General features: G+C 32.9%; 3 protein-coding genes across 7 annotated transcripts in view; 1 reads left to right on the top strand and 2 right to left on the bottom strand.

Annotated features, from left to right (window-relative positions):
• Positions 1-936: 936 nt before the first annotated feature.
• On the bottom strand, positions 937-8831 carry LOC148613224 (uncharacterized). Its single transcript, XM_088586483.1, has 3 exons — positions 8740-8831; positions 7975-8176; positions 937-2200 (listed from the first exon to the last, which is right to left on the bottom strand). Exons 1-3 carry the CDS (start codon positions 8742-8744, stop codon positions 1658-1660), a joined length of 750 nt encoding a protein of 249 aa, XP_088442609.1. The 5' UTR covers positions 8745-8831; the 3' UTR covers positions 937-1657.
• Positions 8832-15072: 6241 nt separating this feature from the next.
• Positions 15073-42928, bottom strand: LOC148613223 (uncharacterized). Its single transcript, XM_088586465.1, has 11 exons — positions 42799-42928; positions 41401-41544; positions 36818-36978; positions 35294-35406; positions 33383-33507; positions 31370-31438; positions 28390-28446; positions 19165-19464; positions 18453-18725; positions 17483-17635; positions 15073-16631 (listed from the first exon to the last, which is right to left on the bottom strand). Exons 1-11 carry the CDS (start codon positions 42860-42862, stop codon positions 16309-16311), a joined length of 1782 nt encoding a protein of 593 aa, XP_088442591.1. The 5' UTR covers positions 42863-42928; the 3' UTR covers positions 15073-16308.
• Positions 42929-52109: 9181 nt separating this feature from the next.
• Positions 52110-60948, top strand: part of LOC148613222 (ras-related and estrogen-regulated growth inhibitor-like) — a 21416-nt gene continuing 12577 nt past the window's right edge. The window contains exons 1-2 of one of the 5 annotated variants that reach the window (XM_088586488.1): positions 52110-52201; positions 59680-60140. In XM_088586488.1, coding sequence (XP_088442614.1) covers positions 59993-60140 — 148 coding nt within the window. In that variant the 5' untranslated portion in view covers positions 52110-52201; positions 59680-59992. The other 4 variants (XM_088586485.1, XM_088586486.1, XM_088586487.1 and 1 more) reach the window with 4 other exon arrangements.

Here is a 60948-nt window from a genome sequence, read left to right as displayed (position 1 = left end):
CATAGTTTTTATTTCGTCTTTTGTTTGCTCGGACGTGACATTTTATGAGCAATTCGACTGGTGTTTCTAGAAAAGCAGATGTTTATTCTACCGGTGCACCTGGTCCGTGCTCCCGGTTTTTACACGACCCCGGATTGCTCATTTACTTTTGTTTCTATGAACGTGTTATTTTGACCATTCATGTTCTTTGTGCAAAGCGACTGTTCTCTTCCCTTAATTGTGTTCTCACTTTTTTGTATATCTCTCTAATTTTCGTTCCATTGCAAGACACTACTAATATAGGATATGGTGAATATGCAAAAGAGACTATTAGCAATCCTACCGGGATGAAAAATGCCAGCTCAAGCATAGAAAAGAGCATATAAACTTTTCCAAAAACTGAAATCCACAACCGTCTTTGTATATCAAGGTAAGTATTCAAATTCGTCTTTGTTATATAGATGCACAATATGATACTATACATGTAAATTCATGTAACGTATTACATGTATTTGTGGATAATTAATACTTTTTAGGTAAATGGTAAGTAATTCACCTCATAGTTTAAATAATGTTTTTTTTTATTGATTTACCCTTAATATTTTTGTATTTTTATTGTTATCGTTTTTTTTTGGGGGGGGGGGGGGGCAGGGTTGGTACTGTTTCAATTAGTTTTTGTTTGTTTGTTTTTATTTCTTTGTAATTTGTTTTGCAGAGTCAGTCATTTATTCTCTCGGAATTGCATGATTTAGCGTATGTTATAGATAAGAAAAATGGGATAACTGAATTGCATTCGAAGATCTGGAAGCACCAATCGCGGAATTGACGGAGTTTACTGGCGTCACAAGGGGCTTGCTCCCACTATCAAATATGCAGCCTGACTATTGTATAAACACCAAAAGGATGATTCCAGCTTTGAGGGTGCCTCGATTCAACTCGCGTTAAAAAACAATAAAATCGAATATATTACTATTTACTGCCCGGAAATTCACATGACAAATTAAGAATCTAATACATGTACAAGGTCTAATTATTTATACTAGATATAGAACATGTGAAAGTTTCATAAAATCCCATTATTATTGTAGGAGAAGTATAGGATAAGTACCCCATGTCCTCATTTTCATAAACGAGGAAGTACATACATTGCTATGCGAAACTTCAAAATTAATTAGAATCAAAATCTGAAATAAAAAGGTCCTAATATTCTATATTAAGCAAAGAGTCTGCGAAAGTTAAATTAAATTTCATTCGGTGATGTAAGAACAGTAACTGATAGGAGATGAGGAACCAACTGTGTAACGGGAGAAAGTACAGGGAAGGAAAGAAAGAAGCTAAGACAGACAACCCTATCGGTATATACATAAGTATATATAAGTTTCAGAGTTCGTATAATTTTACACACCAATTTAAAAAAAAAATAAACGCGTTTTTGTAGCGTCTTTTAACCATAAACACCACTAAATATCTTAAAAACTACCATCAGACATTTTAAAAATTTCCATTGTAGACACAACTATGAAAAGACACTTTTACTCTAATTACTTTAATATCGGAATTCATACGGCGTTGAAATATAAATTAATGTATTGGGTACAAAAAGAAACAAAAAAACTTAATAAAACACATTCAAAACTGAAATGACGAAAAGAAAGATAACAAAGCAACTTAAAAAAAATTAAAACCGTTTGCGTGTCTTTTTTTTCTTTACATGTTGCTTTTTATTTGCATCCTCAGAATGTTTATTATTTGCATCATCTTCATGGTCCTTCTCCATATCTGATTCTTGGCTATCTTCTTTGTGTCGTCTTTGTTTTTCTGCCTCTTGTTTTCGTGTATCTAGAACGTTATCGAAGTTAATTCGTACATTTTTGTCATAAATGAAACCTGTTTTCGTATTTTGCTTCCGCTCTTCATATGTTTGCCATTGTAACTTTTCACAATACATGTAAAGCCTTTCTGCCGTCCAGAGTATATATTCTTGATCGTGCGCATAAACTTCAAAACCTAACCATTTTAGAGCGTTGAAAATGACCGTGTAGCAGTTCCGAGTAACTAAACCGTATGATAGATGATTCTGCTGTATCCACCACACTTTAATCTCTTCTGGATTTTGGTACGTGCCATGAAGAGTGATTTGGCGATCAGCGCTTCGGTTAAGGATTTTACAGTCTTGTTCGTATGTTGAAGTGTGTGTTTTATTATCAGCAAACGGCAGTAGCTGTTAAAAAAAGTGTATTTAAAGGTGCATTACATGTAGCTGCCAAGTTTGCTCAGTTCTTATTCTACTGAATTTTGCTGATTCAAAGAAATAAGTTTGTAGTAATGCAATTGAAGCAATAAATGTAGATACTACTTTTTTATTTATATTTATATTTATTTAGACAAGCCAAGCACATGTAATACATTATAAAATACAGTATACATATACACATAGACATAAACGTACACAAAGTCATTACATGAATAAAAATTAGCATTTATATGTAAACTTGAAACTTGTCAAGGATAGCCCATAAAGCCGTACTTATAAAAAAGGCTTATTTCCAATGGGGCCCTTAAAAAGAAAAGAATACATGAAAAATACTTGAATCTACTCATGAAACATTTCACGTCGGCTAAAATATCAGAAGTTTATGTAAATACAAATTTATTACATTAAAAAGTGACATTTTGTAGTAAAAATAAATAAATTCATTTTCTTTTCTCCTTTTGGCTTCCTCCTTCATAAAGAGTCTGACTTCAGTTATGAAAGAATTTTTGTTTGTTATATTTTTAACAGTAAGTGGTAATTTGTTCCAAGTTTGTAAAGCATGATATGTGAAACTATCTTTACTACATAATTTACCATTAGGTATACTATAATTTTAATTTGAAGCACTCCTTGTATTTCCTTGATTCATTTTGAAATTTTCACACAAATGTTCAGTTGCAGTACCATGGTAATAATAAAAACATGGTAAATTCTAAGTTGGTTCACTCTGTCTGGCACCGAAAGCATATTGACACTGTGAATTTTTTTCAAAATTTATGCTTGTTCTGGGTCCCAGGCTGAGAATAAACCTAACAGCTTTGTTTTGAAAGATTTGCATTTTTTTTGGCTAATCCCGCCCCTAAACTACTGTACCAAGAGGCACATGAATAATCAAAATACCATTGTATCAAAGATGTTGACAGTGTTATTCTTGAATCAAGACATTTAACATTTCTATATAAAAAGTTTAGTCTTCCATTGACTTTAGAAACAATATTTGACACTAATTTTTCAAAGTTCAAATTACTATCAATATAAACTCAGAGATATTTGACAACATCTGTAGCTTTAATTACATGATCATAACATTTAATAGATAAATTTGAGATTGTTTGATTTTTTTATTTGGACCAAATACCACACATTCGGTTTTACCTAAATGTAATGATAATTTATTATTAATCAGCCAGTATGAACACTGCTCTACCACACTTCCTAATGTGTTTGATATTACATTTGGATCTTTATGTGGAAATAAAATTGCACTCTCGTCTGCATATAAAATTAGTTTACATTTGTTATCTATGCTAATTGACATATCGTTCACGTAAGTTAAAAAATAGCAGAGGTCCCAGAATGCTACCCTGAGGTACACCACAAGTTCATTGGTTCAGACATAATATTATTTCCAGACACAAATTTTACTCTTTGCAACAAATATGAATCAAAGCAATCAATTGCTTGTATAACCATAACTTTAAGTTTACTACAAAATATGTTATGGTCGACAGTGCTAAAAGCCTTTTGCAGGTCCAACATTATCATACCAGTGTACTAACCGTTGGCATTGTTTGTTCTCAGATAGTCAAACAAATATATAAGACAAGTATCCGTCGAGTATTTTTGCCTTGAACCAGATTGTAAATTATATAACAAATTATTATCTTGTAAACATTGTATGAGTTGTTTGTAAACACTCTTTTTTAAATTTTTTGATACAATACTTAAAATGCTGACTGTTTTATAATTTCCAACTTCTAGTGGACTATTTTTCATATAGAGAGGTTTTACCCTTGCATATTTCACACTCAGGGAACTACCCCAGACGATATAGATTTGTTTATTATTGATGTAATTGGATACTTTAAAACTCTAGCACCATCCCGTATAAATCTTGCAGGGATTCCGTCTAATCCGGTGCTTTTTGAAGCGTTTAAAGATGAAAGTTCTTTAAAACCGAAATCCTCAGACACTGGTTGTAAAAATAGTTTTTGTTATCTGGATTTCTCCTCTTATAAAAATCTAAAATCTTAACAAGTTCTGATGCAACAGTAGTGAAAAAAAATATTAATGTAGTCAACAATAGTTTTCGAGTAGTGACAAAAGATCGTTTTCCGTTTTAAGAACAAAACTAGACTCTTGACTTTTCCCTTTATATCCTAAGTCTTTTAATTGTTTCCATAACTTTTTTTGGGTCTTGTTTATTTTCTTCAATTTTGGTTGAAAATTATCAGATCTTGCTCTGTTGACCTCTCTTTGAACTTTATTCCTTTTTTGACAATACATCCAAAATATTGTGAAAACAACGTTTTTTTTTCAGAGAAGATCGATAGCTCTGATCTACTTAATTTTCGCCATTACTTCCGAAGATTGGCGACAGGACATTCACCTGGGTTAAAAATACTTTAACCTTGGTAAAAAATATTAAAAACGGATACAGGTGAGCACGTGTCTTGTTTTCATTTCATTTCATCTATTACTTGATTAGTTTTCAAATAAATAATGATCATATTTGAGCAACATAATATCACAATACGTAAATTACAAAAGGATCCTTTTGTTTTTTTTCTTTTATGGCTTGTGTCCGTGTGTCTACCTAGCCGTTGAATTACCACTTTCGCTTTGCAATCAGATTTGTTATTAAAGAAGTGACCCATACAGCACATGCGCGGATTAAGGTCAAAGACACCTATTTTATGTATTAAATGCATTTATATATATATACATATATATATATATATATATATATATAGAAGGGTCTGAAAAATTCCTATCGATGTTAGAACTGTCAAATTTGCGAAGCAAATTTTTGGTCGTTCCCTCCGCGGGACTCGAACTCGTACCGCTGTGACATCAATCGCAACACCGCCTGCACTAAGTCCAGCGCCCTAGACCACTCGGCCAGCTAGGCTATATAAAAATATAGCTTTCGCTGGCCGGGTCATTCCTCCTCGTAGGGAATTTACAGACTCTTATATAACGTCTCAGAATATGACGACTCTATTCTCTACACTGCTCCATCGGATCAAATTGATACAGGGAAGATAACGTAAACTTATAAAAGGGTCTGAAAAATTCCCAACGATGTTAGAACTGTCAAATTTGCGAAGCAAATTTTTGTCGTTCCCTCCGCGGGACTCGAACTCGTACCGCTGTGACATCTATGCACTAAATCCAGCGCCCTAGACCACTCGGCCAGCTAGGCTATTGATCTATGGCAACACCGCCTGCACAAGGTCCGGCGCCCTAGACCACTATTTTATATACCCTAGCCGGCCGAGTGGCCTAGGGCGCTGGACATTGTGCAGGCGGCGTTGCCATAGATGTCACAGCGGTACGAGTTCGAGTCCCGCGGAGGGAACAATCTAAAATTTGCATCGCAAATTTGACAGTTCTAACATCGTTGGGAATTTTTCAGACCTTTCTATACGTTTACATATCTTCCCTGTATCAATTTGATCCGATGGAGCAGTGTAGCGAATAGAGTCGTCACATTCTGAGACGTCATATATATATATATATATATATATATATATATATATATATATATATATATTAAAGGGAGACAAAAACTTGAGTTTTGATAACTCTAAAGCATGTGCAATGTTCGTGTTCCCGCTTAAGGGATTTGTTGATCAGAATATAATTTCAATTCCTATTTATAAATAAAGTATTAACACCTTTTGAATCTGGGTCATTGGCATATGCCACTTTGTAAAACTATGTTAGAATTGTTAAACATCTTCTGTTTTAATACATGAAATGGAATGAGAAAATAGTCCTTATTAAAAAAGCTTTGTTACTTATTTTACATGAATATTTGTACAGAGAACACTGTACATCGAAGTAAAAATAATGCTCTAGCAGTGTACAGTGTACTGGAGCTTCTAAGCAGAGCTTTTTTTGTGGTGCACGTGGTCCACATTTCTACTTAACAGTGCTGTTGTGGTTTCTCATTCATTCATTAGATTCTGTATGTGATTTCATTTTTATATTTTACGAGTTTTATCTGTTTTCTAAATTTATTTTTCCGGGAATGGCTTTTTACGAGTTGAGACGACCTGTGTAAGAACGAAATCACGCGCACTCGTTCTCTTCACCAATGAAATGTTTTAAAAGTGGCAGCGCCATAGACGTATTCAAAGCAATGGGAGAAGACGTCATTATATACTGTGCTTTCTTAGAGAAGAAAGCAAAATATGTTTGTTTACTTAGAAAAAAATAGTTTCTTGTACTCATTGCTGATCATATATCTGCTAATCTTTCACTCGTTAAAGCAATTCTTGGTCTTATTACTTGTTCCGCTAGGCGCCACTCGTGAAAAAAAAATTGCATTTCCCAGATTCGTGAAAGATAACTCAACTAAAATCTTCAATCACGCAAGTACCTATTAGTCTTCTATTCGGGTCATGATTATCATATTCCTTGCTATGATCGTGGTCTCTTTGCTTTAATGTTGAACGAAAGTCTTCATATTAAACGGAAAGGAACAAATTATGAGAGGTGGGTAAAATCAATCAATAAATGCAGGGATGTCATTAGAAGCCAGCAGCCGGCAAAAATCGCCGCCTACTCTTTCAAACGTCGCCGGCTACTTTCGTACCCCACAAAAATAAAATTCATGAAATATTCTTCAAGACCCTCTTTATATAATATACTGACAATATTCATCCACAAATATCAAAGATTGCACTTGAATGACGCATCGGTGTGACTTTAATGTATTGTTCGGTTGCTAAAATAAATAGTCCGCGTTTTTTCCCTGTTTCTAAATATAGACTTTCTTATTTTTACCGAACTAAAAATACTTCGTTTCCGGTCAGCAAAAAGCAACATGTCGGGCCGTAAAAGGTCAAACCCTGTGACACAGGGACAATCATCTATCTGTAGTTTTTTGTCACCAGGGCCAGCTAAGGCCAAAAAGACAGACAGTGACAATGGTAGATATAAATTAACAATCATATTATTGATGATATTTAATATCTTATTTTAATTCGATAAAATACTAGCAAGGTCATTGGGTATGACAAGTGCCATTTTTGTCAAAACAAAATTTTCAACAAGATTGGATCGATTGATGGTTCAAGCGTGTAATGAGAGAAAAGATTGATATGGGAGTGGTTAATTTTGCTAGTTAGCAAAACAATTTAGAAAAAAAAATAATTAAAAGCTCAAATTATTTATAAATACTTTGTTGTCACTTGTCTTAAGTGGAAAAAAGAAGGGTCTATGCAATGGGGAACTTTTCAATAATAAACAATTTGTTCAAAATTTTTAAAAAATATCACATTTTTTAGGCTTAACTAACAGAAACTTGTATAAAAATTGTAATCTTATTATCCTGTACAATGGCCCAGGAGAGCCCTAGAATGCAGGATATTGCACCATTTACCCGGACCCCCTGCCATAATGGGCGGGTTCGCCACCTACTTTATCTAATTAGCCAGCTACTTAAAAACTTAGTGACATCACTGAAATGATGTTAATTGATACAATTGAAAAAAGTTTTATATCAGCGTGTGCGTGATAACATTGTACGGATCTGTAAATTCAGAAATTATTACATTGTTTCAATTATGGCGTATATGCAGCTGAATAAAATCGCAATTATCAAAATTATAGTTATAAAATAAGTTACATAACTAATGTTGCATTTATGTTAAATCTGAAAAATTAAATCGATATATAATTAATGCACGCAATTATTTCCTAATTGACTATATTCACATTAGTATGCTTACAAATGATATCAGATAATTGATCCACACTAAAAAGATGCTTGTTCTGACATGACTTATTCCAAAGGAGATTAATATCTTCCGACATGGGGATAACGGCCAGAAACTTATATAGCTGTTCCCATTAATATCCAGGGATGCATGTCCGCAATGGAAACGGCTTCGATTCCAAATGTATACTATGATACCTTGCTTTTCTGTTTCTCTGAGAACAAAAGTCAGTGTGTAACATTATTGCGTCAGATTTTAAGTAGCAGTCTTTGTAAGAATCATGTTAATTCTGTAAAATGCGATACACACCTAAAAATGATACACATTCTTATTTTTGCTAGAAAGTTGTTTTGCAGGTCTCTCGGATGAAATGTATTATCATTCATTCTAATCTGTCTGCTCATAGGAGATAATCCACATTAAAATTCCAATAATTTTTTATTGTATTTAGGTGTAACTTACAGAGTTATCTCCCTTAATTTTGAATTCTACAGTACATTTTATATGATATATAACTCCTGAAAGCACGGGGTATACGAAAAGCCACATATTAATTCTGCTTTTGTCCCTGGATTACATTCTTTTGATTACCGCTATAACCTTGGTTCCCTTGATTACCTTTTAACACTTCCGTTTATCTTAGATATCTTGTACTGTACAGTGGCGAATTCATGAAAATATCAGCGACTTTATCAATTCTATTTTGTTAATTTCAGTGTTTAAAGAACGTATGAACAAACGAAATTGGTATTGAAAATCAAAAATATTATATTTTACCCCATGGCCGTTCACCAGGATGTTGTTTAAATCTGGACAAAATGTAACGCAATGTCTATTTAAAATTACTTAAAGTGCACTATAGTACCTTAAGGTGTTAATGTCAATATTTTTAAACGGGTAAATGACACATTTTGGCACCTACTCAAGTAGATAAAATTCATTAAAGTTCCAAAGATCATCAAGGTCAAAGATTAGTTTCGATAACCTTAATTGTTTTCGCAGACAAAGTTAAAAAAAATGACATTTTAAATCACACGTATGGCTCAATGATATTGTCTTTATCTTGATTATGTTTGTATTGTTTTGTTTGGTGTTGTTACATTGTTTGTATTGTTTTGTTTGGTGTTGTCACATTGTTTGTATTGTTTTGTTTGGTGTTGTTACATTGTTTGTATTGTTTTGTTTGGTGTTGTTACATTGTTTGTATTGTTTTGTTTGGTGTTGTTACATTGTTTGTATGTGGTAAACTTACCATAGTGTATTATATGTGGGTGATAAATTAATCTGTTTTAGGAGGATATTGAGAAGGAGAATCGGGAAAGGTTTTTAACAGTATATACTTACTTCAATGTTACGGTTAAATCAAAATAAAAAGGTTAGTTCAAATGTTAAAGTGTTTATGAATCAATGTAAAATCAAAGTTAATACTCTACGGTATATATATATAACGTCTCAGAATGTGACGACTCTATTCGCTACACTGCTCCTTCGGATCAAATTGATACAGGAAAGATAACATTAACTTATATAAGGATCTGAAAAATTCCCAACTATGTTAGAACTGTCATATTTGCGATGTCAATTTTTTTTTGGTCGTTCCCTCCGCGGGACTCGAACTCCTGTGACATCTATGGCAACACCGCCTGCACCAAGTCCAGCGCCCTAGACCACTCGACCGGCATAAATCGGAAGTAATAATTTGAAGATTTATTACACGCGCAAAAAAAAAATTGTACAAGGAAACGATGTATCTCCGTGATGATCGAGACATTACACATAACAATAAACAGTGCATTATGATATCTCGTAAGTAAAGTCTATTCTGATATTTTGTGGTTATGTAGTATTTCAAATGATTACGTGTGTATGTACATTTTTTTACAAATCCATTATCTGACGACACAATCAATGCATACGTTCGATATACCCATTAATATCTCCGTATTAAGTTTGTTTTATTTCCTGCGTATTTGTTGTTTTATTTTATATTATTATTAATCTTCCATGTTACCTGCTAATCCAGGACACCGAATAATATAGGGGTTAGTCTACGGAGTTAACCCTTATAGCAAAACCTACCAGTGAGACTGTGCACGTTATCCTATCACTAGATCTCTCGATCGATTGATGATTGAGCAAACAATAACAAAAACAACAAATATCATCACTCGCTTTTTTTGCTTTTTGTTTTATTTTATTTTTATTTTGTTTTTTTCTTCTGTAAACCGATCAATCAGATTATAATTGTTGTCTCTCACTATGTGGCCCAATGGCTCTAATGAACTCAGTTCCGTCCAATACTTGGATGTCGTCAAAGAATATCAGTTACATTAGTTAGTGAAGTGTATAAGAGATTTGAAATCTTTGGAATGTCAAACAAAAAGGTGGATACAAAAATATGTATACTCAAAAGAAAAAAGGTTCTATGCAAATCAAGTTGTCAGCATCAAGGATTGTTTTGGTTTTCCGAAGAACATTTATGTATTACCTATTAACGAAAATAATGCATCAAACTTCGTCAACAAATATTTCAAGTGGAGTATTCTAGGTGTATTCCGGTCGATTTGAGTAGCCACTTATATCCGAACGAATATTAATGAAATGCTCCAACCTATATCCAAAAATGTCGAATATTACTAAATATAATTAAAACTGCCGGTACGATATAAAATAAAAAAGTGTGCAAATACGGGATCTAGCCGTCAAATTCAAATTAGCCGTCCCCATACAATACGTCATACTGGACTGGTTAAAGTCCATATTGGCCTAGTGTATTGGACTAGTTAGTCAATAAATTTACATTAGCGTAAAGATTTTTCGTATTGGCTGATTTATTGGTCCTTCGGCTAGAAATATAAGATTTGGTCTACGCTTCAGTTCAATATGGCTAGCCTCGGGCAATAACTAAGCCAATATGGAAAACCTTACGCAGTAATATTATACTATAAATCTGGTATGAAATAAGAAAAGTTTGAGTGCAAATTATGTGAATTGTCATTCCATGCAATTATTCTCTCCCAGCGTATTACCAAATACAGAAAAGTAACTAAATATTCTCAGAGATCACCAAAAAAATATATAAATCCTTGATATTGTTAGCAGCCCTATATCCGCTATTTCATATTTTATCGGGCGAATCCAAGAAAGGCCGTGCCGGGCTTACGCCGCATAAATGGTCTGAAAAATTCCCAACGATGTTAGAACTGTCAAATTTGCGAAGCAAATTTTTGGTCGTTCCCTCCGCGGGACTCGAACTCGTACCGCTGTGACATCTATGGCAATACCGCCTGCACTAAGTCCAGCGCCCTAGACCACTCGACCAGCTAGGCTATATAAAAATATAGCTTTCGCTGGCCGGGTCATTCCTCCTCGTAGGATTAATCTAGAGCTGTAACTTAGTACACGATGTATGGTAGTACGGGACAGTTCATCTAGGTGTTATTATGTAGGATAGAGGATCAAATTAATGATGCATGTCACAACAAATCAACATTATACAACGTCTCAGAATGGACGTAGCGCAGGCGGTGTTGCCATAGATGTCACAGCGGTACGAGTTCGAGTCCCGCGGAGGGAACGACCAAAAATTTGCATCGCAAATTTGACAGTTCTAACATCGTTGGGAATTTTTCAGACCCTTCTATAAGTTTACGTTATCTTCCCTGTATCAATTTGATCCGATGGAGCAGTGAAGCGAATAGAGTCGTCACATTCTGAGACGTTATATATATATATATATATATATATATATATATATATATATATATATATATATATATATATATATATATATACATAAGCTTTCCAACCTGATTCACATTTTGCATGATTCTTACATGGACTTCTACTTAACTTCGTTTCTTTTTTTATAATTTCTGTAATTTTCAACAAAAGAAAAGATACTGTGAAATTTAGATTCAACACTATCTTAAACCTTTGAAAACGATACTATCATAAAAATCATTGTAGTTAGTTAAATAGTTAATTAATTAGTTAAGTTAATTAGTAGTATTTATTTCATTAAAGAATTCACAAGTGAATGTAAAACTAACACTAGTGTTTCATGTCTCTTTATTCATTTTTTGCACCTGGTCCATTCTCCCAGTTTTTAGTGGCGTCCGAGTTGCTCATTTGCTTTTGTTACTTTGTATATATGATTTTTGTTATTCAATAGAAAATAGGGGGAAAATGTAATAAATGGTTCAATTATCAGTTTGCTGTACACATATTTCATGGAGTTGATTCGCCTTAACAATAAGACGTTAAAAAGTTAAAAAAAAGTATATATCATATCTATTGAAAAACAAAAACAAACATAAACCAAACAAAAACAACCAAACCAAAACAAACAAACAAACAAACAAACAAAACAAAACAAAACAAAACAAAACAGAATACAAAAAAGAAAGAAAAGCAGGAAGACAAATCCAACGCTAATATGTTTCACCACATGTAATAAAATATGATTGAGTACTATTTAGTACTATTTAGCCATACAAGATGACTCATTTTAATGACAATGTTGTTCTCCTTGTATCAAAAACATTTTGCTTCCTTACTTTCCTCGGCAAATATATAAAGATCTATTCCATTGTAGCATTAATTTTCAGCGGTGGTAAAAGTTTCACAGGGTCACGTTTAATATAAAATAACGCAGGATCAAACCATGTCGTGAAGCTAGTGATAAGTCAATGATAACACAAAATATTTCAAAGCTTTTGTTGCCGAATTATTTCTTGTTCAGTAAGACTTAGATTTTAGTGGAGTCCGAGTTGCTTATTTGCTTTTGTTATTGTATGTATGATTTTAGTTACTTTATGTTCTTTGTTGTGTATGTCTGTTTTCCATGTCTGGTCTTTGTCCCTGGATTACATTCTTTTGAATACCGCTTTAACCTTGATTTCCTTAATAACTCCTTAATATAACGGGAATGGAAATGGTGAATTTGTCAAGGAGACAACAAACCCTTCAAGACGAAAAATGTCAGCTCAAGGCCACAGATAAGTCTTCAATGAACAACGAGGACACCTTCAGGCTGCAACAAAACATTATACACAGATACAGCGAAGTGGTTGCCTCTACATACTCCAGTAATATAAGAGTAAACTAAGAGTGAAAACGAAACAATACATACAGAGGCCAGAATTTCCAGACTTGGGACAGGTGCAAACAAATTGCTCAATTTTGCTCAAATCCTTTCCTATGTTTTGTTCCAAATTCATATTCAACATCCACTTATACATAAAAAATATTAATTGATTTTCGAGTGTATTGGTTAATGTAACATCGTAGAAGGACATAACGTGATTCTACATATTTACACATAGATATTTATGATAAATTTAAATGCATAATTATGTTCTTCACTATTCATAGCAAATTAATTAATTTTGCCGAAAGTTTAAACTCTGTTAACATAAGTGTGCCAGATAGCAAACTTTTTGAAAAGTATACATATCAATATGTCATTTGTCGCAATCATGGTAATTTTAATGTAGAAATTGTCTATAAAATGCAGTTATGATGACATGCCGATTTAAGATCAAAACTGTTGAAGAAAAGTTCCCTTTGTTAATTGCTGTAACACCATACCTAACTTTGAACAGGAAAATGTGTAGATTGATACACCTACAGTCTAGAATTCATCTAGGTATTTTTTGTTTTGTTTTATTCGACTGTCAAGATATTAATAAATCTCGGATTTTGTGTTACTTCTGAGATGCATTTTTTGCGAATTTTGCTTTCCCTTTGCTTGACAAAAAACAACGGAATGATCCAGAGATAAACTAATTTTGCATAGGACTACTGATTCATACTCGCACTTTCTCTCGCTGAAAGTCACAAAACGTCACAACATGAACATCAATCAGCAGTTCACAAAACTTAAAGTTTATGATGAAAATAGCAACGAATAATCGACAAATCTATATATTACATAGGATAATCAATTGGTTATCGTGAATAACTAAAGTATGATACGCATTAAGACTAAACTCGTGTGAGGAATAATTTCCGCACACTCTTTAAATCTAGTCCTTTTTTGGCAATCGTAATCATATTTTGGTTCTTCACAATTTTCAATAATTATCCCTCTACCATCCTTTTTGTCAGAATAACATTTTTTACCAAACCTTGATGTTTCTAACTTGGATAAATCGACACCTCGAATAACTCGAGGTTATCGATCAGTCCCCTTGATAGGTCTTTAATGTTAAAGAAAACTGATTGCTTTATTACAAATCATAACCAAAGTTTGTATTAACAACATTTAGCGCGGCTTATGTTATTATTTGTTGACACATTTATTACTTTATTTGTGTATTAGATATAGTGAATATATACCAAAGTGGTTCGTCGCTGTTTCATTTGTCAGATCATAACTTATGGTAGCGATTCAGGCTTTTTCGAGTTGGTAAAGTCAATTATAGGTTAGAAGCATGTTTTTATTAGGTCTTGTATTATGGAGCCTAATTTGTTTTTCGAAAAACACCCACCTAATTGCTCATAAAAGGTGAAGTCCGTGGTAGACGAAAAAGAAAGACAGACACGTTGCGCAAATCGGTTCCATGGTGCAGATGGGTATACCGTATCAATCCATGAGTTTATGATGACGACCATAAAATCTCGATAACTGTAATCTTGGAGCAACATAACCCTGTTCCGGAATCCTAATTGTAGAAAATCTAGCGCGATACAAAAAGTCTGCATAGTTATGGCAAGCTGTGGCATAACGTATGAGTTGTGAAATGAAACTCCAAACGCAGGTGCTGAAGGGATGTTGACACATATGAAAAGAAATTTATCAATAGGGAATGAAAAGTCATTGCGTTTGTTGTATAGTTTGGTCAATAGTTTTTCCTTACTGTCAATCTCAAAGTCAAGGTCAAGAGACGAGGCTGAACTCACAGAGTCTGTCGTATATTATTTTCAAGTTCTTTTGGGTTAGATGTGATGTAAAAAAAATCCCCGAAACTAGGATTTTTGAACGATGAAACTTCTTCGATATGACGGAAATTTAAATCAAAGGATATTGAGGAAAAACGTTTTAACACAGAAAAAAAAATTATTGACAATAATAATAAGCTAATACAAATATAGTAAATTGTTTATTGTGTCTCTAGAGCCAAACTTTTTATTTAAATGACAAAACGAAACAAAAACATAATTTCGATGTCTTGATGTTTCAACAACTGGAAGTCGTTTAATATATTAACGGTTAATTCTAAAATGGTGGCCTTCAAACGATTTTTTCTCTCTCGATATATCCATCCCTGGGCGATTAGGTTGCAACATAAGTTGTGTCATATGAAGATAGAAATGATTCATGTTAAATATGTTGTTGTACTCATTTACGCATGGGTATATATTTGTATTTTAAACTTAACGAACGATAACAAAGATTCAGTCCATGTGTAAATAGGTATAAAACTATACCCTTCAGGAATTATTTCTAAAGTAACAAACACCCCTTATACAACGAGTCATTTAAAACTACCGAGTTTTCCTTCGAAAAAAAGTTATTGTCAATATTGAAAAAAATCGAATTCAATGGCAGAAAAGAACAAAAATATGCAGTTTATCTTCATTCGTTTTCCCTCAAATGTCTATGAACCGTTATATATATAAAAGTCCCAGAATGTGAGGACTCTATTCGCTACACTGCTCCATCGGATCAAATTGATACAGGGAAGATAACGTAAACTTATAGAAGGGTCTGAAAAATTCCCAACGATGTTAGAACTGTCAAATTTGCGATACAAATTTAGGTCTAATTGACCAAACTACAATTCATTAATGAAAATATTTTTTTGGTCTTGGTAATGAAACTTTACATAGTAATCAAGGGAACCAAGGTTATAGCGGTAATCAACAGAATGTAATCCAGAAAGCTTTTTTATCGTCCAAATCTAAACAAATAACTATACACCTGGTTTTCCAATTAAGTGTCAGTCCCTGTAAGAACCAGGCATAAGTGAAACATTGTATAAAAAACTCATCGTTTTGATAGTGTAATTTGACTATTTGCACCATCAACATCAAGGATATCAGACACATTTTCCATATTATGCTGGACCATTGAGTTACAATTTCATTGAAATACACTGATAATGCACATTTCAAGGGCAGATAACTCAGTCAAAAACCTCATTTTTCAAAGATTCTATTGAAAAATTTATGACCAAATCCAATGTTGGAGAGATCAAATAATGCTTTTCTTTAAATAGAGAAAGCATCCATGTGTGAAGATATATTGTCAGATCTGTGGGTTTTTTGGTTTTTGACAAGCCTGTTTTTGATTTTTCCACTTTTGCCTGATTCTTGCAAATACTTATACTTAAAACATTTTTATAAATCATTTTTTACCCTGTTTCTTCTTGAACAAAATTTAATACAAGACATAATGTCAAATATTATGATAACTGCGACGGCTGCCACAATTAGCACTATACCCAAAATTCCGATTTGTTCTGCAGACTTTCGGTCGTCAGGGGCACTCGTTAGTTTTCGAAGAACAACGGATATCTTTGATTTGTCCATTTTTATGTTATTCAAGACCTCATTCAGCAAGGGCTGCATCTCCTGGAGAAGCTTCTCCTTTGAGATATTTCTTTGCCTCCAGTAATCCAATTTTGCCTTGAATGCACAGCTGCAGCGACACAATGGAACAGCTACAACAAATAATTCATTATAACTTTTTTCGTGATTAATAAAAAAGGTAAGTTATCAATTTTTAATAGATAACAAATTTCAAAATAAGAAAAGTTTAAGCTTATTTTTATCTTCTAAATGTGGCTTTTTAAACTGATTTATTATTCCTATCTGTACCAAGAGACCTATTTTTCACATTGTGTTATACTTTTCCTTTTCTTATTCGTCTACCACGGACTCTACTTTTTATGAGCAGCTCGGTGGGTGGTTCTAGAAAAGCAGATGAAGCTTATCCTATCAGTGCAAACGGTCTATGCTCTCGGTTTTGAGTTGCTGATTTACTTTTGTTGCTTTGTACGAACTATTTTGGTTTTGTGATTTGTGTGTCTGTTTTCCATGTCTAGGTTTGTCCTATGATTACATTTTTTTGAATTCCATAGAATCATGGTTCCCTTGGTTACTTGTTCAGTACTGTTCGGACTACTGACTGTACCAATTGTTTGATTACTATTGTAATACACCAGAAATAATGAACCGTGATTGATTCAGGGGCTTCAGCTGTTGAAAATGGATAAATCTACCATAACTATAGGAAATGCCTATTACAAGTCGGGACCATTCAAGTTGCTTTGAATTGTGTTTTGTTTTGTCTTGATATTACTACATATAGTAACTTCCCTGTTTCACAATTTGTTCTGACTATTACCTAGATTTTATTGGTTCAGTAACTTTGATATTACCCTTCAATCTGAACATGTGTTATAGCCGTAAATTATAAAAATTCATACTGTCGACTCATTTTTTTTTAAAAATTTTTCAATTTGTCCTTATACAATGATTGAATAATTAGTAATCTCACAGCTATACTTACTTGGTTCACAGCACAAACATGTTTTACAACCAAGAAAGTTTGCATTGGCTCCACTTGTAAACACTCTTCCGTTCCTTTCACAAACTTTTTTCTGATCAGTGTTTGTGCCTTCTTCAATATCAGCTTGTGACAAGTTATAACATTTCCAAGGTCCTGAAAGAGTAATCAAGGGAACCAAGGTTATAGCGGTAATCAAAAGAATGTAATCCAGGGACAAACACCCGACATGAAAATCAGACATACACAACAAAGAACATAAAATAACTAAAATCATACATACAAAGTAACAAAAGCAATTGAGCAACTCGAACTCCACTAAAAACTGGGAGCATGGACCAGGTGCACCGGTAGGGTAAGCGTCCTCTGCTTTTCTAGAAACACCCGCCGAGTTACTCATAAAAAGTGAAGTCCAGGGTAGACAAACGAGGAAAGGAAAACTATGGCTCGTTGAATAAATCAGTTTTTATGGTGCAGATGGATACACCATAACGATGCACGAGTTCATGATGACGACCATAAAACTTCTGTAGTGATGACTTCAATCTTGTAGCAACATAACTCTGTTCCAGAAGCCTATTTGGTAGAGTTCTATCGCGATACAAAAAGTCTGCGTAGTTTCGGCAAGCTCTGGCATAACGTATGAGTTGTGATATGAACATTCCATACACAGGTGCTGAAGGGATGTTGCCACAGATGAAAGAAAAGTTGACAATTTTGAATGAAAAGTCATCACGTTTGTCGTAAAGTTTGGTTAATAGTTTTCCTTTACCATCGATTTCTAAGTGTAGGTTAAGATATGAGGCTGACCTCACAGTGTCTGTAGTATCCTTTATCTCAAGTTCTTTGGGGTAGATGCGATGTATCAAATCCCCGCATGTTTAGAAATTTTCTGTATTATGATATGACGATAGAATGACAAATAAATTGAACTTATACAAGCGAACAAAGCACTGATGGAAATAACTCTTACCTTTTAACTTAATATGTTCACTACAGTTGGTCCCTTTAGTGTTGTTTGCACAACATCTGTACTCTCCGAGGTCGCCAGGTGTTACTTTGTGGATATTCAAGCCATTTTTTTTATTGATACTGTACTTATTCATATCAGGTAATGTGATATTGTCTTTCTCCCACCACATTGTTACTATTGAAGGATATGCTTCCGGTACGGTACAAGATAGAATTTCGTCGTTGCCTATGTTTACAACTTTCAAGTCCTCTGAGACGCTTGGGTTTGGAACTCCTGGTAAATAAATAAAAACAGTATGGCATAGTGATTTAATTGCATCTTAAGAAATAAAATCAAAACAAAAAAGGAAGTGAGTGGTTTACAAGGAGTCAGCCGGATAATCTAGCAGCCAGAAAGGTTACTTAATTTTTGTATACAAGTATATCATTACTGAGTCAATTATTTAAAACTGCCTTCGATATGAATGGTAGTAGTTGTAGAACCATAATAATAATTAATAGATTTTAACAAAATATTTTTACTACACATTTAGAAAATATTTCAGTAATTCATAGAGTTGATATGATCTGAAAGGAAAAACGTATTGTACAATATGTTTTGAATACAAAAGAGGACGTTTCTTGAAATGCTAGTGATATTTTCAAACTACATGAACGCAGGTATCTTTCAATAATGATTACCATAAATGTCTGATTTTTGAATCACCACTAACCTTCCTTTAAATTCAATAAAATACTAGAAGCTTTACGCCCATAATTGTTGGAAGCATTACAATAATACGGTCCTATACGATCCGGTGTTACCATAGTGATTTTAAGTGTTGACACCTTCTCCTCCATATTTGTGGAGATTTCATATCCTACCATTTCGTCGAATATCATAGTTGTGTTGTATAGCCAATCTAGATGTGTAACATTCATCATTGACAAAATACGACAATGTAACGTGGCGCTGTCATGGAGATTAATATCTGTAGGACTATGATTAACCTGTACCAATGGCCGTTTTAGGTCTATAAAAATATGAAATAATACTTGTTTTATGTATGACTAAAATATGATTTATCAAACATACCATGTAATCATTTGTTTAAATACATATAATATATGTAATGAGGTAGCTCAGTTAAAGGTAAATAAGAATAATGAATTAGTGAACGATAGCCACGTTTGAAAGGTGACAAGGAATTACACACGAATAAAACACAAATACTTATAATACTTTAATAAATGTATAGAATATGAGACCCTTATATCCGCCTTTATAGCAAAAAGCATTGAAATGAAGACTGACAACTGCCGACCTACAATACCGAAACACAATGCTCTCCATTTTTACCTTTTAAACGTGGCTATTGTTCACTTATTCATTATTCTCATTTCTTTAAATTACCGTTCAAACTGTGGTTTCTTTCATTTAATTTCAAAAGTAAAAAAGACTTAGTAATTGAACAGTTTTCTTCTCAGTCGATATCCTCAGAATAGTGATGATATGTGATATCCGTTAAGCTTCACACAACAGAAAACATTTCCCCCTTCTTACATACTTCAGCACACAAGCGTCCGCAATTGGTGGACATTTTTCAAATCAAAAGTCATTTGACAGTCGGTTGACGTTAGATTTTTCTTGTTTTTTTTATTTGTTTTTGTTTTAAATGATTTGACATTGCACGAATGTTGCAACTTCTCAAAGGGACTTAACTCATTTCTAGAATCTTGAGATTTCTACATGAGCTGACATTGCAAGAAAACTGCAATTGCCGAAAGAGCAGACATTGATGGAATGTTAGTGTTTCTGAAAAGACTGTTTTGTGTTTTGTTTACATAAACTAGATTGGTCATCGAATGCCAGCCGTTATGAACAGCTACAATCCGAAACACCATACACAAGCGTGTATTTTGCGTGTCTCTACTTGGCACATTACTTAATCACTGGAAAGCTTATAACCTTTGTAACCAAATACCATGCAAAGTCGTCTCACAAAATTATGTCATTCCTGCTTTAGTTGAAAACAATACATGTATATAACCCTTACAGATAATATAAGACCTATATCGTTTTCTCTTTGAAATACATTTGTAGCAAAGTTTATATCAATTACTATTATCTAATTTGCAAATCATACATTTTGCTAGAAATGTTCAGGCAACTAAAAAAGTTTTTTATTGATCCAATGGTTCGCATAAAAACTGTTTGATCAGGTTATATTTCCTAAAATACAAGTACTTGCATGGGGTAAATTTCTCATTACATGATATTTTTCTGTACCTTTCGATACTGTTTTACTACTAAAAAATCAAATAATGAACATTTGATAAAAATTCTACTTCCATACTGAAAAATTAATCAAGAGAACCAAGGTTATAGCGGTAATCAAAAGAATGTAATCCAGGGACAAAGGCCAGACATGGACAACAGACATACACAACAAAGAACATAAAATAACTAAAATCATACGTACAAAGTAACAAAAGCAAATGAGCAATGTAGGTCAAGATATGAGGCTGAATTCACATTGTTTGTAGTATCCTTTATCTCAAGTTCTTTTGGGTAGATGCGATGTATCAAATCCCCGAAATAAGGATTGTTTACAGATAATACGTCATCTATATAGCGGAAACTGAGATTAAAGGATTTAGCCAAACGATATTCTTTTCTTGGTCAGATCAGCTATAAAGTCATCCTCATAAAAGTGAAGGAATAGGTCAGCAAGTAGAGGAGCACAATTTGTTTCCATTGGAATACTGACCGTTTGTTGAAAAACACATCCACCACACTGGACAAATATGTTGTCGATTAAAGATTCCAGAATTTTGTAAACATCTTCCTCTGTATTTCTTTAAGATAATTTGGTATTATTTCTCACAAAGTATGAGGAATCTCTACCAAGAACCAAGAAAGTCGGGATTTTACCTGAGTATGGGGAAAAGAAGTATATAGCGTTGAAAATGATAGATTTTAATGCTATTATATTCAGATTATAGTCTTGAACTGATTGTCTCCAAAAGATTTTTCGAATTTTTCAGAATCCACATTGAATTAATACCACTAATCCGGGAGTAACAAGTGTTGTGGTAGAACTGCAGACCCTCTTTGACAGTTGTGAGTATAGAAGTTAAAAGTTTTGAAAGAGGTTTAGTGGTACATTTTGCAGATCCAGCTATGAAACGTTGTTAGTATGGCTTCTTGTGGAGTTTAGGAATCCAGTACATAGACGGTAAATCAGAATCATCGTCCTTGGTAGAAAGACCAAAAGAGGATAGCACAGATTTATGGTTTCCACAATCACTTTTTTGGATAGTGATGTAGCATTATAAGTCTTATCACTGCTATTATTTCTTCGTCTTCCTTTAATAATAAGCATTGGATGTAAAACGTTTTGCAGACAAAACAAAATGCTGTTTTGGGCTTTGTCTGCTGGTACGACAATATATTTGTCATGTACAGTAGACAAAGTTTTTTTCTACATCGGGGTCGTTGAAAACTCGTGTAGCCTTGGCACTCACTGACCTACTTAAAACTTTCATTCGTTTCAAAATTAAAGACCTCATGGCCTTTAACCACACTGCCAGAGAATCAATGTCGTTTTATCCATTTTCTTGCATAGTCCTCCACGGCATCCATAGGTACTTTAATGTTATAATTCCAATTTATGGGGCGTGGTTTGTTCACCGTATTTGGGACTTTTAGAAAGGATATCACATAGGGATTCGTTTTCAATAATGGTTAAATCTCCAGTAACGACGTGACCAGATATGGAGTGTTTTTGCAAGAACAGTCTGGTGGTTTAGCCTTGAAGTCCTCAATCTCGATGTTCTGCAATAGCCTTTTATAATTGAAAATTTTGGATGCAATGGGTAAAGTATAGGAATATGAAATAATTGGTATAGATTTGTCTTTGACATATTGGGGAATTTTGTTGGTAACGTTTTTGTGATGGAGTATGTTAGCCAAATTAATTGCATCTATACCTTTGTTGACAAACGGTAGTGGAAGAAATGATAGTTTTTCTTCATCTTAACTTTTCACACAAACTGGTTTAAATAGTCTGTGGAAACCAATATCTAAAAAGATGGCAACAAGTCTGTTTAATGATGAAGTGGGGTCAGAAACAGGAGGTCAAGACTTGTTTTGTAAAGGGAGTGTAGTAGAGTAAGAGGTATAGAATAAAGTTCGGTTCTAATGTGATGAAGTCTAAGAGGTTTTTGTATAAAAGAAAGGGGACCATCTATGGAGACATCATGTAACTTAGGTGACATATAGTGGCGATGGCCATGACTCCTTTCCCGTCTTGGATTCTTGTCAAATAAATGCATCACGTTTATGCTATGTTATATTGGCTTGAAAGGTTTCCTATACTTTTGATGTCATTGTAAGGTATTGCAGTACGTAGTGTGCGTATCCAGTACCCCTCTCCTTCCCTACGATCGTTTTTACTTAAAACGAGACTGTTCGTAGGATGTTTTTTTTTTTTCTAAAATACGAACTTTCATAGAGAGGATTAAATGTTGATACAACTGTAGGGAATTTGGTGGTGTTAATTCCCGAACGATGACCGTACATTCTTTTGTTTAATCGCTCTTGTTTTTCTCCGACATATACTAAACCACATGACTTGCATACAAATCCATATATTAAGTTTGTTGATTTACAACTTAAATCATCGTGACTTCTTGTATGGAACATTTTGTTTGAAAGGGACCTGGAGAAGCAAGAGTCGGTTATAAGAAGGTTTCATGTTTTGAAATTTCAATACCACATTTTGATATGGTACAATGTGGTTCGTTGTAGTCAAATATATCATTTAAATTGATGGAACATCGTTAGGAAAATTTTGAAATAGTCAGAATTTTTGCACTGGAATATATGATCTGCAGACTGAACGTGTGATTGGGTACTGTTTGTTGAGTTGGTCGGGGCACTTTCCATACCAGATGTGAGCGTGCTAAGATTCCCATCTGAGAATCGAATATTTACATCGTTGTGCAGAATGTTTTAAAATCAAGATTTTGGTGCATTATATGAACTAATCAAAGATTCCATAGATGAACAACGAAAACCACAAATATGCAGATGATTTTCAACTTGTCTGAAGTGCATACATGTGCATGTACTTCTAGGTACATCATAAATGAAATGAAAAATTGTAATATGATAAAGACTAACTCTAAAAAGTGATGTAATGGTCATAGTTCATATGTTATTTCTGCTAGCGTGATGAGGTAAGATAAAAGTAACAGATTATAGAGGTATTATGGGGTAAGATAAAGGTAATAGATTATAGAGGTGGGATGGAGTAAGATAAAGGTAACATATTATAAAAGGTGGGGAGGGGGAATCAGTGTTTAGCGTTCAGTTGAAAAAAAGAAATCTGTCTCAAACATAACTGAATACCCGGATGAAAAATCATAAGCAAAATAAAGCAGGAACTCGAACGGTATTATTTTCCTCATAGTAAAAATTAATCATAAATTATTGTCTCTTCTATTATATTGGTTTATTTTTTAAGCTTATAAACCTCATTATATGCGTTGGAAATAATGAGTTCATTATCGTAATAAACAGAAGTTAAAAGAACATAAAAATGTACTTTATACAGCTTATTCTACAATTCTACAACGGCCCTATACTTTAACCGGCTAGAAAATTCCGACGTTATGTAAAAAGCAAAAAAAGCATCCACATTACTTTCAAATCTTTCTAAAAAATGATTTTTTGTTCATACCTGTGTAAATGTAAAAGTGATTTGTCAAACATTCACTAGGTAAAACATTTCGATAATACTCTATGATTTCAGTCTTGATATTTGATCGCAACAAGAATATTAATCCACCGATCACAAGACTTAAATCTAATGTCGAGATGATAATCAATTATTAAATTAATAGGGTAATGACTCAGCTATCGTAAAAGTGAATTAAAGTTACAGGCGCCAAAAACAGTTGACAACTCAACTTGTGCGTTGAATGAGTTCTGCAATTCATCAAAGAAGGCAGTGGAGTAAATCCTCGTTCAATTATTTTTATACATAAGGGGAAAAACATAGAAATTTTATATTTAAACGGAATAAAAAATGTATTTAATCCAAGAGATTGTTATTTCCCGAGGTAAATAAGATAAATTGTTATAACAGCGACACGATCCGATACAACTTCTAAAACCAACAAATAATTAATGATGATAAATTTGAGTAATTATGGAAACCGAGAGATTTTAGCAGAAATCAAAAGAACGAAATTCGGGAAAGCAGAACAAATAGAGAAAACACACACGCACAAAACAAAACAAAAACTAGTATGTCAATTGTTTGTTAAACAATTGAAAGGTCTTTCCCTTGAAATCTTTGAAATATTCCCGTGAAGACATTTGGTTTGATACATGACATGCTACCTTCTACAACAGCTTGTTGTTGTTTTTTTTTGCAGTTGGTAACCTAATCTGTAACCTAATTAAATGCAATTGTCGATATTTCAATATCATTTTTGTAATATAAACTTGACGACCTTTCAATAGATATACAACAACTCTACTTTCGTTGATCTTTAGAATTTTGCACTACTATATAAAAGACTTTAGTTTTGCACTCATTGACCTTATCCGACTCATTTTGTCGGGACAAATCATCGAAATTTCGGATGTACGCTTTAAGACCTTTCATATGATATGCAACAATATTACCTTATTAGAACTTTATTCTTTTGCACTTAATGACCCTACTCTTCGAACATGTATTACTTATCATGGTTAAAACTCTGATTTTTGAAATATACTCATTTAGACCTTCAAAATGATATATCACATGATCGCCTTCGACGAAATTGAAAAAAAAAAATGATGCAATATCAAATCTATAAATAGGTATTGATGAAATATATAAAACCATTGGAAAATATGAAAATTTTAAGTTGTGGTAACGTTGCTTTTTTATATTGGTTATTGGTATTGTGTTTCTATTGTGGATTTTAAAATATATACCCTCGCTCTGAAAAACTAAAATGGGACAAGATATCTAAAATCTGAAAACTGTATGATAATTTACAGATATATGCAACAAATTTACAAAACAATTTGGGCAATTGCAGAGCTCATTTTGAGCACACTGAATAATTGAATATGATGCAATAACAAATTCCAGAACAGGAAGTCGTAGAGATATGAAATTACCACCATACATCTTAGAATCACCTGACCTTGATAAATATAACAAGGTCAAGGTCATACAAATATGTCAATGTCACAAACCGGATTCTGCAAAACATTAAAATTGTCATACCTTTTGAACAGACGGTCTGACAGTGGTAAATTTTGTCTCAAAATGAAGGGCTAATCGAGAGAGTCAATTCATACGTTTGTATGCACTTATCTCTTATCGTTTTCTTAATATCAAGACCTGTAGTTTGCAGTGAGAAGGCTTTCTAGCACTCCATGACCTGTGACCTTGGATGCAAATGAAAAGTCACATGGACCAAAGATTATTGATGAAGGTCCCATGTTTCTACACATTCCGGTTCTCGAAATATAAATTTTAAAAACTTAAGTATGATATTTCAAGGAAAATAACTCTCGTATGGTTTGATAACAAAATAAGAATTTATGTTTATAAATTTGGTTATCTACTTATGTACATAAAACCGTTTCCAGATTTATAATATCTATTATCGTTTTTAAGATATGGGGAAATGAAAGAAATTGTTGTAAAGGGACATAATTCTTAAAGATGCTAATGATATCGTTAGGAGGGCCATTTCCTAATAGAACATGATGACATATATATATGTTCACCAAATATTTTCATGATATCCTGAAAAATGAGTTCGGGGGACCATGTTGAAAAAAAAACGCCAATAAAAGGGTAATAACTTCTACAATGGATGGTGGAATTCTTCATAGGGTCACCTTATAAAAGTCCCTAATGAGCTCTATCGATGGTCCAAATTTGGTAATGATATCTAGAAAAATGAATAGGTGTATTTGTTTGTTGGGGTTTAACGTCCGAGCAGCAATATTTCAGCTATATTCAGACGATGGACATGAAATTGATGATAAAATGAACATGAAATGATGATGAAATGAAATAGGGATGGGACGCAAGGACAATGGGGGTCGACAAATTTTGATTGCCACTGGCAATAGGGAGAGGTGGGTAGGGTCGGGCAATTTAGCCTCCTGTGGCGGAGCCCCATGGTTCGTACTCCGCGAGAATACCACAGTAGGGTTCTTTAACGTGCGAAGAACGTGGCATATTTCCCAACACGGTGCACCACTATGGTTTGCGGTCAGGTTGTCCGTATTATAGCCTGACAACCCCAGCATGTAACACGCCAGGGGTATCCCATTCCACCACCTGGGGCACACATCCCAGTTGCTCTGTGGGCAGAGCGCCCTAGCTCCCGGCTAGGGTTCTGAGCACTATTTAGACGCCTTTTACGACAAGCTTAGCGCTGCTGCAGGCCTATTCTTTTAACATTCAGACCTGCACGGGGTAAGAATAGGGAGACCATGTCAAAGAAAATTTTGCAAATGACGGGAGAATAAAAAAAAACATTAGGAAAACAATAAGGTCTCTCCCTGGTAGGGGAAGTCCTTAAAAACATGAAAATATGAAAATTAACATTAATATATCAGAGGAAGTCACCGTATGTTCCCATTTGTAATACACGAAATGTATTGCTTGACATCCAAGTACATCTGTTAGAATGCAAACACTACTCGGCCTGTGATAATGATTTTTTCAACACTGTATACTTCTATTCCTCAAACTCAGTTAAAATCCCGACTTAAAAACATTATACATCGTTGTTTCTCCAAAAAAGATGGTACACATAGGTATAACTATAAAGTTCATGGTAGAGATTCATCATACTTTGTAAAACAAAATTCTAAATAATTTTTCAAATATACACAAGATGTTTTCAAAATGTTGGAATTTTTAATCGAAAACATATTTGTCCAGTGTGGTGGACGCATTTTTTAACGTTGGGAACAAATTGTGCTCCTCTACTTGCTGTCCTATTCTTATACTCTTATGAGGCTGACCTTATAGCTGATCTGATCCGAAAGAAAGAACATCATTTAGCTAGATGCTTTAATCTCAGTTTCTGCTATATAGATGACATACTATCTTTAAACAATCCTAATTTCGGGGACTTGTTACATCGCATCTACCCCATAGAACTTGAGATAAAGGATACTACAGACACTGTAAAGTCAGTCATATCTTGACCTACACTTAGACATCGATAGTAAAGGAAAACTAATGACCAAACTTTACGACAAACGTGATGACTTTTCATTTGTAATTGTCAACTTTCGTTTCATCTGTGGCAACATCCCGTCAGCACCTGCGTATGGAGTTTTAATATTACTAATTATATTTGTAATTATATTACTATTACGTTATACCAGAGCTTGCCTAAACAACGCAGACTTTTTGTATCGCGCTAGATTCTTACAGTTCGGCTTCTGAAACAAGACTATGTTGCTACAAGACTGAAGTAATCACTACAGAAATTTTATGATCGCTATCAAGAACTCGTGAATCGTTACGATGTATCCATCTGCACTATGATTTATTCATTGTGTCATAGTTTTCCTTTCCTCTTTCATCTACCCCGGACTTGATCTTTATGAGCGGATGTTTCTAGAAAAGCAGAGGACTTTGACCGATGCACCTGGTCTATGCTCCCAGTTTTTAGTGGAGTTCGAGTTGCGCATTTGCTTTTGTTACTTTGTATGTATTATTTTAGTTACTTAATATACTTTGTTGTGTATGTCTGTTTTCCATGTCTGGCATTTGTCCCTTGATTGCTTTTTATTTCCCCTAGAAACTTGGTGTCCTTGATAACTCTCTTTTAAGTAGCTACAATAAATGTGTCTACTGTCGTCTTCTGTTTGTAGATACGTTATACTTTTTGTACTTCCATATTAAAAAAGGTACCTGATGGACAATTTTTCATTGTCACCTTTGGGGAAGCTGGCATACAATCGGGGTGTTCTGAAATAAAAAAAAATTAACATAATTGCATATATTACATTAAAATTATTCTATGCCTGTAGGTAGGGAAGTGGACGTTTAAAACGAGCTTCTAGTTCTCGAGTTTAGAAAATGGTATGACACATGACTGATATTAATGTCCGTCGGAAGTAAAACATCTAACAAAATATATTTTTAAGTCGACAAATGTACAATAGTTATATTTTTGGAATGTACCCTCAATTGAATTTCACGACAGCGATTTTGTATACGAGTTTTACAAAACAAAGGATGATACAAATGAACTAAAGAATTAATTTTTGAAACCCCATGCTCCTAATATACTGAAAACACTTAATTGCAAAATGATTTCATTACTAGTATTTTATTACTTTTAACAGAGGAAACAAATACTCAAATGTAACCAGAGTTTTAATAATAACATTGAATTGTATTCAACTTATCGATAATTATAAAAATAATAACAAATCAATAAACAATGATTAACTTTATATGTCCTTCTCAAATGAAAATAGATAGTTTGATATTTCAAAAGATTATCAGATTGGGACCATGTAATGATTAAATTTGACATCATACTAACACATTCCTTTGTTAGACTTGGAGTTCAAACTGCTTGAACATTACAATAAAATCAGTAACCGGCTGCACGGAAAAAAGTACGAGACTCTTCATATTTGAGTGTTTATATTAAAGGAATGTAACTAATATCTGAATATATTATCTTGTATAGAGAACTTTGCTTCGGGTTACGCAGAAAAAAAAAACAATTAAAGTGTTAATGAATGTGCCTTTTCAAGATATTGATAGGCTAAATTTAATTGAAAGCGCTATGAAAAATGGCGGGCAAATTTTTTAGCACTTTTGTCTATACAAGCAGTCTTATAATATATGTTTTAGATGCTTCAAGATAAATTAAAATAGCTTTTCAGTTGAATTCTATAGGTATTGAATGCAGTTGTGTAATAAAAGACAAAATTGATAAAAAAAAATATGTACCATCAATTGTGTGATTCTGACTCAGAATGGTACATAACTGTTATCCCCTACGCCACAATATACTAGAAAAGAGCAATCACTCGACATAATTCTTTGACAAGGTATTGAAAATGAAGAATGCCATTATTTCTAGAAAAGCTTAACAGCACTTAAAAATATATATTTCTTATATATACCCACATTGAGGCTACCCAATCAACTACTCTATTGGATAGCGGCGGACCGAGACATTCAGAAAAGGTGGCACTGACGGACCTACATCCGTCTGTTCTAGTGACTAATTGTGATTTTGTAACAATATTTTAAGATGTTGTGTTTGTCTGTTTTCTTTGTCTTGTCAGTTTCCCTGGATTACATTCTTTTAATTTCCGCACGAATCTTGGTTGCCTCTTACTCTTTTGAAAGAATAGATGGTGCCTCATTCCTGTATCCGCCGATGGGACAAAATTATTATTAAAAAAATAGTATGCCAGAAATAATTTGGTACATGTATATTAAAACAGAATTGGTATACAAAAGTTCCCTTGGATATTACTGAAAAAAAAATCAACCCATCCAAGATTTGACTGCAACGAATCTGAAGGAAATCTGTTAAAATAATTAAAAGTGCAAATAAGATATTTTGCTATGACATTATAATAAACAGGTCAAAATATATCCCTGGGACATAAAGTGAAATGAGATTTATCTGATATACTGCTTTAAAAGGCTTTAAACAAATGGTTTCCTAAGTAGGTTTTTTATATATCTGAAACCGTGCTAGTTTGCTCACATTCATAGCCAAATTCTAATAACATTCAATAGAACTAAATGGATTTCTCAAATCTAACATAAAGCAAATTCAGGATGATACATACTATGCCGTGGTCATTCATGGTCAACATACATGTTTTTTTCCTCAAATCTAATTTTAGATACATATAGTACAAGTAACTTTTTAATACTTCATAAAAGTGCTTAAATGGTTTCAACTACTAGATGATGTCCGGGTCTAGTATCCTAAAGAATCTCAAAAGTAATTTTTCCTCAAATCCTACCACAACTAAATATTCGACCATTCAAGTAACTTCTATTTGAAGATTTGGGGGAAATTGCGATTTGCGTTTTGTTCATGAAAACTAGGCCATGTCCTTGTTCTTTCAAATTCAATGACTGCTGAATAGACATTTTTAGTAACAATCAAGCATAACATCGAATTTTCTGGTAAAAAGGATATTTGTGGTGTTGTATTTTTCAGCGGTTAATAGTGGTAAAATATAATGGAAACTAAAAGGAAGATAAATGAATTGAATCTGTTACGATCGTAAGTTTCATACGCACTAATGAGGTCAATTATGATTTTTATGTTATTTCCAATTGGTGACCATGGAAGAAAACTGCACGATCGCTATCATTTTTTTCCGTTTGATATATTTGCAAATGGTCAATCAACTCAGCCCGATGCGATATGATTTTTCACCGATCTCTAATGTTATATAGTGTTTATGATGTATAAAACCTCAAATTTCAACCTCGGAATTCAGATTTGAAAAACAACTTTTTTTTTCAGCCTCATATCTTGACCTACACTTAGAAATCGATGGTAAAGGAAAACTACTGACCAAACGTTACGACAAACGTGATGACTTTTCATTCAAAATTGTCAACTTTCCTTTCATCTGTGGCAACATCTCTTCAGCACATGCGTATGGAGTGTTCATATCACAACTCATACGTTATACCATCATACGATTTATGATTTTAGTTACTATATGTTCTTTGTTGTGTATGTCTGATTTTCATGTCGGGTGTTTGTCCCTGGATTACATTCTTTTGATTACCGTTATAACCTTGGTTCCCTTGATTACTCTTTCAATTATATTACATTACTGATACATCGACATTTAGTTATGATGTGTTGACTAATCTTCATTTAATAACTTACTGTGTTTGAACAGCTTTATTGTCATTGATTCAACACTCTGTACATCATTGCTATTCGCTAATTCAGATGCTGTAGCAATAAATAAAAATGTTTAAAAGGTAAACACCACAAGTCTGGCAATTATTAAGTAAGGTTCTTTTCAGTTTTAAATAAAAGGCATTATTAATGTATAGAGAAATATAGAAAAATGGCATTATTTTTATGGATAAAAAGGATCATTTCTTTGAAAAATGAGAGTCGACATCGAGTGTATTTCAATGCATTTAAAGCATACTGACACGATATAGCGTTTCTGTTGTGTGTTTTTTTTGTTTGTTTGGTTTTGTTTTATGTTTTTTATCTTGCTTTTTTTATTTCTTTTGTTTTGTTACTGTTTTTAATGTTATTTTTTGTAATAACATTGATATAAATGAAAGATGAATGTCAGTCCAAGTTGTGCTCTTTTGATTTTACTTTCAGTTATCTTTTCATTCCCTAGAGTTTTGGGATGAACAATTAGGATGTGCCAATGGAAAAACACAGATCGCACAATTAATCTTAATGTGTTAATTGAATATAAACAGATTCATGCATTAAGTTTTCAGACTGGTGTGTTAAAATGTGAATCCAGTTTTTGTGTATTCAACACCATTTGATTGATATAAAAAATTAAATCAGAAAAAGTTGCAACAACTATATTTCAATTTCATTCTTATTATGAAAAATTAGATCCACTAATTTTTGCGTACATGTATCTGTTTTCAATAATAAACAGCAAAAATTAGATATATATATAGTGCAGGCGGTGTTGCCTTGGATGTCACAGCGGTATGAGTTCGAGTCCCGCGGAGGGAACGACAAAAATTTGCTTCGCAATTAATTTAACAGTCCTAACATCGTTGGGAATTTTTCAGACCCTTCTATAAGTTTACGTTATCTTCCTTGTATCAATTTGATCCGATGGGGCATTGTAGAGAATAGAGTCGTCACATTCTGAGACGTTGTGTATATATATATATATATATATATATATATATATATATATATATATATATATATATATATATATATATATATATATATATATATCATTCAATCAGCGGACATATTAAAAAAATTATATCGATATATATAACAGAACTGTAATATACATATAGGTTTATTGTTATGAATAGTGAACAAGTGACCAATAGCCATGTTAAACATGTAATAAATGAACTGGATATATAAAAAAAAACAAAATAAAATAAAATAAAATTTAAAAAAATTAAAAAACGTAAATAAGAATAAAGAATACTATTTAGCTTATTATTAAGCACAAATCTTTATTACAACATAGACATAGGTACATTTATGGATGTAAAAAACCCACTGAATTAAGTTTAAATAATTTATTATTTTTTAGAAACAGTAACAGACCTCAAAATCAGTCTTAGACTTTCATTAGTTGTTTTTTTACTTTTGAGATGAGACTAAGACTTTCATTTGCCTTAGTAATTTTCAGATGAAAACTTTACAGACTCTACATGATTTGCTTAGATTTGGTTAATCATAACGTGTAATTAATCTTTGGTTTTCTCAAAAATACATACCTGAATATAAGAGAGATATCATTACGTAAAGATATAGCATCTAAAGGCTAACAAACTTGGTTTGTTCAGTTTCAGTGGGTTTTTCTACACCATGAATCACCTCTATCATATACAGTGCTTGAACTTCATATTTATTGGTACTTAAAATTTGATTCATTTTACAAATTTAATGTAATTCTGTAGGAATTTGAAAGAGGATACTGTCAGGAATGGTTCTATGGAATAAACACTTGAATGTGATCACTTTACTTTCACACGGCAGCCATATTGAAAAACAAATGCAGAAATTAAAATATAATTAGAGTTGTTCTTCTTGGAACCAGATAATATTTCAAGTCATTCACATTAACAGACACAAATATATGTAAAGTGATATAACACATTTAATGGTTTGGCTTGTTTTATCAAACATAATTATACATTTGTAAATAGCGGAACATACCATTTTTAAAAGTTAGCATTTTAGATGTCTTTGTTTCCAATATCTTTAAGCCACCACTAGTTTCAGTGTATACTCCGATTATAAAATGACTTCCAGTTGAAAAGGCTAACTGAAATCCGTTTTTCCTAAAATGGATTCTTTTTAGAATTTACGTCATTAACTTCAAGGATAAAATTTATAATAAATATGTTAAAACAAAAATAGTCTAAATATATTATTTTTCTTGTATTTGCACACAAATCAATAAAATTGTAATTACTTACCATTCTTGAATCGAGAAAATTCACTTTACTTTGTTTTATGAGGGAATACCAAGTGAATAGGGAGTATGGAATGAGCAAATCTGTTATCAAATATAACAAGAATGAGTATGGTGAATATGTCAGGGAGACAGCAAACCCACCGGAAAATGTCAGTCACCTGTTTTCAACATTACCCTGCCTTATGAACCACCTGTTTTCAACATTACCCTGCCTTATGAACCACCTGTATGAACATTAACTGCCTTATGAACCACCTGTATAAACATTAACTGCCTTAGCTACCACCTGTTATCAACATTAACCTGCCTTAAAAAAACTATGATCAAAGTATCCCTATGCATAATGAGAATGGGTATGGTATTTGTCAAAAAGACAAAAATCCTAGCGGGATGAAAATGTCAGTTCAAGGCCACCCATTGATCTTCAATGAACGACTAAGGAATCCTAACACCACAGGACAAGCTGCAACTGCCCCCAAAACATTATTATACATGATTAAGAATATAAGAATTGCCGATATATACTCTAGTCATTGAAAATGAAAATGAAACAAGATCTATAGAGGCCAGAAATTCCTGACTTGGAACAGCCGCAATGATGCTGTGGGGTTAAAGTACTTTGGTGTGATCACAACCGTCCCCCTTTAAAAACTAGCTACTGTGGAAAACAATTACACAAGTAAACATACCTAAATATCAGTTCAGAAAGGTTTGAGTCCCTTGTTAGAACGGAAATTAAAAAAAAAACAGATTATAAGTAAAACAACCGTACAAACTAAGGATTATTAGCTATTTACTTACAGCACCAGACGATTTTAAACTACAAAAAATTTGTCCCCATCGTATGTAAATAAATCCTAATTATTCCTATCCAGAGTTAAGAACCACGGTATATCATAATTTATATAATAAGGTCACAACCCTTGTCGTGCCAAAAACTACTTTTATATACAGAGATTGATTTCTATGTACAGATCCTATGAGCGAATCAATGTTAATACCAAAGGATATAATATTTATTATTTCTAACGATTTGATAATCATATCATAACTATATCCCTAGCGAATGAGCCTATTCAATGGTTTTATTTTTATGGTGAGTATCGAGCTTTCTGCGCTTTATGTATAATATTACCGTGAAAAAAGGTATGTATTTATGTTCAATTCGATAAGAAATACGTTTGAATTTTGAAGAGTTTAAAAATGTGAAATTCAATGAGAAAATGTAAATATTTGCTAAGGAAAATAATTCGGGGTTTTATTGGGTTATGGGGTGGGGTTTTTCTCTTAGGAAGAAGTATGGGACAATAGGAAATAGAGAATGGAGTAACTGGATACAGTGTAAATGGTAAGTTTATACCATTCAACAGCTGTAAAGAACAAATATAATAAGTAATTTACCATGTGTCCATTGTCATATTGAAGGCTGAATTGACAATTATTTGTTCTCGAACATTGATAATGTAATTTCGACTATTGAAGAACTTATGACTATACAGTATGCTGATTTTATTGTTGATCCTTTAGTACTTGTAAGTCAATGATAATATTCCTGATATTTGTTTTACTTTGTTTTGGTACCAGATTTTGAAAAAAGTGACTATTTATCTTACTTTCTAAAATAGTTCATACCCAAGTATATACTGCACCTTATAAAACAGTTTCCATCAATATTTGAAGAAAAATAAGTTGCTTCACATTGTTCAATATTGTCCATTATTGTTCTATTCAATTTAACTGTAATTGTGTTGTGAAAATTAACCTGAAAAGATAACAGACAAAGGTTGACATTCTAGTACATGATAATTCGGTATATCTAACGAAAATTGTATTAGCTTTTGACCAAAGTACATGATAATATTTAAAAAGTATTATGCACATATGACAAATTATTTATACTACTAACGCTAAATAAAGTGTACAACAAAAGTACAGAAATGATGGATAAAGGGAATAGCTAAGAATGAAAGTCCATACAGCAATGACAAAATTAAAAAAATAAAAGTTAAAAACAACCGCAATGATCTTGGCTTTGAACAAGAATTTTTGATTTAATAGTGAGTAAACCATTTTTTGTTAAACTATATTATAAGCACGCTAAATTTTCCAATATTGTATATGATTTAAGATTTTCTCGAATTAAAAGCACGGGTAAAGAAAATGCATATTTCACGACAAAAGTATATACACATGTACATCCTTTGATATCACGTTTCGATTCTCCAAATGGTGGACCGGTAAAAATAAGTATAGAATTTTGAAATTTCTTTTTGGGCCGAGGATGTGTATTTCTTGCATAAAAACTCATTTAGTTCTCTTTTAATATATTCCCTCTTAAAACCAAGATTGAGAGGACCTGGGCAAGATATCAAAGTTTAGTGTTTTAAGTTTCCGTAGAAAAAAATCAGTCGGTGGGTGAAAAATGGCACAAAAACTCACCAATTTGACGGTTGAAATAATTTCATTGAAATACATTGTAAATCAACTTTTTAAAGACAGATAATTCAGTCAAAACTTCATTTTTCTTATATTATATTGAACAATTTCTGTGCATATCCAGAGTAATGCAGGTTACAGATTATGGCCCTTTTCAAATAGAGGAAGCACCTTGAATGGAATTATATTGTCGGATCGGGGTTTTTTGATATGCATGCTTGTGATTTCCCATTTTTCTGATTTTTACAAAAACTTCCACGTAACATATTAATTGGAATTAAATGCCCATCTTCTTTTTCTGCATGTTTTTAAAGTGAATAATGACTGAAAATATATGTGCAGGAAAACTCACAATTTTGATAGGTTATAATATACATTATGAAATACGCTAAGTATGAAAAATTTCCAGAATGTTTCAGTTGATAATGTATTGAATAAAGTAAACACATTAACATTCATATGCGTGTATATATGCGTCCTAGATATTAACTTGGAAAGAAGCTGAAAGGAATTATTTTTTTAATATCGACAAAAACAGATAAAACCGAAGAAAAACTAATTAAGAAGGCAAAAGCTTTAGACAAATTAAAAAAAAAAATACCGGAATGTTATATGCAGGCATATTGGGAAGAACACGAACTACACAAAGAAACAAAGTTAAATTCCTTATTATATTTCTTATTTCTTCTCGTTAAGATTATTTTTTCTTCTAAATATCTGGTCTTGAATATACTAACATGTACATATTTAAAACATGCAGCTGGTAATTCGTCGTAATTTGCCTTACGAAAATATCCTGTCGATTCATTTCCACAATGTAAACCTTTCATTTGAAGAAAATCTATGACATCGACATGTTCTCCTTGTTTGATTTCCATCAATGTCACCATATCGTTTTCTGTAAGATATAAATGTTTTTCATACTATTATACATGAATACCATTTATTGGCAAAATAAATTTGCACAAACAATATGTTGGTCGTGCTAATAGTTTGGTTAACAAAAATACAAAATAACATTATCAAACAATTTTGTTGACTTGCAATAGCTTTTAATGATGAGATATAGTTGGATAGTATTTTGAAAGAGTAATCAAGGGAACCAAGGTTATAGCGGTAATCAAAAAATACCCTAAAGACTGCCTAAAGCATATGACCAACTGTTTGTCACAGGTCAAACATGATGGGGAAATTTTTTCAACGAGGTAAATTCGCGTACGTTTGTTTAAATTTAGTCACGTGTGTCAATTTAGACCATAGGTAAATTTGAACTTGGTTAGGACCATTGTACATGTACCAATGTATTTTGGTAATTATTTCTCTATTTTGATTCACACGTGAACTGATACCAAAATTTACATACTCCCATTTTTGTGAAATTTCAATGCGGATAAAAACATTTGGCACTATCTTAAATTTGCAATTTGAAGGGAAAAGTCTGGTCCTTGTACCTCTATTGAATTATCTTGATTTCCACCAGAACCTTGGTTGTCGTACTTGTAAGTTATGCATAAGGTTACCACAACTGTGAAAATACTATTGTTATTGGGGTATGCTGATGCTGTCCCATGCTTTGATTACGTAATGCAAAATTATGTACTGAAAGCGACGCATGGGTTATATTACCATGCTTTTTTGATCTTTTAACTTGTCCTTCTCCTGCATTTTGATAACTATAGTAATGCTATATATTTTTTTGCTTAAACCGTAAAATAAGAAGTGCAGTGAAACCGACAACTTTTTATAGGCATTTGCAGTTGTATATGGTCAAATACGTCCTTTTTAAATTAATAAAAACAAGCTTTACTGATTACACTTCTACGGTTTTCATACTACAGGTCTTGTTGACGAATATGCCAAGGATTTTGACACAAGGATCGTCAATATGTATAGTTCTATCAAAAAGCATAGCAACAAAATCCGACAAGCTGTTAAGTCAATGTTTCGAAGCAAACAAAAAACGTTCTGTCTATTTTGATTGAGCTTAAGTAAGTTGAAACTCCTCCACGCACTGTTATCGGATAAGCAATTTCCATATCGATTTGATAAAAACCAGTCGTCAAGTGGTTTTTATCACTTCATATACCTGTGTGTCATCAGCGTAGCAATGAAATGATTTGTCATGACGTCTGAAGATTTCACCCACTGATTGTGAGAACATAGAGAAGAGTTTAGGTCCTGAAACTGAGTCAGATCAGATGACATGTCATAACGGACACGTTAAAGAGCAGTCTCCGTTGAGTGCCAGACTTTATAGGCTGATCGAACTATGTCATGGAGAGATCAACTTTTTACGTGACATTGAATACGCCATGCCAAAATGTTTCGTCATTTTTGACGATCAATTTGATACAGATCATTACCTCTCTATATAAACCAAGGTTTTAGTCCATTGGACTCAAAATATGCATTTTAATCGCTGACTGTTCAATGGCTTCGCCTAACGATTGGTTAAGGATGTAAATTATAGTAGTAATAATCAAATTATCATTATTTGTTCATGTTTTACCGTACCGGCGCACTTGGTCCTAATTGCTCATTTACTTTCATTAATTTGTATGTATGTATTATTTTTGTTATTTTGTTAGCTTATTGTTGTGTGTGTCTGTTTTCCATGTCTGGTCTTTGTCCCTGGATATCATTCTTTTGATTTCTGCTGGAGTCTTGGTTCACTTGATTGATCTTTCATGGAACTGCAGTTATTAATACAGTTAAAACTTATTGTTAAATTAACGCGACAAACATATTACATGAAATATGAAGTGGACAAGAATCCATATGATTTTTAATATTAAGATAATTTGTTTACTTTCTTAGATATGTACGCGGGTCCATATAACATTATATGGACTGGTGGGAAATTATATGGATCGCATTGCTTTCAAACTAAGAATGTGACATCATAAAAGTGTATATGTTTTCTTTCTCTTTACCACACAGTTGATAAATAGAAATCTACATTAGTTCGTGATACTTCAGAATATCAGAAAGAAAGAATATCGTTTAGCTAGATCCTTCAATCTCAGTTTCCGCTATATAGATGACGTATTATCTTTAAATAATCCTAATTTCGGGGATTTGATACATCGCATCTACCCAAAAGAACTTGTGATAAAGGATACTACAGACACTGTGAAGTCAGCCTCATATCTCATTCAGAATTGTTTATCTTTATCTTTCATCTGTGGCAACATCCCTTCGGCTCCTGCGTATGGAGTGTTCATATCACAACTCATACGTTATGCCAGAGCTTGCCGAAACTACGCAGACTTTTTGTATCGCGCCAGAACTCTAACAAATAAACTTCTGGAACAGGGTTATGTTGCTACAAGATTGAAGTCATCACTACAGAAGTTTTATGGTCGTCATCATGAACTCGTGGATCGCTATGGTGTATTCATGCTACCCCGGACTGGACTTTTTATGAGCAACTCGACGGGTGTTTGTAGAATATCAGAGGACGCTTACCCTACCGGTGCACCTGGTCCATGCTCCCAGTTTTTAGTGGAGTCCGAGTTGCTCATTTACTTTTGTTACTTTGTATGTATGATTTTAGTTACTTTATGTTCTTTGTTGTGTATGTCTGTTTTCCATGTCTGGTCTTTGTCCCTGGATTACATTCTTTTGATTACCGCTATAACCATGGTGTCCTTGATTACTCTTTTAGGTTAAATGACAACATATATGGAAGTTCTGGTTCCCAAAAAATTCAATGAACCTTAGTAAAGCTTCGGTGTATATAACTTTGGGGGTAACATACCAGTCGATATATTGCTGGATTCTCAGCATCATGAAATTTTAATAAGCTAAATGAAAGTGCAACCCCATTTTCGAACGCAGGATTCGGCCAATTGTTAAGCGTTTGCAGAACTTCCGCATGCGAATACTGGATGTAAAAAATCTTAAATTGGACTCGGGTGCAGAAATGTGAATCCGTAGGCTGGATTCAAAAGGGGGGTGTCACTGCCTTAAATAGTAGAAACAGATTTTTTGATGCTAACAAGGATTTTTGGAAGTTGTCCAATAACCATGCGTACACTTTTTTACAACTGGCTTGCCCTATATATGTATGAATGCATTATATCTGAAATAATGAACATTTGCATAATAGTGAGTCAATGGAATTTAAGGGAATTTAGTAGTTGGCTGGACAACGAACTACCTTCCTACAGGTAAATGTGATGGTTTAATTTTATTCAATGAACGCTTGATCATGTCATGATCGATATTTGTGTTAACAAAATATGTACATCCTTGCTAACGAACACGTAGAGGAAACATAAAACTGATTGCAGTTCCAATCTTACCCAAATACCGTAACACGTGATTCGATTGGTCGAAGTGTTATCAATTAATTAATTCCGGTATCAAAAAGTCAGAGTGAACTGATAATTTGTAAATTTATAAATAATTATATAACGGTGTTTTAAATGAATTGACAAGAAATAATTATCAATAGCAAGCCGTATTGATAATTAATTATCCTTTATCTATGGGTTAGCGGGTTGCTACCCCATAGATATCGGATTTTGATTTTCGATCAGAGGTGATATTGTGAGTTACGATCTGTTTACCAATAGATAACGGAGATTTGGTTAATTTCGCTTGCTGTACATATATACACACATGGGAATAGTAGTTTATTCTATATTTCCTTCAATTTAAACGTTTTAAAATATTGAATATTTCATATGCATTTTCTTACTCTCAAAAATATGTAAATTGTGTTATTTTGTTCCTGCAAATACATTTTGGCATACTTTAAGAATTAACAAAAAAAAAGCAAACAAACAAACAAACAAACAAACAAAAAACATACAGGCAAAGGAAACAAATTTCATTCAAATTGCATAAGACTTTATATTTCATAAGAATACACCTAAGGTTAAATGAACGAGTTTGTGTTCATCAGGTGCATATACTCGACCCAGCAATACATAGAACATTTTATATAATTTTCTATTTATGGTATTTTAAATTAATCCATCATCGGAGATCTCAACATGATTCCAATGGAGAAGAGAAATGAAATATGCATATGCCTTTTTCTGTGTATGTTCGTGAAAGTCATAAAATCTGATGTATAAATGTATACCCAAAACTTTTTGTCATACATTTTAGGTGAAGGAAAAAATATATTTAGAAGACTGTACTATTTACATTATTGTACATTTAAGAAGGAATTCTTTGAATAGTTCTGAAAATAATAAAAACATTGACAACTTCCATTTGTATATTTAGGCATCCTTGACTTTGGAAGAACCTTAATTCTATTTGAATACCAATTATTCATTTGTTTAAATATTTTATTACAACTTACTGATAACACAATTAGTAACAGATACTTCAGGTTGCAGATGGTATGGAAATTTACAATGACAATATCCTTTTGTGCATTCTTCCTGGCCTTGTTGACAGGTATTAGTTGTATTGCAGACTCTACTTGTGTTGATAACTAAATTCTCTGGAATAGACAAATAAAAGCCAGGCTGTATTGAACAGGCGTGCTATCCATGATTTTTTTGTTTTGTTTTGTTTTGTTTCGTTTATATATATATATAATTACATTGATGTATGCTTTCGATACTTGAACTATTGGTTTCACAAATGATGTTTCATGAGTTGTTACAACACATCATATAGGCCTCAATTACAGTGTCAAAAATGTTCACATTTTTTTAAATTAAACGCTAGCACAGTAAGGTAATCTATAAAAATGTTGCACAAAAATAATTTGAATTATAAAAGCGTTGAACTATGTATAATTTACACCGGACGTAACATATCATGAGTAACTCAGTGGGTGTTTTTAGAAAAGAAGACGACACTTTCCCTTTCGGTGCACCTAGTTCATGTTTCCAGTTTTTAGTGTTGCTTATTTAAGGTTGTTTCTTCGTACATGTTATTTTGATTATTTCATATTCTTTGTTGAATGTCTCTATTTTCCTTGTCCAGTGGTTATCCTTTAAAATATGCTAATGATTTCCGTTCAATGTGGTTCTTTGATTCTTCTTAGAAGTAAAGCAGACATTGGGTAATGATATTAGTAGTATTTGTCATATTCTTTTTCACATATTTATGATATGAATTTCCGACGTAAGATAACGACTTTACCATATTAAAGTACAAACATTACAAATTTAGTTAAAAAGAGAAATCAAGGAGACCAAGATTCTAGCGGAAATCAAAAGAATGTAATCCAGGGACAGGGACCAGACATTGCAAACAGATAAACACAACAAAGAACATAAAACAACCAAATTAATACATACAAAGTAACAAAAGTAAATGAACAACAAGATCTCCACTGACAACTGGGAGCATGGATCAGGAAAAAGCGGAAAGAATTACAAAGAAAACAAAATTGCAAAAAGTGATCTATTATGATACACAGTCTTTTGTGTGCTTTTTATGACGAGCTTCTTCTTATAGTTTCGGAAATAGTTTGGAATAAATCAATGAAATATCGGAAATAGTTTGGAATAAATCAATGAAATATATAATAAGCAATGTATTCATGAATGAATTTATCATTCGTTTTATCTAATTATATACATTTTTGTGTAAATGGCTTAATCTCAAAAGCAAACAATACTAAACACAAATCACACATAAAAGAAATTACAAAATCCATGTTGGGAAGTTAAATAGGACTTTAGTTATATTTTCGATGATTTGACCAAATTCAATATTTTATTGTCTTGATACGTTTTCTTACCTTGAATACTTTTCCCAATAAGAAATACTATAATAAAATACGACATATTAAACGATCTATCCATCTTAATGTGTTATGGCATGTCCTATTCTTTCTGTTCTTTTTCTATGGCGATGTTCATGGGTATTTTATGAAAATGACATTTATAAAATATGTATGTACAAAAATATCAGGTATAAAATTTATACGTGATTCCGTTTGCATCTAATCATGGTATTGATTACATACATGCAAGTAGTTTAAACAACATTAAAAGCATTTAGATATTTTTCAGATATTCAGTATTCGGATATGAAAGGATAATTATACTACTAAGCGCTATGTGTAACAAGTTCTATTAATGCATGAATTCGGTAATTGAAGTTGTATCAAGTGTAGAAAAAAATAAATTAGGCATATTCAGTATTTCCTTTTTAATAAAAAAAACCTGCCATTTCTGCATTTCCTTTAAAGCTTACTTTATGCCAGTGCAAATCGTACTGACAATCCCAAATGTATATTTTAGACAGTATTATTAAGGGAAGTATACGTGGAACAGCTCTCGTTATTTTTAGGCTACTGAACCAGATTTTTATGGAGAGATAATTATATGACGTTGCAATGTTCATTGAACAAATTAAAAAGGTTTTAAGTGCATGAAAAGTCTCGTTGTATGACTTTGTGGTTATATAACCTTCACTCAAAGCTGCAAATGATTGCATGAATGAATGCATTTTCACGACATGTTTAAATTTTGAGTTAAAGAGCAATGTTATTAGTTATTGTATGTAATAATTACAATTTAGTGGTCAAAACGTCGTAAACACAATGGAAATTCGTTAGGATCTGGTTATTTCCTCTATTCTTACGAGGTATTTTCGACTGGAAAAGCATAACAAAAAAAAAAAAACAAAAACAAAAACAAAAAAAAACAAGAAAAAGGAAAGAAAAGAAAAACAATCCAACTTTAAATTTCGTTTAATCTTTTTAATATTTTATGACGATTTTTTCTTATCTTCGGCCATGTACGGGTCATTTAGTATGGTACTTTTTAAAATTTCTGTTGGAGAACATTTGAATTCAAAATAATCTATGAATTTAATATGTAAGTATAAATGTGCCGTTTTTTACCTAAAGATACCAGTAAAAAGTTTGAGTATATAGGTAAATGTGATATCGCTTGAAATGTCTGGTATATTAGTAAGGAAAAACTTATTTAAGCAGTCTACAACAGTATTTCATCATATAAATGCAATTCGATATATATGTTAATAGTATTATAATTAAGTATAACACAGATACAAGTCACTTTAAAGTTTGTGGCCATAACATGTCAAAATTTTTCATGGTTTTAGAAAATTTACAAGTAATTTACAATCCAAATTAAATTAAACAACTGAAGAATCACAAACTTGAAAACGTAGAGGATAAATTGGTAAGGAGTAATCAAGGGAACCAAGGTTATAGCGGTAATCAAAAGAATGTAATCCAGGGACAAAGACCAGACATGGAAAACAGACATACACAACAAAGAACATAAAGTAACTAAAATCGTACATACAAAGTAACAAAAGTAAATGAGCAACTCGGACTCCACTAAAAACTGGAAGCATGGACCAGGTGCACCGGTAGGGTAAGCGTCCTCTGCTTTTCTAGAAACACCCGCCGAGTTGCACATAAAAAGTCAAGTCCGGGGAAACTGAGTAAGGCCTTACATTTGAAAAGTTTACAAGATAATAAACAACATAATTTAAGAACAATACTGTCAAAGATGTAGTACGACCAATGACCTGTCTTAAAGGACTTTGATTGCAATATCATTTTGTAGTGCATTCTATGAAAAAACCACACCTGTATATTTACATCACCTTTTTATGTGACCCTATGACTCCTGGAAGAAAAGTCACGAAAGACTGGTTTCACTGTTATTTAAGGTCAAATAAATTGAAAAAAAAGATTGCTATTTTAAAAAAGTGTATTGATAGTTTAGTTTGACTATTTGCAACATCAAACCCAAGGAAAAAAGAAAAAAATGTTCCTTATTACTGGTTAATTGAATTTTAATTTCATTACAATGCAATAAAAATGAAAACTTTTAGGGAAGATACCTCTGTAAAAGCACTCACTTTCCTATTTTGAAAAATTTCTTGACAAATCCAGTGATACAGAGATCACATAAAGTTCTTTTTAAATAGGTAAATCATCCGTAAGTGAAAATGTATTCTCAGAAAGGTGGGGTTTTGACATGCACGTTTCTGATTTTAATATTTTGCCTCATTCTTACAAAAGCTTAAATCTAACATACAATTAAATCTATATCTAAAAAAAAATATGACGTATTTTAAATAAGTTTTAATTCTCAAATGCTTTTAAAATACTGATGGTATCGATTACACAAAAACATAAATCATTGACAATCCTGAAAACGTCGATCAGAACGTAAAATAGTCTATGAATAAAATCTTTAGTTACCTTATATTTCCTGTTGAATAATTTAGATATGTACTTAATACAAATATTATTATACATGCTACAAGCTAGGTTTTCAGCACATGGAACATCTGGTTGTATATCATGTATTATGTCATCGGAAATAAGCATATCTTAAAATAGTAAAAATTCATAGCAATGGATACTGCAACGTGACATAACTCAATGGTTTTTTTTTATTATTTTATTATTATAAATCTGTTCCTTTTGTTGTGGTTTTGTTTGAAGTTGCTGCCTTTGTTTTTGTTTTCGTTTTTGTTTAGTTTTTGTTTTGCTTTTTTGTTTTGCCTTTCTTTGTTTTTAATTTATTTGTTTGTTTTTTTTTAGTCCTAAAGGTATCTAAATTAATCCTGAAGTATCTTTGATGTAGATATTTTTGACTGCTTATTTAGGGGAAATGTGCGGGGAAAACTACCCCACTATTTCAAATAGCGCATTAAAATTAGATTTCAGCTATCAATTAATCACAGAAACTTTCATATTTTTGTTGAGGTTACGGGATATAAATACTTAAATAAAGTAATAAGATCTCTGCATTTTTTTCTCCACGAGTTACAAAAAACATGTTCTTGATTCTTAAGAAATCTTATTCTTTATGTTTGTTTAATTTACACAGAACAGCGAAAGGTTGATCTTATAACTCATATATATTTCAGAAAAGTTAACGACACATTTTACAGAAAAAATAAGTTATTTCTCCGTAAAAAATAAATTAGTAATCTCTTGTTTGTTCATGCTTTTAGAGTTACCACAACGACTAATTACTACTCGATCGTTTCGGGCAACACATGAGATTATGTACAAATGTGTTACAAATGTTACCTCAGAAAGGTGGGGTTTTGACATGCACGTTTCTGATTTTAATATTTTGCCTCATTCTTACAAAAGCTTAAATCTAACATACAATTAAATCTATATCTAAAAAAAATATGACGTATTTTAAATAAGTTTTAATTCTCAAATGCTTTTAAAATACTGATGGTATCGATTACACAAAAACATAAATCATTGACAATCCTGAAAACGTCGATCAGAACGTAAAATAGTCTATGAATAAAATCTTTAGTTACCTTATATTTCCTGTTGAATAATTTAGATATGTACTTAATACAAATATTATTATACATGCTACAAGCTAGGTTTTCAGCACATGGAACATCTGGTTGTATATCATGTATTATGTCATCGGAAATAAGCATATCTTAAAATAGTAAAAATTCATAGCAATGGATACTGCAACGTGACATAACTCAATGGTTTTTTTTTTTATTTTATTATTATAAATCTGTTCCTTTTGTTGTGGTTTTGTTTGAAGTTGCTGCCTTTGTTTTTGTTTTCGTTTTTGTTTAGTTTTTGTTTTGCTTTTTTGTTTTGCCTTTCTTTGTTTTTAATTTATTTGTTTGTTTTTTTTTTTTAGTCCTAAAGGTATCTAAATTAATCCTGAAGTATCTTTGATGTAGATATTTTTGACTGCTTATTTAGGGGAACTGTGCGGGGAAAACTACCCCACTATTTCAAATAGCGCATTAAAATTAGATTTCAGCTATCAATTAATCACAGAAACTTTCATATTTTTGTTGAGGTTACGGGATATAAATACTTAAATAAAGTAATAAGATCTCTGCATTTTTTTCTCCACGAGTTACAAAAAACATGTTCTTGATTCTTAAGAAATCTTATTCTTTATGTTTGTTTAATTTACACAGAACAGCGAAAGGTTGATCTTATAACTCATATATATTTCAGAAAAGTTAACGACACATTTTACAGAAAAAATAAGTTATTTCTCCGTAAAAAATAAATTAGTAATCTCTTGTTTGTTCATGCTTTTAGAGTTGCCACAACGACTAATTACTACTCGATCGTTTCGGGCAACACATGAGATTATGTACAAATGTGTTACAAATGAGAAAAAAAGTCCTTGAACAAGGAACTATGAACAATAAAACTATATAAACAAACGAAAACAAGAAAAAATAACAATAAAAATCAAATAGTACGCACGGGGAAAAACAAACAGTAAAGACAGGACATATGTAAACTGCTCTAAATTTCGAGTAGAAAGAGTTTAGTATTGTCACAAGTTACATGTGCACATAACATGCATACAAACTAGATTTATATAATGCATTAAGCTCCATGTAAGCAGATTATTCTGTCTTACTTACAATGTATTATCTCTGCAAGGGTGTATACATTGAAAACTTGACAATTTTGCAAGGTATAATGTACTACTGGCACATACCTGAAGATTTCCAGCAGAACTACATTTATACTTAATTATCAATTAAAATATGTTTTCAGAAAAAAAAATATTCATATCAAAATCATGTTTTGAACTTGTTGAAGACCTTTTGGCGATTTCTGGAAGTATATATCATTTTTTATTTAGGTTTGACCGTATCCATTTTTTTTTACTAGTCGACTCAAAACTTATAATTGGATCGTAATGAAGAAAAAACAATTTCAGTGCAATCGTTCACATTTATAAATTATCAACAAGTTAATTTTCAACTTTCGCCTCGATACAGCTTTCGAACTTTATAAACTTCCCACTCGTATCCTTTACATCCAACCCAATTTCCTATTGCCCTCATCTCACTTTCCCATTTGGAAATCCTTAATTCAGTATAGAAAAATAACAATCCTCCATAGAATTTCCATTACATATATCTTATAAAATATTTATAGTATCAAATAAAATTTCATTCTCCAACACTAAAGCTGTTATTTCTAATTAGATATGATACATTTGGTCAATTAATACATTGAAATAAATTTCCACATTCAAAAATCCCATCCTTCCTTTCACAATCCCAATCCCCATCCATTTCCAGAAAAGATGGTACACCTAGATACAAATATATAGTTCTTGGTAGAGATTCCTCATACTTTGTAAGAAATAATTCCAAATCATCTTCCAAATATACAGAGGAAAATGCTGGAATTTTTAATCGACAACATATTTGTCCAGTGTGGTGGACGTGTTTTTCAACAAACGGTCGGCATTCCAATGGGAACAAATTGTGCTCCTTTATTAGCTGACCTATTCCTTCACTCTTATGAGGCTGACTTCATAGCTGATCTGATCAGAAAGAAAGAATATTGTTTGGCTAGATCCTTAAATCTCAGTTTCCGCTATATAGATGACGTGTTATCGTTAAACAATCCTAATTTCGGGGATTTGATACATCGCATCTACCCAAAAGAACTTGAGATAAAAGATACTATAGACACTGTAAAGTCAGCCTCATATCTTGACCTACACTTAGAAATCGATGGAAAAGGAAAACTATTGATCAAACTTTACGACAAACGTGATGACTTTTCATTCAGAATTGTCAACTTTCCTTTCATCTGTGGCAACATCCCTTCGGCTCCTGCGTATGGAGTGTTCATATCACAACTCATACGTTATGCCTGAGCTTGCCGAAACTACGCAGACTTTTTGTATCGCGATAGAATTCGAACAAATAGGCTTCTGGAACAGGGTTATGTTGCTACAAGATTGAAGTCATCACTACAGAAGTTTTATTGTCGTCATCATGAACTCGTGGATCGTTATGGTGTATCCATCAGCACCATGAAAACTGATTTATTCAACGGGTCATAGTTTTCCTTTCCTCGTTTGTCTACCCCGGACTTGACTTTTTATGAGCAACTCGGCGGGTGTTTCTAGAAAAGCAGAGGACGCTTACCCTACCGGTGCACCTGGTCCATGCTCCCAGTTTTTAGTGGAGTCCGAGTTGCTCATTTACTTTTGTTACTTTGTATGTATGATTTTAGTTACTTTATGTTCTTTGTTGTGTATGTCTGTTTTCCATGTCTGGTCTTTGTCCCTGGATTACATTCTTTTGATTACCGCTATAACCTTGGTTCCCTTGATTACTCCCTCACATACCCAATCCCACATATCATAGAAAACAGGAGGCTTTCACAATACAAGTACTGTATTCTGTTAAATTTTGTTGTCATTTTCTATCCTAAAATTACATTCTCTCATTAAGGTATGTAAGCAAACGCTGAAAAATGGGAATTACTTATCTTTTACATATCCTTTCGAACAGTGATCATACCTTTTTAAACCAGGACTTTCTGTCTTTGTTCGATTAAATCAATAGTGAATTTATACCAAAAACGATAAAGAATAAAAATGTAAAGATAAAATACAAAGGGGAATAACCTATATATATCTAACAATCAGCAGAATCTCTGTCCCACGTAGTTAAGTTCATTTGTGAATAATTATTCAGTTACCAATGGCCACATCTAAAAGATAATAAGTAATTATATACAAAATTAAAATATGAACATAATAAAACACAGAAAAAGATGCTTATGACTCCAGCCTAGTGGCGTTTGTCAGGGACAAAGAGTACAAGCAGAGAAAGGAAAACAAGAAAAATATGTCCATTGACTCTAAAACACAATTTTAATATAAACCAGTCTTACGTTTCAATGTAGACAATTAGGACATTTTGTAAACGACAATAACAAAAAAAAAAAAGAAAACCTAAACAAATGAGAAACCATTATCGCCCTAGAGTGAATAGTTTTGTGACTCGTGTTGGAGAGCTGCATTTTTTCGCTAGGCTATTACCGAATTGTATTCACTTGCAATATGACAGGTGTCGCTGGCCAAGCAGTACATGTTTACCCTTCCGGTTCACATGTTGTCACTCCAGATTTTTTGTGAGACTTTATATTGCTAGTGTTTTAGTTTTTTGTGTAACCTATTGTTTTCCTCATCTTCAGATGCTATGTGTGACCCATTTCATTGGATTCGCTCGCTACACTGTGTATGAATATCGTCATTGCTTCCTGTGTTTACGATTAGGCCATGTTTTGGGGATTTTACGATATTTCAAACTGTGTAATTGATTGCACATATCAACTGTGTGAAAAACATTTCCGTTTTCAATCAGGCTTAATTTAATACTATTTTCAGTAATTAAAATATTAATTTGTGTATTTCCTTCTATTAAATAACCTTTTATTAGTCAGTATCATATTATTATTCTTTAAAGACGATACACCCCGTTCTGATTATCAAAGTTAAATCAGACTCATATTGTATATGATTCAAGTTAAAGACAACGTGATGACAACTAAATTTTAGTTAATTCAAACTTCTGACATTCGACAAAACATACAAAGAATTTATATCAAATCAAACGAGATATCAATGTCGTGTTTATTTTACTGTAACTCAAGTACAGGTCCGTATTAGGATCAGGGACGTATTGTAAAGAATACATATCACAGGGAAATTACTATATTTTCGTCCGTGAGTTTTTTTCAATTTTTTTTTAAGATTAGCCAATTCTATAATTCTCTTGAAATAAGCATATACAATACTTCAATTTCTAAACATTTAGAAGTTGAAAAATCCCATAATACAACATTTTTTACTAAATTTGAAAATAGTTTCCTGAAATATGTCAGTCATAAGAGTATCTCACTTAAGATGTTATTTGAAATATTAATAATGTTAAAAAAAACTGGAATAAAGAACATAATGTGTTTAAGAATTCCTGTGAATGTATTTTTGTTCGTGGGGTACCAATTTTCGTGGTTTTCGTGGGTTCTTTAAACCACGAAAATTGATCCCCAACGAAAAAGAACTTTTTTATTGGTTTTTTTATGACAGAGTTGTCGAATCCACGAATTTAAGAATCTACGAACTGATCATTTTCCCTAAAACACAAATATTGATACCCACCAATAAAAGTACTTTCACAGTAGATTCTGGCCAGTATTAATTTTCAGCATGTATGTTACAGTTACAGTTAAAGTATCTACCTTAATTGTATTCTAATGTAAATATGCGTAGATCATTTGAAAAAAAATCAAATAGTTTGCAACAATATATACAGTGAAACCTGTCAACACTGAACCCTGAATAATCCAAAACATTGTCTAAACCAGACACTATTTAAAGTCCCCTTATATCAATTTGAAAGAGTAATCAAGGGAACCAAGGTTATAGCGGTAATCAAAAGAATGTAATCCAGGGACAAAGACCAGACATGGAAAACAGACATACACAACGAAGAACATAAATGTATTTTGAACCTTGGTAAACAGAACATCTGTCATAACCGAACCAATTCTAAAGTCAAAAACGGGTTCTGTTTAGACATGTTTCACTGTATAACAACATTAAACATCAACACACTACATTTCATCTTTTTCCCTTTCAACAGACACATCAAGATAGATTTGTGAGGAATTATGATATCGTCATCACCTAGAGTAAGGGACATAACTCTTGAGATCAGTGATATGCTTGCATCATATTAAATTTCACCATGCCTATCAAGTTTTCATTTGAAACAGAATGAAATCAGTCCAAGTTACTTTGGCGCTTACATGAGATTGATGTAAAATGTTGCAAATAGATGTTCGAATGATTTGTAACAGTTGTGTCCCTTACCCTAGATCTACCTCCTTAATTTACTCTAGAAATTATTACAATATACCTAAGGCAAATGTGGAATGAAGAACGGTACTGTATCTTCTTGCAAAAACATTCAAATGCGCTGAAAATATTATCGTCCTTTTTAATAATGTTCAAAATTTAAAAAAAAACATTTATCTCTGCCATACTATCCGACTTGTTATTTGAATTCTTTAATGCGAATCCTGACTGACTCTTACAAAGACATGTAATTAAATAAATCATAGAGGAATTTGATTAACGATATCGAATTAAATACCTAAACTCATCTATTTATCTTTAACTAATTTACCACCAGTCCGATTTCTAATCTAGCATACAATTCTAGGGTGGAATCAGAAATAATACCAGTAATAGGGCTTTATCAGGCACTGAACTGCTATGAATTATCCACAGAGATAAGACAATCCCAAAGGTATTTAGCAAAGAAACACCACAGCTGATGGCGGTACAACAGTTTGATAGAAATTCCAGGTATGCACAAGTTTGATATATTGGATTGTAAAAACATTTAATGTAACTTTTTCGTTAAAGCTTGGCAGATTCATGAAGCGTTTATTGTCCTTTAATACCTTTTGATCTTAGCAATAAGATAAAAAAAAAAGAAAGAATCGAATCACCAAGTAAAATATTTCTTGTGATATTCAAAAATACGTACTCCAGAAATAAGTAAAACAAGGTTAAGGGTTCGTGTTATACACACACTACCTTGTTTCAAGTCTTCGCATGATTGAAACTTTGTCTATACGACATTATGACGTAGTTTTCAGGGTTTTGTGGTGCTCAATTCTGTTAAAAGATTCTATTTTTAATGTGTACTTTGTACCTGTTCTTCTTAAGTATAACTGGAATAGGTATGATAACAATAACCCCACCTTGAAAATGTCGGCCAAGGACACCCATTGGTCTTCAATGAACGACGAGGGATAAAAAAAGTATTTCATGTTTTACAGTGAAAATGTTAAGTTACTTGAATGTACGTGGTGAGACTTAAATAACTATTGAAACTGGATTTTTACAAAATCAATTTTGAATCATTAATACTGCTGGTGCAAAATTACTGAAAAATATGTATAATTATATAATTTGTGACAACGGGAAATTTATCAACATCATTTTTTCATATCTGTACTGAAAATGTAAAATCGGCATTTGCATACACGCAATCAAAATACAAAGGGAAACCATCTGAATTTCAATAGACGGTATAATGTGTGTTTATCAAAAGGTATTGAAACATTTTAAGGGCTGTTAAAATATCGATATCAAGTACTGTTTGGTTCCTTTTTCACGTATGAGGCTGGATTAATTGTTATGAAAATAAGATGACGACCTTGTCGACTTATAAATCAAAACAAGTGTTCTTATTAATTTAAGCTACAAAATGCAATTAAAATTCTAAGGCGGTCGTCTCATAATATGAAAAGTTAAATTAACCCATTTCATATCAAGATAAAACCAATATAGATATACTTACACTGTACATCGAACAAATTTTTTTAAACATAATTTGTTTTAGTGAGAAAAACCGGCCGAATTTAATCATTTCTCGTTGATCAATCATTAACTGAGTATTAATCTGAAATCTGTTGTCAAATAAAGCCTTGTGCATGTTACTATTCTGACACAATGAGTATTCTCACTTTTTCTGTTTGGCCTTTCGGAGTTTACTTAAAGGTGTGTTTGCACTAAATCTAGTTGAAAAAAACTTTGATCTCTGAAAATAATTACTTTTTGAACTTCGGTTATATACGCCTGCGCATTTGTTGGGTTTCACCATATCCGTTCTTTGTTCCCGTTCTTTTGGGATGACCCCTACGGCTACTCAACTTGTTCTATGCATCATATGTAAAATTAAGTTCTACCACGATTCTGACGTATCTTTTCCATTTATCTTCATTTAGCCCATTAAACACGATCTTTCCTTTCTCTAGGTAGCTTTTTGCATAATTATTTAATTTTCTTTTGCATAGAGTTGCGTCTATCATATTTTACATCTTTATAAATGAACTTGTTAACGCTTTTGAGAGTCTTTTTGTTCAAATGATAAAACAAATAAAGCTGTTTTCAATCTGTTTGATATCTATCTTTAGTTTTATCATTTCTAAACAACTTTTGAGCAGTGATTTAAATGAAATTTGCATTTACATGTATTTGTAAACGATGTGTTTGATTTAATAAAGTTCAGGGTGAAAACAATAAAACATTGTATATCATAGTTAAGACAATAAAAACGAAAACAAAACAGGAAAACAAAATACAATATGAAGTCATAACTAAAAAGACAGAAAAATATAGAAAAAACTGTAAAAACTGTAAAAACTGTGTGCAATGCTCACTAAATTGATCATCCGCTCCTTTACTTGAAAATATTGGCCTCTTGGCCTACATGATACGATAATTGGTTTGAATCTAAATCTGAAATATGAAATACGCAATGATAATTGAAATTTGTAAACGAAGTTACAATCGATTCAATTCAGAGGTGTGCGTGGAGTAACGGAGAGACGGGAACCTTATCTTCATAAAAGGTTCAAAGTTCATTGTTTTGCTCTAGAAACCCCCATTCATAATTAGATCAAAACTAAATAAAAGTGCACATTTCCATGCAATATTTCATACATAAGCTGTGAATTTAATTCCTTCTGTTGTATAGGAGGAGTACTGAATACGACATATGCATCATTCTGCGTAACGGGGGTACCAAATATATACAGCATTGACAAAAAACGCTCACCACTATGCAATTGGGGGTAGGGGGAAGGCGTGATAGTACACTGTTATCTAACGCCAAGCACACCAAAATCATTGATCGAATTGAACACCTATAAGTACCAGTCACTAGGTAAGGTGATTCATGGTGTAGAAAAAAACCAATGGTGGATCAGACGATGTTATTTTTCATTTTTTTTGTCCACATATGCTGTACTTTTACGTGACAATAGTCCTTTTTGTATTTAGATCTGGACTTTTGAGAAAACTTTAACCTCCCACTAAAATCAACCAAATCAAAATCAAATCAAGAACGATAACTCTTGTAAAGTGCTAATTTCGCACCTCCAAATGAAAAACTAATATCGACTGGCTTATAATGATTTCTGAACAAAAAATAAAACTGAATTTGGTGGGTTTTTGATATGCATGAATCACATCCTGTCTGATTTTCATAGACTGCCACTTAAATATTAGATATATCAACGAGAACGTATTCACGTTTACCGATGACTTTTTTTCAAACATTTAGACCATGTGGTATGATTGCCAATGAGACAGTCATCCACTAAAAGCCAAGCAACATACAATAAAACCTGTTTCAGGGTTGTCATTTTTGTCCAAGCATGGTGTATAACAAAGTTCCTATAGGGGCAGTGAACGCTTCGTGCAGACAAAAATGCTTAAGCACAATTTAACGTATTACTACTAAGTTTTCCACAATTTAGCAGAACTTGATAAACAAAATGCACTCTTTATAATAATTTAACTTCTATTCAAGTTTTTAAGTTTGGTCTTTTGAATCGACAGCATTCTAATCGACGTTTATGGCATCACAATGGTAAATCATTACCTGTATTGGCCAATGAAAACCAATCAATCAAAAGGCTGGTTACAAATCAAATAAAATATTTATAGTTAAACATTCGGTGTTTTATGGTTTCGTACTAGTTAAAGCTGCGCAAGTTCAACAATATCCTGCTGTAAAACGCAATGTTCGTAGCGATATATTCGTCCCGAATCTCATTTTATATGAATGAAACTATAATAAAAATAACCTCTCCTATCAAATCTCATTTCAGTGTTACACAAATTTAATGGCCCTTAAGATACGAACACCTGACTACTCCTATTGATATAAACAGTAGGCATGAACATCACTTAGATAAGACAACTTGTCAGTAAGGTGTTAAGTACAATTCTGTGTAAGAATCGGGCAATGAGAGGTATATTTTTTTTTCTAAATTTGGTCTCTTTTTCTTCCATGTGTCACACCCTATTTATATATATTCTGCCTGATTTTTAGACGGAAAAGTACTTAAAGAAAGGGGTACTATCAAAGAGAACCATCTCTTCATACATGGAAATGATATCTTGGTTAACGAGAGTTGCCCGACGTGCTTGGAGTCGTTTAATTATACGTGAAAAATTTAATTTCATTGTGGTTTTCAAGACGCATAGTTAGCAATTACCATGAAGATATTAAGTTATTAGAAAACAGTTTCTGTTAATTTTAACATCGCATTTAATTAGATTAGCTGTGTGGGAGTTTACATGTTCAAACAAACCGATCAGATCAAATTGGTGATAACGTTTCCGAGGTATACCTGACATATTTTTGAAATTCTAAAGAATGTGTATTTTCTCAGAAAGTGTATCGAACGTTATGACGTAATCGATTCAGTTCTGAAAAAAATATAAAAGTACTCTAGGTGGTACAGACCGGGTTTTTAGGACTATAGAAACATCCGGGTTTTCAGGAATTGTAGAAACATCAATAATTTGAAATGTGGAAAACCTATGTCCAACTTGTTTCAAAATACTTTTATTTTGCTAGAGTCTATAAGGGCAACAATTCCGTTGTACCTGTTAATGCTTTTGTTTTGTTGCAACCTGCCTTGTGGTGTTGGGGTTTCCTCGTCGTTTATTGAAGACCCATTGGTGGCCTTGAGCTGACACTTTCCCTCCCGATAGAGTTGTTGTCTCTTTGACTTATTGTCCATATTCATCTTTTTGGTTGGACAAAGAATAAATGGCGTATTTTCAATTATAAGTTTTAAGTGTAAGTTTTTGTAAGAATCAGGCAAAATGGGAAAAATCAGAAACATGCATGTCAAAACCTTACCGATCTGACGATAAAATATCACTCAAGGATGCTTTCTCTATTTGAAAAGACCATTATTTGATCTCTGCATCACTGGCTTTGCCCAGAAATTTTTCAATAGAATCTTAGAAAAAATGAGGTTTTTGACAGAGTTTTCTGCCCATAAAGTGTTCATTTTCAGTGCATTTCAATGAAATTGTACCCCAATGGGCCAACATGATATGGAAAATCGTGTATCTCTTCCTTGATTCTGATTGTGCAAATAGTCAAATTACACTATCAAAACGGTGGTTTTTTTCATACCATGTTTCAATAGTTAAATTTTGAATTTAACCCAATTACTGAAGCTCGTGAGTTGAAATCTAAACTAACTATCTCGAGTGGTTGATTGATTGATTGTTGGGGTTTACCGTCCGAGCAGCAATATTTCAGCTATATTCAGACAATGAACATGAAATGGATGATAAAATGAACATGAAATGATGATGATATGAAAAAAGGGATGTGACACAAGGATAATAGGGTCGAAAAATTTTGATTGCCACTAGAAAAAGGGAGGGATGGGTAAGGTCGGGCAATTTAGCCTCCTGTGGCGGAGCGCAAAGGTTCCTACACCTATCGAATACAACAGCAGGGTTCTTTAACGTGCGAGGAACGTGACGTCTTTCCCAACACGGTGCACCACTATGGTTTGCGGCCAGGTTTTCCGTATTATATCCTGACAACCCCAGCATGTAACATACCAGGGGCACCCCATTCAACCACCTGGGGCACACATCCCAGTTGCTCTGTGGGCAGAGCGCCTAGCCCCCGGCTAGATTCCTGAGCACTATTGAGTCGCCTTTTACGACAAGCTTAGCGCTGCTGCAGGTCTATTTTTTTAACACCCGGACCTGCACGGGAGAGAAATCTTGAAATCCCCTCGAGACTGAAGTAGAATCTATTATGTATCTACATGTCTATCATTTGTCCTTCTTAGTAACTTTTATACCTCCTCCCCCTTGCAAATTGGTTGATATATAGTGATAGGGGTTTCCGTCCTTAAGCATTGTACGAGATTAAAACGATAAATACGATGTGTGATACGAACCGATTTGATAAACCGATAACCCCGTATAAACTAGACATACTCTGAAGACACTTTACATGAAAACTGATTTACTCAACGTGTCATAGTTTTCCTTTCTTCATTCGTCTACTCCGGACTTGACTTGTTATGAGCAAGTCGGCGGTTGTTTCTAGAAAAGCAGAGGACGCTTACCCTGCCGGTGCACCTGGTCCATGCTCCCAGTTTTTAGTGGAGTCCGAGTTGCTCATTTGCTTTTTTTACTTTGTATGTATGATTTTAGTTACTTCGTGTTCTTTTTTGTGTGTGTCTATTTTCCATGTCTGGTCTCTGTCCCTGAACTACATTCTTCTGATTACCGCTATAATCTTGGTTCCCTTGATTACTCTTTGACTGCCTATTTAGGGGGAAATGCGGGAAAAATACCCTACCATTTCCAACAGTGCATTTCAAATAGATTTCAGCTATCTATTACTAAAAAAGGCTTTTGCAAAAACTTTGATGTTTTTTGTGGAGGTTACGGAATATATATACTTGAATATTGCAGTAACATCTTTGCATTTTTTTCTCCACGAGTTACAAAAACATTTTGCCTGATTCTTAGAAAAATGTTATTCTTTGTGTCTGTTTAATTTACAGATAACAGCGAAGGGTTAAACTTTTTACTTGCATATTTCAGAAAATTTAAACACACATTTTACAGAAAAAGCAAATTATTTCTCCGTTTAAATTAAAATGGTGATTTCGTGTTTGTTCGTGCTTTTAGAGTTGTTTACAATAGTTTTAACCTGCATAAAACAAACAACTTCATTTTTGTACATTAACCGAAGAAATCTTTAAGTCCTAAATGGGGTTCGGTTTAAACAGGTATCACTGTACCAGTTCTTTCACCGTTATGTCGATCAGGCACAGATCCGAGGACAGGCGTGCCGGGCATATGCACCTACCCTAAATTTTTTTATCAGGACTTTAACAAATTACCGGGTAGATCTGCTCCCCCCCCCCCGAAATACTGGAGCCGCCCCAGCCAATCACCAATTACATAACATCATATCTATGCTATTAAATGAAATATTGAATTATAATTCTCGTAGCTGTTTAATATTTATCAACCTCGATAGTTTAAATGAGTTAACATATAGCAACTAATAAATGTGAAAAATGATTAATTGCTGGGATCAGAGTGTTATCTTTGGTAAGCATAAAGGCAGACCTATCTTGTCCATGAAATTAACCGTCAAATTGTCGTTGTTCGAACTTAACACTAGGTAAATATACCTCACTCATGATTTGAATAGAAACGGGGATTATTTTGCAATATTCTACTAGGGTAATCCTGCGAATATTTTGCGGTTCGACTTTGGATAAAAAAGTTCTTGATTTAAATATTTGTCCTCGGCTTCAGACAGCTTTTTAACTTATTGTTACCCTTGTGATATTCTTTTTTTCTGGATTTTATAATTAGCTTTTCTAATCTATGGAATAAGGTATGTTGCATTTAAAGATTTTCTTGTTTGCCTAGGTGGACTTCGGTTATGAAGCACTATACTGTCCTACGACTTTTTAGAAACGATTTCAATGACAATATTTTCGTACTAATGAAAGGCTCGTTTTTTTTAAGTTGAGGCCATTGACTTCCGAAAAACTCCAAGTTGGTTCGTTGTGAAGTTAGAAGATTTCTATTTAAGTGTGTTTTGACGCGGATTGGAAAAACAAAGTAAGCATAAGTGGATTTTGTGTTTTGTAGTGCTATTAAAATATCGACGTAACCGAATACACAAAGAATTTTTCACCTATATTTTCTTTTCAGGTCTTATCAGATGTTTTTGATCAAGGTGATTACAGGTGCGAGTTTAACGATATCTTCATCAAGTTCGTTACCGCAGAAATGTTATCTGATCTCGAATGTGACCGCGGAGGTCTCTTTTTTGTTAAACTTTATTTCCGGTTCGATTAGTCATTATTTACTTGTGCATTTTTGTTAGTGTTGATATTTACGATGTTGTCTAATACGTTTGGACACAGACAGTCTCCATAATAACTTTTATTTTTGTGAAATTTCTTTTACAGAAAAAGATTCTTGATTGTTTCTAACCAGCTTAAGTATAGGAATAATATTAAGGAATTGTAGTACTCAATACGACGAAAAAGAGCGAGATAAACGCTTTATTGTGAAGCACATCGAAATTCTGAAAATCGTGAATAGTATTAGACGGAACCAAATAATAAAAGCATTTGGCAGGAATATTCTTCTGTTTTATATTGTTATATGGATTTTAAAATCGCACCATAACGAATAAATCAATCACAATGATAAGAATTGTCTCTTCGTCTTAAAAATATATACTTTTTGCAACTTAAGTGACGTCGTAATTAGTGATAGATGTCTGGAAACGGTTCTCGGAGAGGCTTTAACGGGACGGACAGGGATGTGTGGATGACGCCTAATGGTTCGAATAAAAGACCGAACGGAACTGATAAGGATGCTTGTAAAATTGCCGTCGTCGGATGTGCAGGTGTCGGGAAGACAGGTAAGACAATAAAAATTATCCACTAAAGACTTACATGTGTATTTCACCTAAAAGCGACCGGTCATTCCTTCATTTTAAAGGATTTGTATCTCTTGGATTGGGCATTGAATTTTATAAGGCTTATCATTATTCCATTTAGTTCTAGACTTGACTTCATATGAGCAACTCGGCGGTTGTTTCTAGAAAAGCTAACGACGCTTACTCTTCCGGTGCACATGATCCATGCTCCCAATTTTTAGTGGAGTCCGAGTTGCTCATTTACTTTTGTTACTTTGTATGTATTATTTTAGTTGTTTAATGTTCTTTGTTGTGTATGTCTGTTTCCATGTCTGGTCTTTGTCCTTGGATTATATTATTTTGATTTCCGCTGGAATCCTGGGTCCCCTGAATACTCTTTCAACAGCTAACGTTTTGGAGTGTATACAAGGGACACAAGGGGTGTATGTCTGACAAATATTCCGGAATTTTTGACACTTTTTTAACATTTTTGCAATTTTTGAGTGCCTCCGCCAACTACCCCAAATTAATGTTTATGATTTCTTAATGCCACATTGTCCAAATTGGTCAAGATATTCTTGAGCCAGGCTGGTGGGGACTTTTGGAAATAACAATAGCAACATTGAAAATTGGCAATTCCCCCGTTTTGTTGTTTTTGGGCAGATATTAGATATTCCGTAAAACTGAAAATTGATGTAATCGAGAAAACTGAAAACCATTTCGAAGCAATTTTATCAACCAATAAACAGTGCATTACGCATTTTTGTTATTTACTTCAAACTTATTTTTTCTTAGTATGGGGGGAGGGAGC

This window comes from Perna viridis, chromosome 6 (genome assembly GCF_037379345.1).
Source record: "Perna viridis isolate PV_CMFRI_1.1 ecotype Kerala chromosome 6, ASM3737934v1, whole genome shotgun sequence".
In the NCBI taxonomy this organism is placed as follows: domain Eukaryota; kingdom Metazoa; phylum Mollusca; class Bivalvia; order Mytilida; family Mytilidae; genus Perna; species Perna viridis.
This window is presented reverse-complemented; position numbering and strand designations above follow the sequence as displayed.

Bases quoted from the DNA above. Each gene is read 5' to 3' on its own strand.
- LOC148613224 (XM_088586483.1), bottom strand. The intron at 2,201-7,974 runs GTAAGCATACTA...TTTTTTTAACAG, and splicing joins TCAATTATCTGATATCATTT to CTACTGCCGTTTGCTGATAA.
- LOC148613223 (XM_088586465.1), bottom strand. From the start codon at position 42,862: ATGGATAGATCGTTTAATATGTCGTATTTTATTATAGTATTTCTTATT. The intron at 18,726-19,164 runs GTTAGTGGTGAT...TTTATTTACCAG, and splicing joins TTTATTGAATTTAAAGGAAG to GAGTTCCAAACCCAAGCGTC. The intron at 17,636-18,452 runs GTAAGAGTTATT...TTACTCTTTCAG, and splicing joins TGAACATATTAAGTTAAAAG to GACCTTGGAAATGTTATAAC.